This window comes from Dipteris shenzhenensis, chromosome 24 (genome assembly GCF_047967505.1).
Source record: "Dipteris shenzhenensis isolate YYH24624 ecotype China chromosome 24, Dip_SZ_1.0, whole genome shotgun sequence".
Lineage (NCBI taxonomy): Eukaryota > Viridiplantae > Streptophyta > Polypodiopsida > Gleicheniales > Dipteridaceae > Dipteris > Dipteris shenzhenensis.
This window is the reverse complement of record NC_141619.1, coordinates 27,782,962-27,855,050: the sequence shown is the minus strand read 5'-3', so window position 1 is coordinate 27,855,050 and position 72,089 is coordinate 27,782,962. Positions and strand designations below refer to the sequence as shown.

General features: G+C 43.5%; 1 protein-coding gene across 3 annotated transcripts; it reads right to left on the bottom strand.

Annotated features, from left to right (window-relative positions):
- Window positions 1-17,124: 17,124 nt before the first annotated feature.
- LOC147886444 (uncharacterized) lies at window positions 17,125-70,356 on the bottom strand. Of its 3 annotated transcripts, XM_087395634.1 has the most exons (16): window positions 69,937-70,356; window positions 68,790-68,868; window positions 68,419-68,502; window positions 67,773-67,831; window positions 67,626-67,648; window positions 67,396-67,513; window positions 61,138-61,201; window positions 60,943-61,005; window positions 30,975-31,055; window positions 26,725-26,739; window positions 20,743-20,835; window positions 20,200-20,275; window positions 20,041-20,089; window positions 19,869-19,908; window positions 19,234-19,722; window positions 17,125-17,590 (listed from the first exon to the last, which is right to left on the bottom strand). In XM_087395634.1, exons 1-16 carry the CDS (start codon window positions 70,056-70,058, stop codon window positions 17,426-17,428), a joined length of 1,620 nt encoding a protein of 539 aa, XP_087251760.1. In that variant the 5' UTR covers window positions 70,059-70,356; the 3' UTR covers window positions 17,125-17,425. The 3 variants fall into 3 exon arrangements, with proteins under 3 accessions (XP_087251760.1, XP_087251761.1, XP_087251762.1); XM_087395635.1 differs by lacking the exon at window positions 26,725-26,739; XM_087395636.1 differs by lacking the exon at window positions 68,419-68,502.
- Between the last annotated feature and the right edge of the window lie 1,733 nt (window positions 70,357-72,089).

The following is a 72,089-nucleotide window of genomic DNA, read 5'->3' as shown; positions in this document are numbered from 1 at the left end:
TGGGTGCCCAGCATATCTGTTCTATCCTAGGGCCTATTGTAGGCCTGCCACCTCCCCTATCCTAGGGCCTATTGCAAGCCTTCCTACTCTTGGATTGCTGCTCCAAGTGATGCCTTATGAGCCCCAGAAGGGGCCCTTTTATAAGGCCCAAAACCAATCAACCCAATAGGGGAAATGGGCTGACCCAGTAGCCCCCCCTATTGGTCTGCCTACTGGGCAAACCTAGTAGGGCTCTATTGAAGGCCCCACGGCCAACTCTTTTACTGCTGCTCCTGGCCACCTGGGTGCCCAACATATCTGCCCTTTCCCAGGTCCTATTGCAGGTGTGCCACCTGCCCATAATCCTTGCCTTTCTACTCCATCTTCCCTGCCATCTGTCCAGGGCCTTTCCTGCCCCAAACCATGGTCCAATATAAGCCCTAAGGGTTTACCAGACACCTATAGATCTGCACCACATCTGTGCCTCCTTCCTACCCTAGATCTGCCTTTTGTTAGGCCATGTGGACCTCTGTACAGTCTGCTCCAAGCATCCATACCAAGCTGTACCCATGCTAACAACATCATGGTCTTTCTCAGTCCCTTTACGCAGCCTATTGTTGTCCACCTTGGTGCCAGGTACTCATTTCTTATGCTGCACACATGCCAACCCCATGTGCTGCCCATGTGGTAGTCCCCTTGCTGTGCTGTGAGGTGCTTGCCCATGTGGCAACCCCCTCTCTTGCTTTTTCCCTCTGGGCATGCTGCCCACAAAGGCATCCAATTAGATGCCCAGTGGCATCCCTAGCCCTAGGTCCACCTCCCCCATGCTCTCTTCATTTGGGGACTTACAGCAGATGGGGAGGTGACCTACCCATTGCCAACATAAATGTATTCCCAATAGGGCTGAATACAACTGAAAGAATAAATACTGCATGGAGGGATGAACCCTCACTGTAGATGAGCAGAAGAGGGATGCTTTGATGCAGACCCTAATGCTACTACTATCCAGAATGAAGGGGCCTAGAAGATGTCCTGTAGGCACCAAGGATGAACCAGACTTGCTACTCCTAATCCCAACCTAACCTCAGTTGCAAAAATACTACTGTTGGCTGCACTCTTCAACCCTAGAAGTGAGTGACGAATGAGGCCACGGTAACTACCTCTTATAGGCTCCCTTAGGCTTTAGAAATGACCTACTAAGGTAGACTATGGACCAACCCCCTGGCTAGATCTATCCCGAACAAGCTGGTCGGGTTGCTCCAATCACCGACTGCCACGTTGTTGCTGATGTGGTTAATGTGCACTAATGTGGTGCTATCTATATGATTGTCTGCTATCGTGAGTACCTATGTGGCAGCCAACTTGGCTGCCTATGTGGCAGCTAATGTTGTTGCTTGCATGGCAATGTGCCCTAGCTATAGCCAGCATGGCCACGGGCTCTGCAGATGCCTCCATCACTCTTTGTCTCTCTCCTTTCCTAACTGCTTCCGTCACTCTCTCCTTTCCTCACTGCTTCCATCACTCTCTCCTCTCTCTCTCTCTACATCTCCCACTCTTTCAAGGCACACCCATAGATCACTGCATCCAAAGGGCCACCCTTGTGTTGCATGCATTCAAAATAGGCTAAGAGAGGGAGAGAGAGGCTTTCAATGCATTCCAAGAGAGAACATTTCACGAAGGCAGCTCCTCAAGCACACATAATATTTTGCACAACAATATTTTACAGACAGCTCTCTCTCTCGCAAATACCACAGGCTTTAGAAATGCAAGCATAGGTCATTGCATTTGGAGGGATGCCTTCATGCTGAATGCTTTCAAAACAATCCAGTGTTTGCTCACCTTGACCTTGTCAATGCACTCAAAGAGAGAACATTCTGAGCTAGAAGCTCCTCAAGCACATGCTTGGTATACATGTCCAAAAGATCCTTGCCAAAAGACCATGGGCTTGGTCCTATTGTGCTGTTCTTGCGAGATCAATGCATTCCAAGACAACGAAAATTCCGAGAAGGGACCTGCGCACTAAGGGCGAGAGAGAGAGAGAGAGAGAGAGACAGCATGACATTTGCCATACATGTCCAGAAGAGCAATGCCCACCACAATATTATATCATAGCCCTCATGTTGCATATGTTCAAAAACAGTCTAGTGCTTGCTCACCCTATCTCTGTTATACGTATTCTGTAATGTATACATGTACATAAGAGCAGCACAATATGATATCATAGCTCTTATGCTGCATGCGTCCATTGCCTGCTCACCTTGGCCCTGTTATGTGTATCCTGCAAGATCAACGCATTCCAAGAGAGAACATCCGCCGAGAAGGGTGAGATTTCCAAGACAGGATGCCCCAATCTTAAAAATGCAAGCAAAAGCTTGCTGATTCAAATAAAACAAACATACTATGGATCAATATGAAACAAATATCCCCATGAATCTATACAAAAAAAAATGACCCTCCTAGAATGAATATACTATACATCTCACTCTTGACTCCATACAAAACAAATATACTGGCTTCGACTCTATACAAAATGAATTTACTCCAAAGTCTACACAAAATGAATATATTGGCTCCTAGATCTATACAGAATGAATATACTCCCTAGTCTATACAAAGCATATATACCCCTTGCTCTTGGGTCTATACAATATCCATACACTCGTGGAGTGAATATACTCCTACACCTCTGCTATAAACAACCACCTGTGACATCCATGGCCTAGTAGGCCCATATGTACAATGCAACCTTAAGAGGAAAGTAGATCACGTCGAGAAGTAGAAGCTGCAACACACCATTAGCAAAACAACAATGCAATGTTATTCAACCCTCAAATCCATACAGAGAAAGACTACCCGTGGCAAAGGGACATAGAAAACAAACCCTGTATTTGCCTACGACCACACAGTACTGGTTCTTCATCTGCAAGACCATCTATATGGTATCGGTATAAGTGACTTGAAATTTTTCTTTGCCATAATTACTTTCTTGCACTTCTATCTATAATTCACTAATGCCCTGTTGCAAGGCATTTTTGCCAAAGATCCTACCAACCAGATAGTCGCCCCCATGCTGCATCTATTCGCCATCTTCTTGGGCCTATTTTAGCCTTGATCTCCGGCCCATGGTCTACTCCGGCCAATTGCCTATTAGCTCCAGCCTTCTACCTACTGTTTCACATCTATGCCAGTGCTAGATCTTGCCCTACATCTACCGTACCGGCCTTATACATGCTGCTGCAGACACCTGTCATGAAGGCAACTATAGATCCATGCACCCCTGGGCTGTACCAGCTCTTCCAATCCATCCAATCTCAACTTGACTGCTCTAGGATGTCCACACAGTCTTGCACAGGCCTCCATGCTCTAGTCAACATGTTCCAAGCTCCAGATCTTGCCCAGAACTACTGTGAACTATTCCACCTTGTCATGTGTTTGCTCCGTACAGAATCTCTCCACCAAGAGCTCCACTCATGGCTGGGTAAGTCTATGAGTGTGCTGCCCATATGGAAGCCTATGTGCTGCCAATGGGATAGCCCCATATTCCTTTTCTTGATTGCTTGTATGTTGACCAGATGGCAGCCTAGATGTTGCCAATGTGGTAGCCCACTCTTCTTTGTATTCCCTCTGAGTTTGCTACCCACATGATAGCCAATAAGCTGCCCATGTGGCAGCCCTAACCCTAAGTCCACCTCCCCCATGCTCTCCTCATATGGAGGCTTACAGATGGGGAGGAATTTCCCAACACCCCCTCTTACCGACACATCTCATCCCTATCCCAACTCATCGATGAGGATGCTCAAGTAGTGCCCATGTCGTAGCCCCTTGGAACAATGCAATGTCTATATTACTTCCTCATCTTTCAACCAGTGGCTCCTACTCCACCAGGTCCGGTCTCGTGCAAGCAAACCAACTTGGTACACAGGTCCATCTTTGGTAGCATCGGATGGCACCACATCCTTCAATCACGTACCCGCCTTCAAACTTCAGCACTCTAGGCACCGGCATCCTCCAAATGTCCCCCTCTTAAAAGGATAACTGCTTGAGTTTCTCCAAACACCATGCTCTCAGGGTCTGTCAGGTCCGCAACTAAACAACATACTCGAGAATTTAAATCCCAAGCATGAATCCAAATTACCTGGACAATGAGCTTGCACTGAGCTCCCAGCTTCTGTGTAGTCCCATCATGCCCCCTCCTACATCAAGGAATCCATCTATCTCTAAATCCATAGGTCCTGGCAAATAATCCTCGTCTATGTCAGCCATACTAGCTAGCACCTGGATGACTCTAAGCACTCATCACTATCCTTCACTTTCACAAAAGTTTTCGACTCCTCATCCAACCACATCTCAAGGTCAAACATCCTCACCAAGACACCAAGGTATTGGTGTCATAATTGTTTTCTTGCACTTCTATCTATAATTCACCACTAACTTGCTGGGCATTTCTGCCCCAAATCTTGTTGACCTAATAGTCGCCACCATACTGCATCTATTCACCATCTGCCTGGGCCTGTTTCAGCCTTCGTCTCTAGCCAATGGTCTGCTCCTACCAAGCATACTAGCTAGCACCTGGATGACTCCAAGCACTCATCACTATCCTTCACTTTCACAAAAGTTTTCAATTCCTCATCCAAGGTCTTGGTGTCGCAATTGCTTTCTTGCACTTCTATCTATAATTCACCAATGACCTGTTGGGCATTTCTACCCCAAATCTTGCTAATTTGATAGTCGCCACACCATGTCGCATCTGTTCACCGTCTGCTTGGGCCTGTTTCAGCCTTCACCTCTGGCCAATGGTCTGCTCCTACCAAGCACCTATCAGCTCTAGCCTTCTACTATTATTTTGCATCTGTTCCAGCCCTAGACCTTGCCCTAGATATACTGTACCAACCTCATACATGCTACTGCATACACCTATCATGAGAGCCTCTCTCTCTCTACTGCATACACCTATCATGAGAGCCTCTCTCTCTCTCTCTTTCTCTCTCTCTCTCTCTCTCTCTCTCTCTCTCTCTCTCTCAAACAATTGGCGAGCGATAAAACTTATTTCATGCCCATATAAAGCTCCAATGAAAGCCCAAAAGATTCTCTCTCTCTCTCTCTCTCTCTCTCTCTCTCTCTCTTTGCAAGAGCACTTATCTTCTTCTTACTTCATCAAGCTTCTTCACTTCACTATCTATCCAAAAGTACATTTGTGGGCAAACACATATGCTTCAAAAGCTTTGATATGGAGGTGGAAGGTAGATAGATACCTCTTGGTGACCTCAGGCTCAAGAAAGAAGCTCCTAAGAATGGGCAGCGCCTGATTTCTGATGTGTTCTAACATGAGAATTGTCAAGGTCCCACAAGACGCTCCTGCAGGAAATGGCTCATATGTTCGAGCCCATAGTTGGCCACCATCTTACCCTAGATTTGGCAGGGAGTGAATAAAGAAACTCGAACGATGTTTCTCAAGAGCCAAAGCTACGTTGAAGGGTAAGTTGAAGGGCAAAGACCATAGAAGAAGCTTGCTGGTGGTAACATGCTCACTTTGCAAATTTTAAAGCAGAGGTGCTGAAGGCAATATTGTGGAAAGGCAAGCCATCACATGTGATGCTTGTCTTCTCCGTTCCAGATGCTCAAGCTGCATTTGTGGTTGCTAGGATGATTCTCTGAACTCGAGATGATGAAGGGCCAAAAATGGATGCAAAGGTTGGCCATTGGACCTTCTAAATTGCATTTCAAATCAATATAGTGCAATCCCTATGGGCACTTCAGCTAGGCAAGAGGTGAACAAATGTGCTAGACTGAATCCGATGGCTTCAAAAAACATTGTCGCCACACTCAAAGTTCCGAGCCCTATGTGGCTTGTGAAGTAAATCCAGTCGTCGCTCAGATCTGAGTACATCAAACCCTTGGTGGCCACTTGGGTTCCTCTAAACATAGAGATCCAACTTCATATGGAGGCTATTGAGAGCATGGCCGAGGCCAAGATGCTAAAGCAGTGGTAAATTGTTGAGAGCATGGTTGAGGCCAGATGCAAAGGAGTGGTAAATGCCCAACAACTTAGGTGTTTTCCGTCCAATAACTCCTTGCAACCGGCCATCTTGAAGTCCATCCATGCGTAGCCTCTCACGATGCTTCCCTACCTCTGCAAATCCAGAAATTGGATCCCTGCCCAAAAAGGACTGTTTCGGTGGTGGATGAATTACAAATCCCTTTCTCTCCATCACTATTTCACTCAATTCCACTCACTTCGAAATGGTAGATGAATGATCTCTCCCTCCACAAAGAATCACTCCCAATTTAGCAAAGGTTCAACAACACTCGACATATCGGTTGAAAACTTGCTCATTTGCCTTCGGTTGCAAACTTGCAGCTTGCTCAAGTGCAAAACACAGAAAATCTATGAAGTAGTTGATCATCCGTGGATGTTGGCTGCAGGTTTTTTATGATCGGCAAGTCTTCAATATGTTGGTTGATCGGAATGACTATTCTTGGACTTCTTTAATCACAGATTATACAGGCATGTAACTCCCACATTCAATATCTCCGAAGCTTCCTGCGCAGGCATGGTTTGGGACGGTGTGCAAAAATACCCAAAAAGTTTAGATTCAAAAAAGCTCTCTAATCATTGGCCATCACTACAAAATACACCCACAAAGCAACATCTTTCCTACAGAGTCTTTCCTACAGAGCAACATCCCAAATGGCGAGGGAACCTCAGGGAGAATCTTTCACATTACACATAGAAATTACAACCGATTTCATAAAAGAAAACAGAGTTGTGCGAGGTCAAAGAAATAAAGACAAACAAAGAAGCCCGATGTTGCAATGACAACCCACACTACAATGCTTGGGATGGCTGTCCATACTCTAGAGCCTAGTGAAGATGACTGGAGAGGATGTCTGAGGAGCCTGAGTGCACAGGTGCTTGGAGGATTCAAATGAGCTGAAGGGCAGAAGAGATGATCGGCAAACATAGGAAAGTGTAGGAGTTGATAGGTAGGGGAGAGGACGATTCAAATTTCATGTGCAGGAGTACAAAGGAGCATAATTGCAGGAGCACCAATCACCACGTGCTCGTCTGTCTACTCCCACAGCCATCGAAGATGGTGCCACATGGAATTTTTCCCTCCCTAGAGCTCCTTGTCCTCTCCCCAAACCTCCCTCCTCCCTGAACCTCTAGAATGCTTCCCCAAGCCTCCTAATCCCTACCATGTAGCTACTCTAGAATTTACTACCTTAAGGAATATAAGAGAAAGAGAAGTGGCCTGATGGTAAGACCTCAAGAATGATGTCTTGAGTTCACGTCCCCTTTGAATGAAATTTAGATGTATATCTATTGAGGATTCATCTCAACATCATATATTATTGCATGTGCATAGCACTAACATAGAGAGAGCTAAAAAGGCCCAAGGGTTGGAAACCTAATCCTAACCCTAACCCTAAATGGGTTTGTATATATTCTTTATTTTCAACTAAATCAAGTGTATGGTTAGTCATTTGTGGTGTGCTCTCTATATGTTCCCTCTCTCCTCATCTCCACTCCTCTCCTCTCCTCTCTCTATATTCGTTCATGGTATCAGAGCTCCCTTGCCTTCCGTTGAGACATCATGACCCTGAGAGCATGAGAGAGATTGAGAGATAGAGAGTTACTTCACTTCCATTGAGTGATAGAAAGTTTCCATTCATTTGAGAGAGATTTCTATCCATGCATGAGATTGAGAGTTGTTGATTATGCCTCTTTCTTCCATGTGAGTTTGAGATATATCTAGCTTCCATTCTAAGAGATTTGAGAGAGTGTTCCTCTAGTCCATGTCATTAAGAGATTTTCTAGTCGAGAGAGAGAGAGATAGATAGAGAGAGAGAGAAACCTATGATTATCTATGAGTTTCATCGAGTGATATCTATATTCTATCTACTGCCTACAACATTGTGCATCAGCTACAGCACTACCTCGACTCTCAGCCAAGAACTCGCAAGCCATCCTCAGCATACCAAACTCAAATGGCACTTGCTATAGTCTACTACGATGCTAAAGCATTGAGCAACCCATGCCATCTACAAGCAACGTAGTGGCTTCTACAAATAACAAACTAAAAACTACAAAAGCAACAACAATGGGCTCCTGGCCCACACACACAACAAGATCAGCTACTAAAGTGACCAAGGCGATAAACCAAATGAGATCACATCAATGACAGGGCAATGCATCGACCAACTGATAGCAGCTTGCACCAACACAATCAATCAACTCGCAATGCTCATGGACAAGTAGCTACATAAAGTGACGGACCTAGCGACGTAGCCATCACACAAGACTGTGCATTTAATGTGTTGGCTCCTCCAACGATACCCACATAGCAATCTCAACTTCAAGTGCCACGCACTACTATCAATAGCACACTCAACACAAAAGTAGAATCTACAAGCAAAGGCACTTGGCAAAAGCAAAAGCATTCTTGACAAACGAAGGCTCGTCCCAACTATCAATGCTCACGGTGATCCCAGTGCACAACACCTATCAACTAAATCTTCTAGATTTTATTAGGATCTAGAATATTTTGGATTGGCCACCTTATCCTAATATGTGGCAATATTTTAACCCACACCAAGGGTTGGTCAGCCACTAGTGGCCATGTGGCCTCCCATCCATTACTATCACATCATCACGGGGCCAACTATCTTGCCACATCATCCCTCCTTATTTGCCTTGTAGACTCCCACATCACTTCTTATCTACCATGTGGTAGCCCTATCTACCATGTCAGCATAGGTGGCCATAGTGCCATGTCACCAATAGACTCAAGAGTCAGTACACCCACATCAATAATGCCACATCAGCACCTGCCATGTCCGCACTACCAACTCAGCTACCATGTCAGCATTGACACATCATCAAGTGCCACATCACCACCAACTCAACTACCATGTCAGCATTGACACATCCTCAAGTGCCACATCACCCTACCATGTGGCACACAGTCCCATGCTAGGCACAGTTACCTCTCCATAGGCACTGCATGTGAACCCAATTGTTGCCATCGTACATAGTGCTCCACAAGCACACCCCTTACTAGGCACAATCTTTCCATGTGATCATCGTTGCCACATCATCATATCCTCCTTTTTTGCCCTTGTACCTAGATCAAGTCATATTTCTTGATCCAAGAAGAATTTGTGGGTGATTTTTCTTGCTCTATGTGCTCATTAAGGCACTTGTGTCACATACTTTTTAGCCTCAGCATCAATCCACTTCTTGCACAAGTTTAAGCCTCTTCATTGATGCATCTGTCCCAACACCTAAGAGGAACAACAGGAAATTATCTAGTGCTTTTCATTGATTGACAATTGGTCTAGCTCTAGATCATATTAGATTAGTTCATCCATAGAGGAGACAATTCCAAAGTAGCCAAGCAAAGCCATGCCCAAAAATTCCCAACTAGTTCCTACTCGAATTCAATCCCTGGACTTACATGTGGTATTACATCATCACATGTCCTAAAATATGACCGTATACACATTAGCAAGAATATTAGTATTCAATGCTATTGGCATATTGTTGAGGGCAAATTGCTCATCATTTCATTTTGCACTCACATTGCCTACATTGTTAAGCCTTATTGGCTATTTTCTAGCATTTGTGCACTCTATTTGAGCCTTGTAAAGCCTCTTGGATATTCTCAGCATCACTTTCCACATAAGCCTTGTAACATATTCTAATTTTTTATAGTTCGATCGTCACCATCTATTCAGATTGCAGTTGATTCCGATAGTATTTTTCACAAGCACTTGGAGTACATTCTTTGCATCATGTCTACCACTAGCAACCTCAATTTGGAGGCATCTACTAAGTTAGAAAACTCCAATCATAGCACATGGAAATACCAAATCGATACCATTCTTTTACTTTAAGACAAATGGGAGTATGTTAATCAATACCATTCTTTTACTTTAAGACAAATGAGAGTCTATCAATCGATGGGTCTACATCTAGTGTACCAACAACAACTCCCACCATTTCGACACCACATGCAACAGGGTCTACATCTGCACCAATAGTGTCCACACCTATAGTAGATCCTTCCAGTGTCTGAGCATAGGCAGAATGGGACAAGGAAGACAAATATTCATATTATTTGATCAAATAGAATGTGCGAGATGTCATGCTTGGACATCTCAACACATTGAAGACATCGAAAGAAGCATTGGATATGTTTGCATCTCTTTATGAATCTAAGAACACATCCAAGATTCTCAAACTGAGAAACCAAATCAACTAGATTTTTTGCAAAAACAATGAGACTGGTCATGCTTACATAATCAAAATCAAGGATTACAACAATCAACTAGCAAAGCAGGAGAGACTATAAATCCCACAAAAATGGTTCAAGTCATCCTGAATGGACTAGGAGAGGGATACAAGAATCTAGTCTAGAGTATTACCATTCAGTGGTGAATTCCAACATTGGAAGAGTTACAGTCAGTGTTATTGGTGAAGAACACGAGATTTAGGCCATTCAAGCACACAAAGGCCATTCCAATGATCAAGCATTCACATCTTTAGACAGAGGGCCCACAGAGGTAAAAGGAAAAGATAGAGAATCTCAGAGAAGTCATCATTAGTATCAAATCAGCATCACCATCAACATCCAAAAGGAAATCATTCTAATTGAGGGAGAATTCAAGGAATTCACTACAAGGCACGAGCCTCTTTCTGACATTATCTTTTGATGCTTCACAAAAGCACAAGCATGAATATCACCATTACGATTGGCAAGCGAGGAAGGTGTCAGTGTGGATGTCAAAATAGCCGTGGGTATGGTCGTCGATATATGTGTCAATATAGGGGTTGGTGTATACCGATGCCTATACCAACACACATACCAATGACCATACCAACAACTGATATCACCCTTGCATTTATGCTTTTAGCAATGCTTTCACCGATGCCTGGGTATATTTTTCCATACCGACATTTTTACAAAATGTCATTTGCAAGGGTCCCAAAATAATTTTGGACCATTGTAGGTTGGCTATGCCAATGTAATTCTTAATTAAATCCAGAAGACTTTGATCTTCCACTACATCACCTTGTAAAACAAAGCATGTATTTTTGTACAAACCATAAGAGAAAGTTGTGCAAGTTGTTATGGGCAATGTGAAGAGTTGTAAAAAGGTTGGTAGACTATTACAAAGAGGGCTTTAACATTTGTATTGATTAGCATGTTGCGTTCAGACCTTGAACTTAGCGTTGAATAAGCATGTGCCATGGTTTAAGGAGTTTATACATGATGCTTGTGAAATCATTAAGTATGTACGATCGCATCAATGGCTTTAAGAAAACATACAATTCAGTGATCCATAATGTTACAATGGCTTGCAGAACAAAGATTTTGCTCGCACTTTACACATCAAAATCATCGATAAAAATTGAAAGAAGGATGTCTGAGACTAGAAATAGAGTGGTTAGAGTGGATGCAATGATTTGAAAGAATAGGTAGCATCAATATCATTATGAAATTCTTTTGAAGATGGCATAAGGATAATGTTGCCTATCATATTGCATTGAGAACTTTGAACTCAAAGGTCCCAACTATAAAAAAATATTGAATGCACTTTTTGAGCATAGAGCAAGCACTCATTTTTAGATACTTGTCCATGCGTTCAGATAAGCAAAATGTCAAAAGGCGTTATACACAAAAATGAAGGGAGTTATGGAATTTCTTTAGAAAGCAGTATGAGAAACGCTACATAGTGTTGGGTACCTTGGTGATCTGAAGTGGGGAATGTGGTTCCCAAAGAGGTTCCTATAGTCATGAATGACTTCCATAAGGTGGTTTGAGCATATGATTCACTGGATGCTACATTTACTAATTGTTGTAATGAGCTAGCTAAGTACTTAGAGCAAGGAGAATTTATTTGCATCTGCTAATGTACTCCCAATGTATGAGCAATAGCCAAAATAACACTCGAAGAATTAACCTATGCCCACTTACCATGAATATTTTGGCACCACCATGCTCAACTTAGGTGCAAAAGGAATTGGAAAAACATAAGTTCATTTATGGTACTTTGAGAAACAGATTCCTTGAATATTGTACTGAGAAGTGTGTATATATATATTGCAAAACAAAATGCTAGCTAACTTAAGAGACACTGGATGCAAAGATGAAGCTCCAACATGGACATATGATGTTGTTCTCGATTCCACCCCTATTCCAAAGAAGTTCCATCATTGAAATTGCCATTGCGATTCAAAAAAATGAGGAGTAGGAGGTAGAAGGTGAGAATACCAGTGAGGACGATGATGAGGAGGAGGATGAGGCAGACCTTATTAGCCTTTTGAATCATAGTGATAATGAGCAAGATGATGATAACTCTAATGGGATCGAAGCCTTGATGAAATGTGAGAGTCGAGTAAATTTTTGAGCTCTTTTGACAAGTCACAAACCAGATAATGTTTTGAAATTTGAGTTTACTTTTGGGCTTTTTTGGCTCATTTGTTTTGAAAGTTAAAACTTTGGAATTTACTTTTCAAGAAAATACTTTTATTTGTATTCAGCAATTAAAGAGAGAGATATTTTAATATAGCATGTTGTCAATATCAAATTAAATGTATTGTATACACTATGGCTACAGCCAATCTTGTGACTTGCAATAGTATTTCAAAGAGTCAAGTGGCGAGCCCGAAGTTGGTATTTTGAAGGCACAAGGATATCTCTAGTGATGATGTGAACTAGACCAAGCTTAGAGCTCTATGCTTTTGTGCATTGTGCATTGGTTTAATGTTAGCATGTATGTGTTAATGGTTTGCTCAAATGTTTACATGTTGTATTTAACGGTTTTCTTCAATGGGTTTGCTTCAATTGGTTGCTTTGATGCATAAGTAAATCAAGCTTGGAATAGGTAGTGTTAGACAATCAATATTAAGAAGTCAAGACACTTGGATACTAATTCCTCACAAAATATGTAGATGGATTTTACCTCACTGATGCGACTCAAAGCGTCGGTAGTTTCATTCAACTACCCTTCTGTGTAGACTAGGGCAAGCGATGGAAGCACAAGAGCTAGAAGCAATGGAGACAAAACGTGCTGCTGTAATGAATTGCTGCAATAATTAAATGAGTATGCATTCTATGCTTGCTCTTCATGCCGGTCTACAACCACGATGGCAACTCCCCTTCTTGAATTTGGAGAAATTTTGGTGATACTATCGCAGTGCCCACGTTGATTGCCGAATCCACCCCCTATATATGCCAATGGAATGATGATGGGGGCCGAGTTCACAAACCTCCAGCAGAAGGACTCCAATATGTTGTACAACTTTCCAAAGTACAACTTCCCCAAAGAGATGACTTAGGAGGGATTTTGCTTCTGCCTCCAGTCATTCAACGACACGTACGGCTCAGTTCCGAATCTCACCATCGTAAAGCAACGGTCCACTTCAACCGCCTCCACAATCTGAACAATCAGATTGTCTTCAATCCCAACATTGGCCCTACGTAATTCCAAGACCTCCGCCTCTACATCCCTAAGTTCGAACCCCAAATGACTTAAGGCACAAGGACAGCTCAGGGAGTTTGAGCCCCAAATTGCTTAAGTCTTGGAGGCACAAGGCTAACACAAGCGCTATTTGGGAACCAGTTCAAAAAAGGTGACATGTATAAAAGGCCAAAGTGTTGACTCTGGTATTCATTGTTGTTTGCACAAGTTTGAATACAAGCTCCCTCTTCTCTTCCAAGAGAGTATTTTGGGTGTTTCCTTGTTTCCATTGTAGTGCCCTTGTGTTTGCCACTTCATCCCCCTTCACCCTCCTCTTCCCTTCTCCTTCTCTCTCCCTTCTCCCCTGTCTTCTCCCCCTTCCCTCTTTCTCGCATGGAAACACATTGCAAAAATCCAGAGGCCGCTGACACTTATAGACGGCTCGTGCCTTGCATTGCTCTCACAAGGAGTAGCTTGGAGTGGAGGCTTCATCGACATCTCTTCAACATCCCCACGACACGTGAGTCACCGTCGAGACCCACACAGAGATGCCGACAGAAGATCCAAATAATGATACCGATGTATCTTGGGAAGAGGATCAAGACGACGATATGGGCCACGAGGAAGGTGGAGATCAAAACTTTGGGGAAGAAGAGGAAGAACTAGAGGCGAGTGAACTAGAGGATCAAGTCTTAGGTAGACAGAGAATAGGGGATGATGATGTAGGTGATCAATTGTATGTAAACCTTGAGATAGACATATTTGGAGCGCAAGACTTGGCTCAAGATGAAGCCGTTGATGTAAATGCTACTAATTTTGACATCGATGAGACTTCTTATGTATAATTTGGCCCTCACATTTTTATGGTCACATTTTGTACATTAATTTGTATGTTAATTAAGTTCACTATCAATATATGAGTGTTTTGATCTCAAATTTGGTATACACACTATTATATTTTTTCTCTCTTTTTTTCTAATCAATGGCCTTATAAAGGCCTCTCCTCTTGATGATCCAATCATCACATTTAATGAAGGACATCTTTTTATATTAGTCCCTCCACCAAAAGCAATTATGCATCCTATGTTATGCAAGAGCGAAAAAATACTACAGTTAATGTGAGCTTTTTGCAACATATGCTTTGTCTAGTATAGTTGTCCACAACAAGGCCTTATAAATAGAAGGTTTGAAACCTGCATCATACCAAGCAATGCAATTCCATGCATCTTACTGTCTAGTTTATCAACCACGCTCAACGGATAACCAAAATGCAAATTTAATCGACCAAAATGTGTATTTCTTAGCTCCATAATTAAAGCTTTTCAAATAAAAGCCCATAAGCATTTACAAGTACCAATCCAATCTCTTTAGATATACTAGCACCTTCTACATATATAAAGTGTTATACGTGCATGTTGCACTAGGATTCGAATCCAATATAAGAAAAAGATAAACTTCTTGGCAATCTCATTACTTCAATCCTCCCATAATCCCCATTGATTGGCTTGCAATTTTGGTAAACCCTTACTCCAATATACTATATATTGGAGTAGTTCACCACTTTCGCAACCACAATGAATACTCTGCCTCATCCTCATTCTCTCACAACTCAATTGTAATCTATCTTACCCAACATGCTAGGTGCAAGAGCTATGGATTACAATCTTGCCAAATGAAGAGTGCTTTTGTAGCTCTTGCAAGCATTTTGTAAGCGAGAAACTCACAAGAAACTAGAAAAAATACTACCATCAACAAAAGCCATACTATTATCGGTATTATCCACATTAATATGAATACTGGTGATAATAATTCAATAGCCCATTGGTATAAAACCTATTATCAACAATTGCCTCCTTATCGCCAATAATGTGGCATATTTACCTGGCTTACTAGTTGTTCTGTTAATTGCCATCGTTATGACGCCATTCTCACTATTTGCAACCAAAAATGATGTTCGTGAATGGTGTATTAATGCAAATGTGGAAATGTCAACGAAATCCCTAGTAAATATAGAGTAGCTAGTTAAGAAGAATCTTAAATGATGTTAGTCTTAGTTAAAAGATCCAACTCTCTTATTTATTGATAAGCAGAGCTCTATTAGGTTGACTAAAGATCATGTATTTCATTCTCGAACCATGCGGAATGAGAGGCTACACCACTTTATATATAACAAGATTTTGAGGAATAAAAAGGAATGGATATATTTTCTGACTAAGGATCAAATGGCAGATATGAGAAATACAATAGAATTGCTATATTTGACAACCAAGGATCAGATGGGAGATGCCATAATCATGCATCTTGCCAAGACTAAGAAAATTTTTTCAAGATGACAAATGTAGATTTTAATCCAGTTGTTCAAGTAGTAGAGTTGAAAAACTCTTTGATTAACTATGAGATTAGCTCATTAATTCACCTCACCGTAATTTAGGGTTAGGTCAAATGATTGGTAGTGAGACCTTGGGTCCTAGGTTAGGTCACCTACCACAAGAGGTGGCATACCTCCACATACATCCACCAATGGGATAGGTGGTATATGGCAACCTGTCATTGATCTAACTAATGTGGCTTGGTACGTGTTACGCAGGCAAGCACAAACCACCTCACATACTCTTAAGGCATCCAATCAAACATTGGTATTGCATACATATATTATTTTGGTCGGGCACACTGCGTCAATTCTGCATACGAGGGGGCTAAGGTCTAGCTTGTGAGAAGCCACCACGTGGCTTCACCGTCACACTTCCTCACTCGAGGTTCACTTTTGCGAATTCATTATGTTTGCAACTAGTTGTTGCAGTTTCTGGTGTCTGCATCTCTCCATCTTCAAGAGAGTATTGTTGCCAGTGATTGGCATTTTTCAGTTTTGCAGCAAGTCAGTCTATGCATTTCAGAACCTGTAGTGTGATCGGCAATGCAATCTAGCAGGCCTCCAGTCATGTTTTCTTTCAGTCCCAATTACTTGGCCCACAAAAAAGCCTCAATACTCTTTCATTGTACAGTTTCACACATATGGCACAAAATCACCTATAATTTATGCAATGGATCATGTAGAGAGCCTGGAGTACTCTTTCCTTCACAGAATCCATATCACTACAAGAACCATGTACAAAGTTATCAGTACCATGATGCCACTGGTCAGCAAATATACACTACATATTGTCTTTCAATTTCACCACTGGATTCTAACTCATGAATTACACCTATGAATGGAAACACCTTAACATGACTAGTTTATATATATTGGATTAACATCAACATGGTGCTTCCATATCCATTGATGATCCATTATGTTATGGAGAAACTGGTGTTAAACTAAAAGATTTCGTGCCAAATGGTTTATTCCTACGCTATTCAAGTACGTCCTTTGACCTTCAGAGCACAATGGGTTGTTCTGCCAAGAGCATTCATAACAACTATAAAAATGCTCTTTCATGCCAAATGGTTTATTCCTACACTGCGCAAGTCCATTCTTTGACCTTCAGAGCACAATGGGTTGTTCTTTCAAGAGCATTCTTAACAACTGTCCAAATGCTCATTATAACTTTTAAAAAATGAATACCAAATAAAATATGCATTTTTCATGAACCACCTTAATTGGTCTCCTTACCTGCCCATGGGAATGGGCCTTGAGACATCAAACCCTACAAACATTTACGAATTACACACAAAGAAATCAATCGATTACAGGTTCCATGCTACCGAAAGTTTATCTACACACACCAGTTCATTGTGAATCACACAGACCAGAAAGGTGCACCTTCCTTCTACAAGTTCCTGCATCATCCAAAAACGTAAGTCCCATTATACTGCAGATCCTGTAGAGAATTCAACGGTACTTTCTTCAAGAGTCTTTATGACTCCAAAAATTATGTACAAAGTAATCATCCCATATATGGTGTTTTAATGCACAATTCATGAATCACTTTCTGCCAATTTACTATACACTCAGGCTCCAAATCCAGCTGAGAAGAGCTAATCAAAATGCTAGAGCACGTGATAGACACATTTGGGCATCAACAATCAAGTTTTGCACATCTGCCTCTGCTCCAGTTGGAAATTGCTCTAGTGTCTGTTGTATTTTAGAAGAGAGCTCAATCAACATAGTCCTCCATGCCTTAGCACTTGCCTCTGCTTTTGCCACCTGCAGTTGGAGACAGTTTGTCACATCCATAATATAAAACCACCTGCTTCCTTTGCTATGATTTAGGTGCAGGAAGGGGCATTCAGACAACAAGAAGGTTATCATTACTTTTAAGAAGGCAATCTGAATTCCTTAGCATGTCACACCCAACTTCTAGCCAACCTAAAAACTGATGGAGCATCAAAAGATCAAATTGTGTCTCTTACCACCCCGCAAAACCATCTTCTTGTAATTTATTTTCTACAAAAGACAACACTTCTAATAATCAAAACAAGTACACAATTAAGCTATCTATGATAAAGTCGTTTCCAAGCACCCGGGCAAAAAACAGAAAGTCCATGAACAGCACGGGCTGTGGTTGGCAGTGCCATTGCATTTTGATGTCACACATAAGAATTAGTCATGGACCTCCCCTCTCAAAAAATTTTATGGATGAAAATAGGCTTTCTGGAGTCTTTTTATGTATGGTCCTGGTGCCCTTAAGAGGTCCCCTGCCGAATTGGTGATAGCCAAGGCAAGCTCTCCATGCAAGGGATAAATGAATTTGCTCTCTGATCATATGACTCGTGGAAGACTATTGAAGACGAATTCTTGGTTAGTTTACAAAATCAATACTGCCATGACAGATGCGCAGGATTGTATAAGGAGTGCAACTCTGGTCTAGGATCATCATAGTGTCACAATAGAGGCACCATACGACACTGTACAGGACACTCAGTACTCCAGGATCCTAGTATCCAACCACAGAAGATTTAACTTATTACCAGATTTCACCTCGGTTCATGCAGGATATAAATGATGGAAAATTCAAACGTTCAGGAAACCATGATGTTTGGCCAAAATCTTGATTTGTGTTTCCATTCCAAGTTATGAAAACTCTCAAAATCTAAGGAAAATACAGGAGACCCATGATCCAACAAAGACCATGAGATCAGCATAATTTATAGGCAGCTAAGCCATGTAACAATTCAGGTCGAAGGGTTTACCGTGCATGCCAAGGTTGTGGAACTGATTTCTTTAAAACATAAATAACAGAGCTAACCATAACCTGGCCAACAAAAGTACGAGAACAGAAACTGGACCCAAAGAATGGATGATTATGCAGAAAATTTTGTTTACCTTATGTCATTCATAAGCTGGTTTTCACCATGGACAACCGTAGATTTAAAATATTTTGGCTTTGAGAGGCCTCCTCAAAGGCTGCACTAAACTGTAACTTTGTAATGATGCTTTTGTCCCATGTGCCGTTTAAAGAATAATCTTGTCAGCAATGGAAATCTTCCCTAAACATGTTCGTGAATCAAGACAGCAAAACCTCTCAACTATCCCATTACTCCTTCTCAAATCAATCATGATGTTACTCTACATCCCCATCAACCTAGGCACCTACCTTAGCCATAGGGTCTAATATTCTATTGCCATCATTATGTCCTAGGTGCTTTAGCTCTTTCTTACCGTCACTTCACCTTTCTCTGCACTAATTCGATGCAAAAGCTATGCCACTCTTCACTTTCTAAAATGTCTTGTACTTGCGCACACTAAATCTGACTTAATGTCAAGGAGTTATAGCTACACATTATGAAACCAAACACTTTAACCAATTAAGACCTAAAATATCTGGAGGCAGAACATCCCACACATACCTTTTCATCATCTTCTTGGTCTACTTTTCCTTGAAATGTTTGAAGAGTTGAAACCAACTTATGTAGGTCCGGCAAACTCCTTGATTTCTTCATATGGTTCCATTCAGAGCGCACCACTAAGCTAGTTCTGGGCTGTGTACTGGATTCTTCCCTCCAGAAAGGTGACAGCAAATATGGGCAAGTTTTTGAAAGTGTCTTTGTCTTTGACTCAGATCTGCTATACAGATCAGGCAGGGACAACCAATCAGCTGATAGAAGCTCTTTTGAAAGGAAAGACAGCCTAGGTTTTTTAATCTCCAGATCCAGAGGTCGCAAAGTTTTTGAAAAAGGTGTTTCTGAGCATTCTCCATTATCTTTTGCACTTTCACCTTTACAAGAGGCAAACCCTCTTATAACAGGCAATGGCAATGCTGTCAGTGAAGAGCAGCTACCGTGTTTTGTATCTGTGGACACTGTCTCTGGAACAAGAGAGTCAAATTTTGCAAAATTCTGCATTGGAACATTGTACACAGTTTTAGTCGAATTTCAAATGCTTTTAGAACAGATTTTAAACTCTTCGTCATAACAAGCTTTGCAAGATGAATTGAACTTTGCACAACACTTTAACAGATTAGTTTGTGGACATCTGGTTTTACCACACAACGCTGTCCATTTGGTAATCGAGCCACCATTGTCCTGCATTACGATGACTGAGTAAACTGATGGACTTTACTTAAGTACATAACTTTTAAACACTTTCAAACTCGTATCACCAATGCATCTTGCTAGAAATATGCCAATTTCCAGTGATGAGGCTGTAAGGCATACTCGAACCGGAAATGTTCGCAGATATCACAAGGCTGGTATGATTGCCGAGCTGTAAAAATAATACTTTTCAGTGAAATAACAAAAGGGCACAACAATTCTAAGCATTGCTTCCAGTGATTCCACTCATATCTTGGATAGGCAGCCCTTTCCTTCAGTTACCTTGGAGTTTGGAAGAGGTTGAAGCATCCACTCCCTCGAGCAACACTAGAAGCTCCAAATCTGCACACTCCATTTCCTGCCAGAACTCTCAATGCTTAAATACAGCATGAAACACCACCTTAATCCAAACAAGACGTCAATGATGAAAGCAGGGAGTATGGATCTCTCAGTGCTGTGAACACCTGGTAAATACTGCGCTATAGAACTCACAAAACTTGGCACACTTTACTTTCCTAGTTATTGTTCCTAGAGTGTCATGATTCCCTACCTCCCAAAATTGTACAATTCCATATGTCTGGCCTGTCAAATTGAAGGCCAGGAAACAAAGCCAACCTACTGGTAAAAATAATGGACAGTAAAAATGCAATGCACTCTGACAGAAAGTACTCCACTTAGTGGGATCTGTTGTGAGAGGAAATTCCGACAAAATGAAGCCAGCGAAATGTCAAATCCAGAAACACAAAGAGCTCCAGCCCGATCAACGTCTATAATAAAAAGACACTTGTTTCTCATTAAAGAAGACATATGAGGATGCACAAGAACCTTAAGCGATATGCCATAAAGAAGGCTGGATGATGTTATAGGGTGCTTCACCATACAAGGAAGCCCAAGAAACACTTCACTGCCTCCTAATACCTGAAATGCATTTCACTTCATATTAGTGACCACAAACTTGGCATAGCTTTCACTTAGTCGCATCAAAGTGTGCAACCCCTGAAAAAACAACAATCCCTTCAAACTTGAACATGTTCGGAACTGTGACATACAGCCATTAAATTTTGTTTTATCCTGACATAGATAGTTTATACAGTATCAACACTACATGTTATCATGCTTTACTTGCACTCGTGTGTGAGTGCACAGACACAAGATTGTGTGTCCTACATACGCATGCTTGTGCATACATATGTGTGTGCATGTGCGTACAAGTGCGTGAATGTGTGTGTGCACGCACACACAAGTGTGCGGTATATGCACACATGTGCACACATGCATGCATGTTCATTCATCTTTTCTATCATGACAAAAACACCGTACGTGCAGCCTTCACCTCATGAAAACTACTTTTAAAGGCTTCAAATCATAAATTTAGGATGCATTACATGAAATAGAAGTTATGGTGTGCATATTGACAAGTAATTTCACAAGAGTACAAATGAGATGACTCTCTCATTGAGTCAGCTACCCGGATCATTTTCGCCGAACCAGAGAGTAGGAACCAAACTACATGTCTCACCATCTTAAACTCACCACCCAATCGTAGAGCTCTTCCGACTCACCCTCGAGCACCTCACCCTAGCCTAGTAAACATCCGTGTCCCATACCATGGACATCTCCTCCACAAGGGAGGCATCAGACTAGCGTGCCAGCCTGCCATGCCTACAATTAAGATCCACAATCTAGGATTGATCAATGAATGCCCACGGCCCAAGCTCCCATGCCCATATATGGCCTAGGCCATGGCTAAATATATCATGAATGCTTTTTACCCTTTAGACCTCTAATCTAGATGGCTTTTCTTAACCTTATCCCTAAGGCCTTCCACCCTAAGCTATCCGCCTCACCCCATAGGGCCTCCCCAAAATTTTGGGCTAGCTTCTGGCAACCCTTAGTTAGCCAGGGATGTAACATACTTCCCCTCGAGATATTTGCGTCCTCATAAATGGAGTGAGGAAACTTTTCTCTTTGAATCGGTAATTCTCTCTTCACCCAGTTCCACTGAACATCTATTTCACAACACAATAAAACTTGACTTCATTCCAAAGTCCTTAAACTTCTAGAAGTTAAATTGGCACTTTATAAATAACTCCTAACCAATCCTTATGGTTTCCCATACCACCGTGAGTCATCTCAAAGAGAATGGTTAGGTTAGACTAAGTCATTAATAGAACGTCTCTAGTGGTTCAGAAGACTCAATGTCATGCGAACTTACTCCTAGATTTCCATGTGGAATGAAAGCTAGGTCTTCCAGTTAAACTTTCAATTCTTCCATTACATATTTTTCCTTCTTGTACACAGAATTCAGAGAATTATAACTCATAAGGCAAACATTATAAAAGAGCAAAGTCAAAACCAATATAAGGGGAGACTATAGGATACTTTTCAAATCTCACTTACTCCACATGCATCAATACACACACACCTATCCCAGTTTTTGAAGACCCATCCAAAGATGTCTCTATCAGAGACCAACCTGCTCAACCTTGTGCGCTTCTGATAGCCTTCCTTCAATGATGCAAGAGCCTATGCATAACCGACAAGATTTTCTATTCTATGTCCTCTTACGGCCTAGGAATAACCAAGGTTTGGACTAAAGTTCCTATCTAAGCATTGCCAAGCTATGGCCTGTAGCCACTCATGCTTAATATAATCACCGGCTACACTATTGGGATGTACCTCTACCAATTTAGTTGATTGTCTTGAGACATATGTCCTCGGCATATTCTCTAGTATGATCTATCCTTAATACTTCCCAATAATTTAAGAATGATCAACCAAGCTCAAACCCAGTTTTCTTTCCAAGAAACTCCTTGTCAAAAGTGTCGAGTCAACTTCAAGCTTTGGACACCAACTATGTCCCTAGTCATTCTTTGATGTCTAGTTCGTACAGTTGACTGGTAGGTTTATGATGTTTACCAATTCGATAAGTCCAGCCCTAGCTTCAGCTCTGGCAACCTTAGCCTCTCCAACAGATGCCAACCAATACAGCAACCCCAACATTCACTCTTGCCTCTTCATGTTCCATCCTATCATAGGATCAGTTTTCCTCTAGCCTTTCCAGTCCGTCTCAGTCATGAGCAGCCTTCCAGAGCATCAGAGATCGCAAACTGCGACTAGAAAGAGAGTAGACTGCACAAGAGAACACATGAAACCTTTTCATATACTGTTGAGAAAACCTCCAACGAATGATCACAACCCAGGGCTGAACTGCGCCTCTGGTGGACTGGTAACCAAGGCTGAACTGGTGGACTGCGCCTCTGGTGGAATGGTAACCAAGGCTGAACTGCAACCTCCAGGGACCCCAAAAACAGGCTAGAACTGCGCCTACAAAATGTGTACCAGACCAGGGCCAAACGGCCCTAGATATAGGGGATGGTAGTGAACTGACCAAGTCTGATAACCTACACGTTAAACGAACTGGTCAAGTCGTCTGCTGGTCAAGGTCCCAAACTGGCCTCAAACTGGCCCCTGACTGGCCTGGTTACTGGCCCAAATTGTGGCCTTTACTTGGCCCTAAACCAGCCTATACGAGGACCACGACCTGAGCCTTAGCTCTAGCATTGTGCCCTGTCTAGACCCACACCTAAGGTACATAAATATACTGAGAAAGGATACAAATACTACTGCTCCCTCTAAGCGGGCACACCCACAAAGAAGCCCTCTCTCCCTAATGGACAAACAGGAGATGACACTCTTAACAGATCCTTACGAGAATCTATGGTTGGGTGGTAATGCAATAGCCAACACCATGCACATCCTTGTGTTTACGTTCTAAGCTTTGATGGTCTTGCATGTAGCAAGTACTTGAGGATGGAGAACGGCATTGTACCTCCAAGGTAGCCTCACAAACATAGGGACATGCATAATATCATTTGGTAGCAGAGCCTACTCTATTCTCTAACTACAATTTCTCTATTTGTTTTGCTTTAGTTATATGCTTGTAGTCAGCATCTGTAGAGGGTTGAAGCTAAGAGAAATTCGATATGGTGCTGGTTACTTAATTGCGATACCATGTGCTCTCTTGATTGAGCCATAATTTTGGGGATTTCTTCTTAAGATTGCAACCTGTCATCTTATGTGTATCATGTTTGGCTATGGTGGTAGAGATGAACAGTTGGGATTGCTCTTTTAGGTAGGCCATGGGACGGGTTACTTGGTTCAGCTACTGTGTCCATCATTGGCAGATGCAAATGTTAAAGGCTATCAATGCGAAGCTAATCAGCTCATAGATAATGTGTAGGACAAAACTAGTAAAGCATTTGGAGAATAGGAGGTTACAGTGACATGATGGACGACTTGCTGTGTGACATACAGGTTGCAGAATTCAATAAAAGCCGAGCTGGTTGTGGTACAGTAAGACCATACATGTTGCAAATCCCAAATGACACGGTGCTGTGGAGAACCCATGCATCTTTTAGCTGGCTGCTGCCTCTAGAAGCGTGTGGAAATTTGCATGAAATTGAGAGCTGGAAAGAAAGGAGGAATTGAAAACTTGAATAATGTGATTCCATATGTACGGAACAGATGCCCTTTAATTCTCAAAACTGGAACAAAAAACATGCAAACAAAGGATCTCGACATACTTGGAACTTCTAGCAAGAGGAAAGAAAAGAGATGGAGGGCGCAAGCATGAAGATGAGAAAAAACATGCAAACAAAGGATCTCGACATACTTGGAGCTTCTAGGAAGAAGAAAGAAAAGAGATGGAGGGCGCAAGCATAACGATTAGGTAGTGCCTTTCTCCTGTCGCAACAGAGATACATGTAGAGAAACTAATGAGGTCACATATGCAAGGAAGAGACCTCAAAGCAGTAGTTTCTTCTAGAGTCGGATGAAACTTGACAATTTTTGGAAGCTCCAAACCCTAAATAAGGCTGGGAAGGCCCCGGATTGCTTTCCTCAAGAGTTAAAGGAGATTACGACTAAATTCCCAAAGTTCAGCTCTCTGCCTTTTCTTCATAAGTAGTCTTCCGAAGGACTGCCAAAACGAGATTAGGAGAAACAGTTTAAACTAGAGACACTCGATCAGGCGATTCACTTTGCAAAGTTTTGTGTTAGTAACTGCCACAAAGATAAGACCTTGATGGCTGGTCACGGCCGAAAGCCTAAGAAAAAGAACAACCGAGCTGGCAGACTCAGGTAATCCTCTTCACATTGCCAGTCTGATGTCTTTTCTTCTAGCATTTGCCATTTTAATATTAACATGTTTGGACCCTGTGATTTGATCCGCATGATGGGTCAAATTAATGGCCATCTAGTTCATGTTCTATTTGATGCTTCTCTCGTACAAAGGCTCAATGTCCCTATGGTTCCTAGTAACTATTAATATCACACATGATGCTATAAAGTCTTGGGAGGAGATGGTTCTAAATCTACAAGTGGAGATCTAGAAGACTTTGAGGAGATGTTCTTCCATCTTATGAGATAAGATAGGGCAGACATTTTGCTCGGGATGAAGTGATTCTTTACTAAGAGCCCTCTTCTAAATAATGACTATCTGAATCACGTAATTCACTTTCGATATAATAAATATCATTTGACTTTTCATGGAGATCTTCATGGGCCTATGGTTAAAATGGTGTCACGTATGGATTTCAATTTGTGTTCAAAATAAGCAATATTTCTACTATGCCATTTATTGTGTTCAAAATAAGTAATATTCTATTATGTGATCAGCAAAGTGTGACACTTTCATGTGTGTAGAGAAACATGAAACCTTTTCAAATAATAATGTTTTGCCTTATTCGAATATACACACATATGAAACATTCCTTGCATTCAATAATGATGAAAATGCGTTTACTGTCCCAAAAAACAGCAATAGAGTTAATCCTTTTGAAGGTGATTTCTTTAATGGTGATACTTCATCACTGGCCATGGCTGCCGACAGTGATGTTTCCATGATGGGTGAGCAGTGTGCAGATAAACTACCCATTTCTCAATATTTCTATGACAAGAACTAGCCGGCAGAAGCATATACTTAAGTCACTAAGGAGACTAGCTCGATTAGTCAAAGTACTTGCATTGAAGATTCACCTGAGGCTCAACTAATCCATGTTTCCAAAGGGAGAATCCCTTGTCTAAGTGAAACGTTGACCATAAGATTGAGTTGGTGCCTAGTGCATAGCTTGTGTTCAAGCAGCCATATAGGACATGTTTAATTGAGGATGATAAAATTGTGCGGCAACTTCAAGATTACCTTCAACTAGGTCAAGCGAGACCTAGTAAGTCACCAATGGTGGATGCACCATTGCTTTTGGTTAAGAAGAAAGACATGTCTATGCATTTATGCATAGACTATAAGGATGCAAATATCAGTTACCTCGGATGGACGATCTCATCAATCGGCTCTATAGAACTAAATACTTCACAAAGATGGATTTGAAAGCAGGCTATCACCAAATAAGGATATTTGATAGGGAGTTATAGCAGATGATGAACGATCACTTTGATCCATATGTAAGAAAGTTTCTTGTGGTGTAAGAAAGTTTGTTGTGGTCTTTCTTAACAATATCTTGATCTATAGCGAGTCTCTTTTAGAACATGTATGCCACCTGTGGAAAGTGAGTGCTATACATACTTTAAAAATGTGAGTGGCCTTTTCTAAGACTTCCTTGGATAAAGAGAAGACTGACCAAGAGGCATTTCCAGCTTGTACTTCATCCCATATATGTTTCAAAAAATCATCTTTGAAAATAAAGCATATAGGTTTGAATGGATCTCAATGAAGCAAAGTTGATTCATAGTAGCGATTTCACTCAAGGCATCAGCCAGCTTATTGGTAGATCCCTTTCGATAACGTACCTTAAGGTCAAATTCCTGCACAAACTCCAACCACCAGGCCTTCTTACGTTTTAGGTCAGAAGTATTGCAAAAATACGAAGAGGTAAGCACATAGAACATAAAAGTAGAGCCATCTAGGTTAACGTCTCCATATTTTTAATGCGTGAATAATAGCATACAATCCCTTTTCATGCACTGGCCATGTATACTGTGCCTCAGTTAGCTTTTTTATTGTCAAAGGCCAATACCATGGAACAATGTTGCGCCAACACCATAGTCACTAGCATCTATTTCAACCACAAATGGCTTACTAGGGTCCACAATTTGCAACATGGAAGCTAATGTAACCTCATATTTCAATCATTTGAAACACTCATCAAGCTCCTTTGTCCACACAATGGGTCTATACTTATTTTATTGTACTTCCCTTTTTCCACCCATTTGTTCCAAAAGGGTAAGGTCTGTGTACCCCAGATAAGGGATACGAGACGTCGATCCTGCTTGAATTTCATTATAGTCCCAATGCTCGACACCCAGGGATGCAAAGAACAGGCAGCTTAACATTTTGGATTGAGACAATTTGATTGCTTGAGTTCATCTAAGTTGCATGAACTCACATGATTAGGAACGTCAAGGTATGTAAACATTTGCTTGTGAGGCTAAATTAGTGTGCAAGCTAAAGCACTCCTAGCTTGGATTGACAAAAGTGGTATCACTAGAAAAAATGCCTACTTGGGCATTGGCTTCAATCACCAAGGCCTAAAACTTGGAAGTAGAGCTTGGATGGTAGCTAGTTGTCAAGTTTTGGTGAAGATTCATCATTATCTGGTTTCATCCAAGGCTTCTAGATGCCTGGAAGGTCAAAGCCGCTTACTTATTGCATGAACTGAAGGCACAAACGTGTGCATGCAGCTGACAATTGTGTACTACATAGAGCCATGTGTGTGCAAGTGGGACCTCTTTATAGAGTACAGTGCTTTTGCAGGCATGTGCATGTAACTCATTCTTATCATGCTTGTGGTTGCATGGGATTGCATGTAGTTGCATGGGGTTGCTTTTTGGATGCCTACAGCCCACAGAGTTCTTTGGCCACCTAGCACAACTAATTATGGCAACTTTTTAGATGAGAGCATCCATCCATCGTCGTCACGATGAGAGGGCTGCATGATGAGGACAGCATATGGCTGTCCAAATCATGTCCTTGCATTCAGAAGACTGCAAGATGTGTCACACAGCCACCAAAGATGATGATGTGACATTCTAACCATGTGCACAACACCTCGAGGTGTTGACATGGCCACGACGCGACACGTGGCAACATATAGGTGTTAGGCATACAACGATGAGGCCCATACGATCATTGGTATGTTAGTAGACGCTGCTGATGATGATGCAAATGCTGACATGGCAATCTACATGCTGACATTGTAGTTAGGCCAAGTCAGCTGGCTAGTCGGTGACATCGTCCGCAGGTCGATTGACCCTATTTGATCCCTACACATTCATGGGCGATATACGTGGATCTTTCATCTCCACCATCTAAGACATTCACAAGTGTTTCTTCCCTCTTAATCCCTTAAAGAGAGTACAAGCATTGTGCATTCCAGCACATTGATCCTTCACCTGCCGTCTTGAGTGTTGTGCAAGGAAGGCTACTGATATCCTGTAGGAAAGTCTGGTTTTCAAATATTGCACCTATGGTGGAGCTTCAGTTTTCTGCCTGATTGGACTGCGCTTATATAGATCGACATTGTCTCGTCTATCTCTCTAAATTATCATTGGTTAAAGATTGTGTCCACTATTGTGCATTACATGCGGGATGAACTCAAAGAAGGATGGCCAAGAGGATGCATCTTCAAATTCGAAGAAGAAGAATGTGGCATGCATCTTTCATGGTAAGATGGGGCATTACGGTAAGGACGGCAATGAGAATCCCAAGGAGGAGATAAGGAGCACAGGAATATCACTGATGAATTCCTCATTGTTCGAGGAACAGCGAATGCGGTATCGAAACCAAAGGATGTCTAGTATGTTGACAATGGTGCCACCCAGCAAATGACCCTTAAGAGAGTGGTACAGTAGTTCTGTCAGACTGGTGGATTCCAAATCTTTAGTCGCCGACCATCTACACTGAGATAATTAGAGTGGCATAGGTGTCACAAAAAAAATGTATTTCATCAGTACCATTTGTTTAAGAAAAGATCACCACCAAAGAGAATAATCTTTTGTACTATCCAGCTAAGAAAAACATTTCAGATATCTTTATGAAGGCACTCAATCATGAGACTCATGAGCGTATGTTGAAGTTTCTCAGCTTTGGACCAAAGCAATAGTCCACAGTATGGACATTGAGAGGGGGCGCCCGGGGGGGGGAGGTCAATGCTCCAACCTCTACTATAGTTCACTATTCCCTAGTTGCGCACCTATAAGTCCCCAAAATGAGAAGCCATGAATATGATAGCTTAGGTCGAAGCATCAATATATATATATATATATATATATATATTGCCTTGTGCTCCTCCATGGTTACCTTGAGAATAAAATGATAACCTTGAGGTAAAATGTGGTCCAGCATGGATAATATAAGAGAAACATGCTTGCCTTCAGGCTATTTGTCCTGTTGTCTACATAATGTCATTGATGTGCCTCTAGAGTCTGTCTCTTGATGAGTATGGTGCCATAGCCCTTCACAGTTCAAAATTCGAATAATGTATACACCTGATTCTATCTATTTCATGTATGTTTATTGCGTGTGAATTGTATGTTTATTTATGCTATGATACCATGCAGCAGCATGGGAAGCCTTCTCGCCCTAGGGGTGTCGTTGCGGACCTTGTAAACTTGTTGGAGTTAAGGGTGACCATAGGGTTGGGCGGGGGGAATGTACATGGCCAATCTTTTACCTCTCCTTCACCAATAAATGCATGAGCATTGTGTGGTGGGTTTATGTTCAATTGAGAGGGGGGAAGTCTCTTTCATCTTCATTTTCAGATGGCCATTCAAATTGCCTAACAGCAGCACAATGGTGAATTATCTCACTAAATGTTATAGCAGCAGCATCGCAGTGAATTATCTCACTAAACGTTTTGTAGGCTGGGATGTGCATCCTCCTTCGAGGCATTTAGTCATGTGTAAAAGTTTAAAGCAGCAGGGGATGCATATGTTTAAGGGAATGTTAGATTACTATGTGAAGAAAGACTTAGCCCTCCCTCACTACCAATGGTTTCCCACAATGTGTCTATGGAAGAAATTAACATAGGAATAGGATGTATACGTTGTAAGGTGCCGGTAACAAAGTTGCTATGCAATTCGAGCAACCCTTTCATGTTGTCTATTGTTGATGATGCACACTCGTATGTATTATTGATGATACACACTGGTATGTATTATCCGATAGCTTCATGGGTCATTCTCACCAGAGGCACGGGATGCAGATGGGTCGTGCTTGCTCTCTATGGACCTGTAATCAGAGTTACATTGCTGTCTAGGTGAGAAATGTCAAGCATATTTTCTTGCAGAATGTAGTTCCTAAAATCCCCTCCTCATGCGGACATGTTATCCCATAGGCCTTAAACCTTTGCTCCAAGCTTTGCAAAATTATGATCCTAGCATATTGTGCAGAAAAATGTCCACGATTCATGGAAGTGGAGGAAATTGATGCAGAGCCCTTCCGACTTGCTGTTGAGAGAAACATGGCATTCATCCCACTGCCGGTGGATGAGCTTGTACAGTGGTCGAGTGATCAATTTTGCAGCCCTTGGTTTCCTGTGTATAAATAAAACTGGATTTCCCATGTAGCATGGCTTCCTTGCCTTGTACCTCAAATGCGACTGCTTTTTTTTTTTGTAAATATGCACCTCAGGTGCGTCTACTCCTTTTTGTAAGCATGCATCTGCTCTGTTTTTGTAAATATGACCCTTGAACCTAGAATAAAGGGTCCCTTTTCGTACGCGGGTGCTATGAAGCACTTCTAGCTTTTCCTATTTTTGAAGATATGTTGGCTTTATGTCTTTTCTTTTGGATTTATTTTGGTTTCCTTGTATTTATTCTATCCTCTGAGTAGTTCCAAACACATTTCCCTCCACTGATATTAATGAATTAATGAAGAATGGAACCCAACATAAAGGGCTCCTGAATTCGGAAAACTAGGATAGAGAAAATTTAAAAAGATTTCACTGTACTAAAACAAAGAGAAAATGTCTAGAAAAAAATGATGCAGAATCAAGACGTTGGACGTAGCAAGTGTAGCTGGAATGTAGTAAAGAGCAAACCGGAAGAGAGGTAGATTGAAAATAGCTTTCATCCTCTTTGGTAACCATGTTATTGAACGCAACCAGCAACCTCACATTGGCCTGCAGGATTGACTAACATGTTATCGCACAATCAGAAGCAATATACATTATTGAGGAGTCGCATAAGGAGACAGCAAGTGAGAGACACAGGGCCCTTTTATTTATGCAAATGGCAGTTTGGACAAAACAAAGACGTTGCTACCTATTTAACATTAAAAACAAAACAAAAGCAAAGGCATTGGTAAAATACTCGCCAAATATGCACCCTCTTAAGTTTCATTTTTGTATAAAAACAACAAGGCTCTCTCTCTCTCTCTCTCTCTCTCTCTCTCTCTCTCTCTGTCTCAATAAGCAGGAAATCAACTCAATGAACAGCTATGGAATGCAAAAATACCTCGGGAAAGACATTTACGCGATCTCGAGGTGGAGAGGGGTAGGTGGGCAAGACCCAGGATCCCCAGAGAGGAAAGGACCTGTAAATCTGCCCCACAGGAGAGGTAGAAGATGAGCAGCATGTACTCCGAAGATGTGGAGCTAACGCTCACATCAGAGAGAGATGAAAGCAGCAAAGACTATTTGGAAAATTAGTTGGTGCAGCCAGCCAAAAAGCTAGGAAGCTACTCGAAAGAGGTATTGGAACATCAATACAAGGTACTGGGACTAGCACACAAGCTAGCCCAACAAAGTTTGTAATATTTTCTTTCATTGGTTGTAAGGGATCACTATTAGTTGATAGTGATCGCCAGTCCCATAAACCCTAAAGGGTCTCATAGTGGACTTTAATAAAATCATATCATCTCTCTCATAGTGATCTGCTACTTCCCATCAGAGGCTGAGACATCACCATACACACCTCTCCATCAGGATATTATGGATTTCCCGAGCCGCAGAGACATTCTCCTAGTTGGAGACTTCAATGCGAAGACGGGAGCACGCTAGGTGCCACTACTAGATTTCCGAGAGGATGCAGTTCTACTTCTCGACATAAATCTCACTGTCGCTGGCATATCACGAGTGTCTGCTGATAGGCGTGCCCCTGTTACATCCTATGAGGATGCACTTCTTGATCTAGGTACGGCACATGATCTCATTCTTTCTAATGGTCTTGAGCGATGGCCCTCCTCTAGTGGCTTCACCTGCTTTCCACATGGAGAATGGTCTAGCGTGGTTGATTACATCTTAGGATCCCCTGCCTTCACATCAAATATCTCGGACTTCTCTGTTTCACACCTCCACTGGGGCAGATCATACATATCTTTTTTTAAGCATCACCACTCCTCGCCTTGCCACACCACCCGCCACGCCACCTACTTATACTACCTATCATGGCATACATTTTGATCACAACTGCTCACCAAGATACTCCGCATGACTCTACACGTTACTCACCTATATTGACCACATACCTCTCCTAGAGGACCGTGCCGCTCTGATTAGCCGGTCATTGCACGAGGCTGCCCTTTACGCATTCCCGTACAGCACACGCTCCAACCGTTCACTGCCTCTGGGATCTGTGCCATGCAATAGCTGGTATGATGACGAGTGTAAGGCTCTTCACCGACAACTCCGATTCGAATCCAAACATGGCCTCTCAAGCGAACCGGATACAATAAGAGAGTACGGCCGTCTGGTCCGCCAGAAGAAACGAAACCTTGTTCGCTGAAACAAGGAGGACTTACTAAACATTTTATTTAGTAATAACTCCAAGGACTTTTGGCGGATGTTCAAGGAACGGCGGTCCCCCTCACAACTCAGGTTTGGTACACCTACACCTGAATGTTATAGGACATCCCCAATCAGCCCACTCCCCTGATCTCTCACACACACCACGAGTAACCTCTTGCACTCTATTCACTCAGGAGGGCGTCAAGGACACGGTTATGAAGCTTCACAATGGCCGAGCGAAAGATCATGAGGATTTATGCACCGAGTTTGTTGCATATGGGATTGATATCCTAGCCCCTATCCTAGCAAAGCTATTAAATGAAGCAATTTGCCTCATTTTCCCACGCACATGGACCAACACCATCACACCTATTCACAAGGTAGGGGATCCCATGAGTCTGAAAAACTACATGACCATTATGATTGGGCATGTCATGTCCAAGATATATGCCTCAACACTTGATATGGAGGTTAGCCGTGCCATGCAAAGAAACAGGGACTCAGAGCAAAGGGGCAGGCAGGTTTTCGACGTGATCACGCGACCATGGACCACATACCTACAACTCAGGAGTGTCATAGAGGAAGCCTAGGCATGGAGGCAGAGGGTCTATTGCTGCTTTGTGGATTTCCGTAAATTTTTGACACAGTACCACGAGCACGTCTTATTAGGCGGTTGTAGAAGTTGGGCTATGGCTAGGAGATAGTCTAGACTGTTATGGCACTATATGAGAGGGTTTCCGGTAGAGTTCGAACGGGGGGTGGATGGACAGATGAGATCATGAGCACCATTGGGGTCAAACGAGGCTGCCCACTTTCGCCGACCTTGTTTGGCCTTTATATAGATGAGCTTGAGTCTTTTATGAGGACCCTAGGAGGAGCTGGTTGCTCTCTTGCCGGTTACATGCTCCAGATTTAATTATATGCTGATGATGTGGTGCCCCTAACTTCATCCGCAGAGGAGCTCCAGAGACACCTAGATGCAATACTCGCCTTTTGTGAGTCCCATGACTTGGTAAACCTATCAAGGTTATGATCTTCAACGCCTCTGGAGCAACTGCACACACTGAGCAGTTTACTTTTGATGGGTCACCAGTTGAGATTGTCTTATCATACACGTACCTGGAGGTTCTATTTTCTAGCCCTATCTTTACCATGAGATCGGCAATGCAAGCCTGCCTGAGCAAAGGATACACCTCCCTTGCCCGACTAAAGAGACAGTGCATCCATTCGCACTTCCAGGATCCACAGACCAAGGCTCTCCTTTTCAACTCCTTGGTTCGACATGTGGGCATGTATGGCAGCCCTTGTTGGGGGTCAAACCTATCTGATACAGAGTGGACTCGAGTGGAGAGATTATAGATTCTCTTGCCATCACATATGATTCGCAGTAAGCCATCTGTACCCCATCAGATCATTCAGGCTGAGTTTGGGGCATCTCATCCGTGGACGATACCATTGCTGTTTCAGAGACGGATTCGAGAACCTTCTCAGACTTCTCTCACACCTAGATCAGAGGTGCCTTGCCGCTTTCATTCATGAGCCAGCCCAACATAGAGAGCGCCTCATCAGATCACAGAGACAGGGGAGGCCTTATCTGACCCATCTCAGAGTGTGATCACAAAGTTCTTTTAGCCAGAGCATGCTGCCCCCTCGATCAAAGGTACCAGGAGAGGCACACACCCCAAGCCCGAGACGCAGCACACTCGACAGAAGATAGATACACAAATCACGCTAGCTAACATCTCATCTATTTTCAGACCTGGAATACGGCCGATAGGAGTTACTATGGCGCTTGTCAGGCGTAGAGTAGCCGCAAGAGGGCACGATAGACTACGATCTATCACGGGCTTCTTGCCTGCACAGCCTAGCCCGTCAACGGGAATAACTGGACATCTCATGCCGTATGTGTGTTGCATTGTATTGTGTGATATCGGATCATATTGCATATGTTATGATGATGATAACTATGGGGATATGTATGATGATGGCATTGACTATGTCTACACTGTTTTTCTAGCATGGGTTAGGATACTCGCTTAGTAGCTCCACCCTTTTACTCATTGTATCAGGTTTTCTATAAGTCTCATAGACCCATCAGTCTTTAGTAGACTTTAATACTCTCTCTCTCTCTCTCTCTCTCTCTCTCTCTCTCTCTCTCTCTCTCTCGTATCTGTATAGAGTAAGGAAGTATGGGGATTACACCTCTGGGTGTAGCTGGCTACCTTCGCTAGCATTGTCCTCTTCTATGGCACTTGCAACAGGAGGAGACCAGAGGTGCTGGTATGCACGCACAAAGAGATGGTTCGAGGGACTAGGGCTCCACATGGACAGAGTACCCCCATTCCAGTACAGCATTTCATTGACCCACCAGGGTACACTCAGATTTATTTACCCCACTCATTGAGGATCTCTCTTGGGCAGTTCCGGGTCTCTTCACATAGACTTCGTATCGAGAGCGGCAGAGCAGAGTGACTACCTAGGGAGAGGCACATATGCACTTTGTGTGACATGCAGGAGGTTGAGACAAAGGAGCACTTCATCTTCAGGTGTCCTGTTTACTATGAGATCAGTGGGCATTTCTACTGCCTCTTCAGAGACAGCTATGGGGTTGTCTCGATTCATCTCCTACCCAGACCAAAGGAGCAGACTTCTTCCTTGGCTGATCCCTCTCAGAGTTCTATTACGGAGTTTTTCCAGCCACATCACATGGACACCCACGAGACAAGGCCTCGACATGACCGTGACCCAGAGCCTATGACCCGACAACTCAAACAGAGGGTTGACACACAGATCACACTTGGGGACATCCCCTCCATGTTTAGAGTCGGGTCTCGCCCGACGGGGGTCACAGTCTCTAGTTAGACGCAGAGCTATGACCAAGAGACATGCAAGGGACTGCACCTTTGAGTGACCGACAACACTCTATCGCTGATTTCATGCCCCCATTGCCACATCCACCCTGATGTCTTGATGGTGATGATAATGATGATGATGATGATGATGATGAGATAGTCGAGTACCCACATGACATGACTATGTTGTATTTAAGATTTAGTACTAACATTTTGCATATTTTGCATTTGCATTGGTGTGGATGCTCGTTTAGTAGCTCCACCACCACAGCTCGTTTGTACCAGGTTTTTCACAGTCTCATAGACCCATCGGTCTTTCGAAGACTTTAATAAACTTTCTTTCCTTCTTTCTCTCTCTCTCTCTTCCTAACCTAGCCTATTCCGCCTACTACAGCAGCACCAACGCCATTAATAGGAGCGCCAGCGGCGCTTCCAACAACGCAAGGCAATAGTAGCACCTCGGTCGCCGCCCTAGCTGCCCTAGCCCCGCCCTCGTCAGCAACAACACCACCCATGTCCCTCATCGTCAGCACCACCACCCCCGCCAGGAGTTCTAGCCACTGCCAATACCCTAACCCCTAGCTGGACTGAACCCCCAACCCAGTTGGGGGGTTAGCTCAGCCAGGGGGTAGCAACAAATATGGCCAGCAATGCATGGCCAAGCCTCTCCTCAAAAAACTCCCCCCCCTCGACCCGAGCAACCTCAGCTACCAAAGCCCGATATGCCACAGTTGCAGTGATGACACCTTCTCCGTATGCACATGTCCGATATGCCAAGACACCCTCCGTATGCACACGTACCTACGAGGAGGCATGGACCGACCCATAATTGGGCACCATGAACAGATTTTTTGTTTACAATGAGTTAAAGATGCAATTGGCAGATGCAGTAGCTAGAATTCAGGTTCTTGAGGGACCTGGCAAGCAGGTAGTAATTGATGAGGCTGTAAAATCTTACAAGGCTTCCCCCCCTTCCCCCAAGCTAGTCTCTACAGTCAAAGATCTAGTTCACACTGAAGTACAGTCGGCTAAGAAGGAAGCGTTGAAGATCAGAATATGGGGACTCCTAGAAGATTGGTTCAAAGAGGAGGACACATATAGTGAAATACTGACAAGGATCAAAGCAGCCTTGCCCAAAATTGAATGGATGGATGGTGATGAGGAGGATAATGATTCCAGGCCAGCTTCTATTGAACATTCTAGAAGTCATGCCATCCTTACATTGAAGTCAAAAGAAATGCGGATCAAGCTCCTCCAACAATCTTCCAAGCTGAAGGGTACCAAAGTATGGATAGCTGAGGAGCTTACACAAGCTCAACTCAAGAATAAGGCAGCTGAATTAGCTAAAGTCAGGGCTGCCAGAAAGGATGGAAAATGGGCAGTTTACCGTGAAGGCATAGCATTAATCAAAGAGTTTAAATCCAAACCAAAAGACTCTCAGTCTTAAACTAATGTATGGCTGATTACTCTTTCAGACTATTATGTAGGTACTCTAAATAGATTGGGGTTGCTTTCGCACTCCCTGGGAGCTACCATGTGCCCTCCCTAAAGCAGATGTACTAGATGGTTTCTTGCTGTCCCATAGACCTGTTGGTCTCCCGTGGACATTATTAGACTCTCTCTCTCTCTCTCTCTCTCTCTCTCTCTCTCTCTATATATATATATATATATATATATATGTACGTATGTATGTATGTAGAGAGAGAGAGATATATACATGCACACACTTTTTTTTTATTTAGTGAAACCATGTGGGAAACCTTAGAAGAGGTGAAAACTCACCATGAAGTACAAAAGTAAAAATTTTACAAGTAGGCCTCTAGAAAAACACAGGAGGCTAACCGAAAACTGAAAAAGTGAAAATAATCACAAATCACCAAGGGAGGCATCCAGTAGGATATCCAGGATGGTGAGATTATTTGCTTGCAAAAACTGTTGTAAAGGAACCACATCACCATCAATAAAATAAAGGTGTTTTTTACCCTTGCGATTCTTCTTGAGATAAGCAGGCACTCGAAATTTTTGAATCACAGGGTCAAAAACCTGCCGCAACCAGGGATGGAAAGACTCCAAAGAAAAAAGTAGAGGTAGGCACCAGATCCGACATGGATGAGGCATCGGTATCCAGTCCAGCAGAAGTATCCATATCAACAACCACAGTCGAGTAACTTGCTCTTGCAAATCCACAGTTGGTTCCACAAGGCCATCATGAACTGGATCCGAAGAGAGATCCACCTATTTATCTTGCTCTGACAAATCTGCATTCTCATTACCAGCATTAACTACATCTGAAGGAGATATATCCACATGTAACTCAAAAGGTTGTAATTCAAAGACTACAGAAGGCGAGTGAGACTCCACTCCTTCAAAATGAGACTGCTGAATTGAAACTAGCTCTGGAGGTTCGGAAACATCCACCCTGGAAGAAGTGGAAGCAATAGAGGAAAAAGCAACATGAAGGGGAAGAGATACTGTGAAAGAAGCTTTCCCTTGAGGATGCACCCGTCGCCATTCCTTTTTGTGCTTATGCTGGTCCAACTTAACTGAATGCAGAGGAGGAGAAACCCGAGGGAGAGGCAAACTGCTGTTCATATTGTGAGATTGATGTAAGAGCAAGGGGAAGCACTGAGCAAAGTGACCAAGCTGCCTACATTTATAACACGCATTCGGGAAACAAACAAACTACAAATGAATGTGGAAAGGATGCACCATACCAAAGTCAATATCCAAACAAGAAGGTATAGGTTGCTCCATATCCCAGAGTATGCAAACACGGATATCTCTACTCAATACTAGGAAATCTTGCTTCAGGAGATGCAAAACCTTCCCCAACAAAGCTGCGATAGAGGAAATATGTGGGAGAAGAGGTACCGGCAATGCTTTTAGAGTAACCCAGACTGGACAGAAATGCATGAGGTTCTTTGCCGGGTCGAAGAGAGGATCCCATGGCATAACTTATGCAAAGAAACCTGCACCATGGACCCTTGCCAGATTTATCAACGTATACACTGTCTCCACATCAACACAACGAGCAAAGTAGAAACCTTTGCCCAAAAAAACAAAGGAAACAATTCAATCAGAACCAACTGCTGCAAACGACCACGCGTGCAACTCAGAAGGAGTCATGATATGACCCATGAAATAGAGGCAAATTCCAAATTGTTGCGCTTGAGAGAGACTCTCAAAAAGTGATTCTGGAGAGAGAGCCCGATTTAGCAATAGACCCCAATGATTTGTCTCTGAAACTGATCCTTCACACAGCCGTTGAAGCAAATCTCGTTGCAAGGATGAAGCAAAAGAACTGACGTTATCAAGCTTAAGTGCTTTGTCAAGCTAAGGGGATACGGAGAAGGAAATCCATTTCTTTCTTATGACAGGGGTAGTGTCTCACACACACACGCGCGCACGTATATATATATATATATGTATATATGGTCCACCAGATACAGAGATCACGGAGACCATGCCCCCTGCCACAAACAAGAGATAGCTTGACAGATACAGATACGAGACATTTTCCATCTCATCGGAGAGCCACCATTGCACATATATATATATACATGCATACATACATACATACATACATACATATACACGAATATATATTTGGAGCTTTGGCTTTGCATGTCTGAGTTTTGAGATTATTTGCTTAGCTTAGTACTAAGCAAGGGCCTTAACAAGCCCTTTGCTTCAGCCCATGGTGGCTTGTATGAGTTACGTTCTTGATTGTACTTTGTCTCATAGGCCCGCAAGTCCTTCCAAAGAATTGCATTGGGGCTTTGGACAGTGCTATTGTTGTTATACGCAGATGATGTTGTTCTTTTTGCATACGATCCGAAATCTATGTACAAACTTTTACAAGTGCTTAAGACTTTTTGTGGGGAAAGCGGGCTGCAAGTAAATGTCGGAAAAACAAAGATGATGGCAGTCTGTACCAATCAGCTAGAACATCCCCCTGAGATCACCTTTGATGGACAGATCATTGAGTATGTCAGCATCTTCAAATACTTAGGGGTTGATATCCCGGCAGATCACAGATTGTGGCAATGTATACATAGAAGGATGGACACTGGTTGGGGGAAGTACTACCAGCTTGAGAATGATTGCAGGCACACCGACACTAGGAACTGGAAAATTCGAAATGTATTGTTTGATGCATATGTAGTGCAGACAGTATTATATGGAGTGGAAGTATGGGGAGGCAGCATTTCAGCCTCTACATGGAATAATATTGATAAAATGCAAAAAGCTTTCTTAAGGAGACACCTTGGTGTCAAACCCACTACTCCATACTCAATACTTCTGATGGAAACGGGAAGGAGACCGATTGAATTTCATGCATTGATCAGAGTTATGCAATACCTAATAGAGGTGCAGCAAATGCAACCTGATAGGCTGCCTCATAAAGCGTGGAATGCCAGCACAAAGCTTCAAAAGAACTACAAAAGTAAGGTCATCTGCACAGGATGGGCAACCGACATAAGAAAATGGTTCAGCAGATGGAAAGTGGAAGCATATTTCACCATGCCGCCTGAGAAGGTCAACATGCAAGAGTTTCAACTGTCTTTACTGAGCACTTTGCGGAATCACCGGTTGACAAGTGAAAAGAGGGTAAAGCTGGAATATTACCAAGACAACATAAATCCCACATGTTGGTCTACATACATGTCCATAGAGACTCATGCTCAGTCTTATATTAGCACACCTATCCCCCTTCTATATCGCAAAAACATCGCCAGGTTCCGTACCAGATCTCATACATTTGCCATTGAGCAGGGAGCTTGGATACACCAGCCCAGACATGCTAGAATCTGTACCCTTTGTGACATGCAGACAGTTGAGACAGAGGCACATGTAGCTCTACAGTGCCCCCGATATGCACATATCAGGGAGGACTACCAGCAGATACTGGGGGACTCCGCTCAGTTGACATCAATTCTCTTCACTGCCTCTCTGACAGCATTGGGACCTTTTGTCACTCGTCTTTTTACCTGTCGTCAGGAAATCAGACTCCTGACCCCTCTCCTTGAGGAGACTCTTTTTACATTGTATCGAGACGGGTCCCATGGGTCATTTTTTGGCCCCCCGAGGACGCTAATAAATTCTACTTCTCTCGCCCGTCGCTTCAGCTCTTCAGCCCATCGTCGCCGTCGTGTCACCTCAGCTTTCTTTCTTTTCCTTCGTTTTTTTTCTTTTGTTTGCCAGTCGCCAACAGCTGTTAGCAGCCGCAGCCAACAACCCCCAACAGCCGCCAACCGTCGGCTCCCCCAGTCTCGTCGTTAACAACAAACCCCCCCCCTAGTTTCTTCAAACAGCAAACTAACCCTAACCCTGAGTTGGGCTCAACCCCCAAGCCAATTCGGGGGTTAGGTTCAGCTAGGGGGTTCTACAAACAGCCAATTATGGACTGGCCTTCCCTCTTCTCCAAGTCCCCTCAACTCCTTCAACCTCCATCCAGACTCAGTACTCTACAGTACCTTGTAATTGAAGATAACCTTCTTCATAGCAACTTCTTTCAAGGCACTGTGAGAGAGAACTCAACTTGGCGGTGAGCTCAATCGAGCACAACATTTGACAGTGGACAAGGAACTCAATCTGGTAGTGAGCTCCAGCACACTGACACATATTCGCAGTGAGCTCATCACTATGTTGAGTTCTCCTTCCCCAGTGCCGAAGGTTGTGCTCAATTACGAGAGGCTCATCACCAAGTTGAGTTCTCTCCCAGTGCCTGATGGAACGAAAACGACCCGTTTCCCTTGGCTCCCCATCCTGCAACTCCCTTGGTTATGGCTATGGCTGGTGGAGTACAACCATTACACCCTCTCCGTATGCACACAATTACCAACAAGAAGGCTTAAAATGACCCATCCTTGGGCAACAGGATCAGCTTTTTTATCTGCAGCGAGCAGTGAGAGAGCTACGCTTGGAATTGGCAGAAGTAAAGGCTCGACTTCACATTCTGGAAGGGCATGATAAGCAGGCAGTTATTGATGAGGCTGTAAAATCTTGTAAGGATTCCTCCCCTACCCCGCAACTAGTACTACTCTACAATCAAAGATCTTGTTTACATTGAAGTACAAACTGCTAAGAAAAAAGTGATTGTGGAACTGGACACCAAAGCAAGTAAGTCTGATATTCAAGCAAAGATTAAAGCCCACGAAGCTAGATGTGATAATGCGCTGAAGATCAGAATAGGGGGACTCCCAAAAGATTGGTACAAAGAGGAGGACACATAGTGAAATATTTACAAAGATCAAAGCATGCTTGCCCAACATTGAATGGACGGATGACAATGAGCAGGATGATGAGGACTCCAGGGCAGCTTCTATTACACACTATAAAGGTCATGCAATCCTTACATTGAAGTCAAAAGATATGCGGATCAAGCTTCTTCGACAATCTTACAAGCTGAAAGGTACCAAAGTATGGAGAGGAGCTTACACAAGCTCAATTCAAGAATAAGGCAACTGAATCAAGTCAGGGCTGTCAGAAAGGATGGAAAATTGGCAATTTTAGCCCTAATCAGAGAGTTCAAATCAAAACCAAAAGACTCTCTCCTAAACTTATATATGGCTGATTACTCTTTTAGACTATTATGTAGATACTACCTGTGGAAGGCCTAACGACAGTGTGGATCCATGTGATAGCCTTGAGGCTGCCTTGAGCTCAGTTTGCCAATGGTTTGGATGCCTAAATGCCTCTAAGTTGTGTTACATCAAAAGTGAATGCCTGAGTATGCCTTGCCAGTGGGAATTCTAGTGGTGCACTAGGATTAGATGCCTTGAAGACAAGTAGAGGATTTGCAGAGAGGAACAGTGTAGGGTTGAACCCTTGTTGTAAAGCATTTCCATTCAAAAGCATTAAATAAATACCGTAAGGGACGCCAAGGCATTTGGAGCCAGTGGGTGCACTGTGTACTATTTTCATTGAGCAGGGGCATTCTAGCCTCACCTTTGTTGTTATTGAAGCTTGTTTCTAAGTTGTGCTAAGTGATTGAAGTGACTGAAGCTTGCATTGTGGCTATTTATGAAGTTTATGACTGAGTAGAAGAAGATCACTGCCCTTTTGTTTATCGAAGGCCGGTTTTAGGTAGTGTGGGCAATTGGTAATGTGGGTGGTATTGCGAGACAAGGGGTAGAGATGCTAAAGAAAAGGTAGGTGTGGTCTGCTCCTGGAGGAGGTGGTGCAATAGAGAAGTCAATGATACGAGATGTCAAGGCAAGGGATCCCACGATGTAGTCGACTATGTTGGACCCTCCAGAAACAAATGAAACCACTTGAGGAAGGCCAACAGCTAAGACCGTTGTAAATAATGAGATCATGCGTCCTACCAATATCCAATAGCACATGCCCATAAGATGTGAACAGGGGCACACCTATCAATGAAGACTCGTATCATAATTGCGTCATCTAAATCGATATATCTTCTCTGAAGTCCAAAAGCGTTACTTGATGTGAGCATGTCCTCACGTTGAAGTCCCCAACAAGAAGGACATCTCCACGGCTCGAGAAATCGACAATGTCTAGATAGAGGGCTACGTGTGGTGACGTCTCAGTCTCCTCTTGGACATCTCGACCAAAGTGGGATGTCTCAGGTGCAAAGTAGCATATTGCGATGAACAGGTCCGAACTCTCCATCCGTCAAACCCGGATCCAAAAATTCTAGAGTGCATGTCCCTCCTCTCTACTGAGCTCGCCCCAAAGAGAGATGACTTGTAAAGTATTGCTACTCCTCCTGAACCTCGTACTCTGCCTATATCCCTCGTCTTATCTCTATAAGCACTCTCCCAAGTGTGCATGCTAACCATCAGTAGTCAGCATTCTGGACTCTGGTGTGTCTCTGTATGAAAGACAATGTCTCGTCCTGTGTAGGACTCTAAGAAATTCCCTGGCTTTGACCATAAGGTACCATTGCAGTTCCAAATGGTATAGGACAGGGTCTCAGCATCTTGAGTCTCATAGACCCCGCCACCCTAGGTGGAAGCGAGGGCAAGCACCCGACGGGGGGCTGTAAGGAGTTGTCTGTTCCGTACTATTGCCCACTTTCCCTCCTTACGAGGCATATCGCACTGCTACATATAGGGGTGTCAAATCCTCATCCATAAAAATGAATGGGTAATCATGTAAGGCCGATCTACGCCATAGCACTGCTAGTCGGGCCTGGGTATCACGGAATCGTATGACGAGGGACTACACTCGGTTGGGATCTCTCCCTACACGCCAAGCCCAAGCAATCGTGTGCTCTATGACCTCCAGGGTAGTAGCCACAAAAGTGGTCCCATCATCCATCACTATAGCCACAGTACAAGGGTGTTAGAAACATGGTGAAGAGAGAGAGAGAGAGAAGATTAGGGTGTGAGGAAATGATGTTCAAATGAAGACATGAAGAAGGCTTTCATTCATTCATCGAGTATGACATGATAAGTGAAGTACAAGCCTATATAGGCTAAGCACACACAAACATGTACCAAGTGTATATGGGATAACTCGCAGAGTGACACGTGGCACTTGCACACATGAACAAGTACTGGAACTCCTAGTACTACACACCAACGCATCACATCACCACACTCTGGCTATGATATCTCCAGCACTGACCTTCAGAGCAAAGAGTGTGAGACCCAACACGCAAGGATAGACCAATGCCCCCTCCACCGCAATACTGCAAAGAGCAAGTCCAACTATCCAACACCTCCTGCATGATAGTGACTTCTCAGTCAGCTTATGACCAGCAAGGGCAAACCATCACTCGTCACCCCCACTTACTCTGAGTTGGGTGGTCAATATCATCAAACCAAAATAAAAGACAATATATTCATTTTTGGAGGACAACCCAAGGCAGAGTACCTTATTGACTTCAAATACATTCAATTTAGAGGGACAACTCAAGGCTGAGAACCTTTATTGACTCAACACAAACACACATAGCATACCGGCCTAGAAAGGTCAAAAAGATCCTCGTCCTCAAGAGAGGCCGTGAGCCTCTGCTGTAGCTGCATGTATCTCCTCCAGGGGCTCTTCAGATTCAGCTGGTTCTTCAGCCAGGAGATTAGCATGATGCTTCTCTTGTTCATGTTCTTCTTCTTGAAGCAATGGGCTTCAATGTGTCCTTTCTCTTGCAAAACCTGCAAATAATGTTCTTGTTGGTCTTCCATTTGCTTGTGGAAGCAAATGCTTGATCACCAGGAGAGGCAAGAGCGGCTTCCTTATTGCGACGGTCCTTCTCAATGAGGAGTGCCACCATATCATCAAACGTGGTAGTGGCAAAGCAAAGGACTTCAAGAGTGTGCTCAAAGCGAGAAATTCCATGCATACTCTTCATAAGGCAGCTATCTTATCTTCAAGCTCTTCAAACTTGAAAGTTGTTGAACAAGAGATTGAAACCGGGCTAGATGATCACTCAACTCATCGCTCTCTTCCATTTTCAAATCATAAAACTTGAGCTTCAGAAAGACTTTAGAGTTGGTGATTTTATAACCAAACAAGGTCTCAAGGTGATTCCAAATTTGCTTAGCGGTTGACTTTGAAATCCACATGATGGATGAGAGAGTCAGCTAAGCAAAGACAAATGAGGGCAATGGCCTTAGCATTCTGCTGCTTCCAAATCCTTTGGTGTTGTTGATCAAGTAACTCACCTTGGTCATCCTCAACAACATCCCAAGCTCCTTCACGGATAAGTAGCAGTTGCATCTTGGTTTGCCACGTGGGAAAGCCTTCCCCCTTGAACTTCTCCATGAGCAGGGAACTTGAAGACAAGGAAATCATGATGGAAGAGGGTTTGATGAAGGCGGGCAGCAGCCTGAAATAAAGCACCAGCAAGTGAGTCGGCTGGTCTAGGGCTCTGAAATGGAGCAGCAAACTCCACGTATGCAAGACAGCTGAAGAAATGCTTCGGTGGGCGTTTCCAGCTGCTGATGCTTCAAAATGCAGAGACGTGTCTGAAATATGGAAGGCGGCTCAGCAGGACAGCTCTGAATTGTTGCAGCAGGTCACCTAAGCAGAAGGCCGCTGTTGTAGATGTGTTGTAGACATCTGCAGCAGATATTCGGAGGCCTGGTGTGCTCCGAAATGCACACAGCAGCAAGAGAATGCTCCAAAATGCAGAGCCAGACTCACCTCTCCCTCTTAGCCAGCCAACCTTACAGCTTTCAGCAGGTATCATCTCACCACTGCCTCAGACATCCTTACACCTCACTCAGTTTACTTAGTCACCACCTACTATTTAGCCCCATCCCCTTACATCCTTTCCAGTTTTAGATCGCTCGAGGACCCTATTTCCCACGAGCTGATGTACAAGATGCTGGGAGTTTTACTGATGGAGGTGCACAACATACGAACGCGTGAGGTAGATTGGACTCGCTCACGTCATATAGAAGCAGACTAACCTCATATAGGAGCTCAACCAGGACGTCTCAGCTCCGGAAGGAGGTCACCACCTTACGGGCAACCCCAGGGAGTGCACCAGTGGTTGAGGCACAAACAGCCAGTATGCAATCTGTGATCAACTAGACATCCAGATGGGTAGATGTGGCGAAATGGGAGCCTGCAAAGGCAATTGTTTCAGCGACTCTCTTGGAGTAGCCGCAGAGGGCCAGTAAGGCTCTCAATATTAGGGTTTGTGGGATCCCTCTGTTGGAGATATCATAGCCAAAGAGTGTGGTGATGTGATGTGTTGGTGTGTAGTGCTAGGAGTTCTAGTACTTGTTCATGTGTGTGAGTCATGTGTGAGTGCCACGTGTCACTCTGCAAGTTATCGCATATACACTTGGTACATTTGTGTGTGTGCTTAGCCAATATAAGGCTTGTACTTCACTTATCATGTCATACTTGATGAATGAATGAAAGCCTTCTTCATGTCTTCATTTGAGCATCATTTCCTCACACCCTAATCTCTCTCTCTCTCTCTCTCTCTCTCTCCACCATGTTTCTAACATGGTATCAGATAGCTGCCACGTCACCCTAGCCCTAACCCTAATTCGAAACCCTAATCCAGTTTTAGCCTCCATCTCTAATATAATTCTTGGACTTGCCACAAGTCCCTTTCTGACAACAATATGTTTGGTACATCCTTTGGCACTGGGTCCATAGATTCCTTAGGCACTGAATAGATATAAACTCTTCCTGTGTATATCGAACACTTGCCCCTCTTTCTAGGAACTTCCACAATTTTCCTTTAGTCCAAGTCATCTTGCCTTTGTGGGAGATACCCCTCGGCTTCTTTGGCTGGAAGCTACCATTACCCTTGAACTTGGCCACATATCATCGGGCCACCATACTTCTGAATATAACTTCAAAATTTAAGGCATATCAGAGTCCGAATCCACTCACTTTGCATCATATGCTTCATTGGAAAATACTTGCCATCAAGCTAGATAATCTATAGACTGTCCCAATAAGAGAGCCTTAGAATCACAAAAATACTTTTCCAATAATCACTGGATGACCAATACTTGAGCAGATTATGCTCCATAAGCTGTTCATTCAAACATGCTCTCCTGAAACAAACTCAAGAAAACAATCCACTTTTCTCCTTGCATAGATATACATCGGTTTAAAAAAACTCAGAACAACTTAATAGACATGAAAGATGTACTTAACATAAGATGTTGTTGACATCATTGCTCGTGATCTTTCCCCGTCTGCTTGAGAACCTCATAAACGATTCCCCTTTCTTCAGCAAGATGTTCTTCCGATCAATCACTTACCATGTCTTGTAAGTGGAAATTACTGTTTTCAGCTTGGATGGTGACACATCCCCGCACTCCTGAAACCCCTGATCTGCAAAACAAACACACACCACGTGAGAAACTGAGCAGGCTGCTCACCACCCAACCATGACATCTATGGGATGTGATCCCGAATCAGGAGATGTCCCCTCCGAGCCACGAGCTGAGCTACTAGCACGAACTCCCAATCAGATCCAAACCAGCCTGGTGTCCCATACCACCAGGTGGCGCTGTGAAGCCCTGGATCTGCCACTGGGCCTTGGGCTACACTAAGATGCAGGCGCACGTCCGCGACTCAATCCAGGAACAGACCTGGCACCTGGAAACGAAACTTGCTCCCAACTGCCCATTGAGAACTGAACCCCCTGGGCCCCTTTTATAGACTTGGGCCCCAGCGCCAAAAATAGCGAAGACCTATAAATAGTTCGTACCCTTGCCACTCAACCCGAGAATCAAGCCTGCCTAGCTCCTAGCCTCCCCAGGCTACCTGAGCTAGTCTTGTGTACCCAGTACACGTCAGATGCCAATCCGTGCACATGACATACTCCCCCTCCTCTAAGAACTCACTCCTGAGTTCGCTAAAAAACCCGGAAATGTTCTTTGGAGGTTTTGTAATGTCTCCCATGTTGCATCCTCCTCAACACGATCCTTCCACTTGATCTTGTATTCCATGATAGATCGATTACAAATCTGTCTGTCACGAAATTCAAGAATACACTCAGGTTTGTGTGGAATAAAAGTCAAATCAGTAACTTCTATTATCTCGTGAGGAGAAACAAGTTGATCATCCGCATCCAAAACTTATTTCAGTCTACTGACATGAAAGACTCGATGGATTTTAACATCAGGAGGCAATTCTAGTCGATATGCAACTGGTCCAATTCTTTTAATGACCTTGAATGGGCCACAATATCTGGGGGATAATTTCGGAACCAAACCAGTACTTAGGCTCTTGGATTCCTTAGGAATTCGCAAATATACCATCGTTCCTTCAGAGAACTCTCTAGGCGAACGATGTCTATTAGCATAAAATCTGTCCCGATCTTGGGCACTTCTAATAGACTCCTTGGCAAACTGCAACATTTCTTGCATGTCTTGCAAGAAGTTCTTAGCAGCATTAATTTGAATCCCTTTTAACCCAACCATAACTGGTGACTTAGGTTGAAACCCGTACATAAGCATAAAAGGACTGTAACCAGTACTAGAATGCTTTGCACTGTTGTAAGCAAATTCTATCATATGTAGATAATCTTCCCATGAAGACTGTCTCTTAGATACATATGCCCGAAGCATGCCTTCAACCAACTGGTTAACCTTTTCTGTACTGCCATCGGATTGTGCATGATCTGAGGAACTCATACTTAGAGTAGTTTCTAACTTCTCAAAAACAAGTGTCCAAAAGTTACTTGTAAACTTTGAGTCCCTGTCACTGACTATGTCAGATGGCAAACCATACAGCTTAAACAAGTGGTCCACAAACTCGTGAGCCAGCTGAATAGCTGATATAGTTGTTCTAGTAGGTAAGAATCTAGCCATTTTTGTCAAACGGTCGACTATGACCCAAATGGAGTCATGACCCTTGCGCGTTCGAGGCAAACCAGTAATAAAATCCATGGACATACTTTCCCATTTATTACCTGGAATCTGTAATGGCTGTAATAAGCCCACGCTTCTAAGGCGTTCTGCCTTAGTAACCTGACAAACCCGGCAACCTACTACATAGTTCTCAATAAATGCACGCATCTTAGGCCAATAAAAGGTATGCTTCACAAGAGACAGAGTCCGATGAATACCCGGATGTCCAGCACTAGGAGCATCATGACACTCCCAGAGAATCTTGGATTTAAGATCCGGAACATCTGGTACACAAATCTTTTCATTCTGGAACAGCAAGCTGTTCCTAATCATCCACTGACCTCCCGCCGCCTGTACCATAGGTGGCACAATCCCCGAGTCCTGGTCAACCATGGAGCTCCCATCCTGGACTCTCTGCTAATAAGAACTGAAATGACTATCAGTTGCGTATAGCCCTCTCAAGGATTGAAATAGGTCTGAGGATATTTCCCAAACTTAACTCGACTTAAGGCATCCGCCACACTAGTCAACGAACCCTTACGATAACGTATTTCAAAATCAAAATCTTGCATTAATTCTGCCCATCTAGCTTTCCTTCCCCTCAATTCTGATCCATCACACACATACTTAATTGACTGATGATCAGTCAATACAAGGAACTTTGAACCATACAAGTAGTGTCTCCAAACCTTAAGAGCATACACTACAGCATAAAGTTCCTTCTCGAGTGTGGGCCAACGATATTGAGTGTCGTCTAGCTTCTTACTCTGGAAAGCTACAGGTCTGCCCTCTTGGAATAGAGCTGCCCCAATCGCATAATCACTCGCATCGGCCTCTAAAACATAAGGCCGGGTAGGATCAGGTAATGCAAGAACGGGTGCTTCCTTGATGGAGAACTTCAAGGTTTCAAAAGCCTTGTTCATTGCATCATTCCAAGAGATTGGCTGAGTAGACCTGCATCCACGACCTTTCAATATGTTTGTCAAGGGTGCCGTGATATGTGAATAATCACGCACACACTTCCGAAGAAATACGGTAAATCCTAGGAAAGAACGAAGTTGTTTCACAGTCTGAGGGATCGGCCATTCTAAAACCTTCTGGATACGATCCAGATCAATGCTAATACCTTCAGAAGAAATCTTATGTCCTAAGTAAATGATCTCCTTCATAAAGAAGTCACATTTACTCATCTTGGCATAGAGCTTATGCTATCTTAGAATAACTAAGAAAATCCGGAGGTGTCCTATGTGATCCTCAAGCGTTCGACTATATACCAAGATGTCATCTAAGAACACTACAACAAATTTGCCCAGAAAATCCCTGAACAAATCGTTCATCATCTGCTGAAAAGTAGCAGGAGCATTGGTCAAACCAAAAGGTAATACAAGAAACTCGTAATGACCATACCTAGTTCGGAATGCGGTCCTATCTATGTGTTTAGCATAGATACGGATTTAGTGATAACCCGTACGCAAATCAATCTTAGTGAAATACTTCGCTCCGGCCAAACGGTCTATCAAATCATCGGAACGAGGGAGAGGGTATCGATTCTTAATTGTCACTTTATTTAATCGTTTATAATCTATACACATTCTCCAGGAAGAATCTTTCTTCTTTCTTAGGAGGACAGGTGCACCCCACGGTGATTTACTTGGGCGAATATAGCCCATATTAGGGTAATCATGTAGCTGGGTAGCTAACTCATCCTCCTCTACCTGGCTCATCCTATAAGGTGGTACACTGATAGGTTGAACCCCTAGGACTAAGTCTATGCGATGATCTACTGCCCGTTCTGGAGGTAAACCTTCCGGCAGTTGAGCAGGGAATACATCCTTAAAACTATCTAACAACATTCTCAATTCACGGTGTTCAAACACACTTAAATCATTTTTGTTTATTACAGAGACAACAAATGAAGAAAGCGGAATCAAAACACACTGATAGACATCATAACGAGAAGTGTTTAATATATTCCGAAGCTGCATCGCAGATACAATAGGTCCCTGAGAAGAGGGAATTTTATCACACTGAATACAAAATTGGGTGTCCTTATCTACAAAAGAAAGTGTATGCTCCGTCCATCCAATTTGAATATTGTGGGTTTTAAACCACTCTATTCCGATCAACAAGTCTACATGCTCCAGGTGCATAACATAACATGTAAGAGCCCCTGTGTAAGCTTGAATCCGGATGGGAAGCGCTTCAACCTTGCGATCCCAAAACTGCTTCCCAGCTGGAAGCTGCACCTCATAGGTGTGATCGCTAGGTACTGTGGACAGCCCCATCTTCTGCACAAATTTGTAATTAACAAAGTTGTGAGAGCTGCCCGGATCAAAGAGAATGTGAACCTGTTGGTCCATAACTTCTCCATAAACTCGGAAAAGATCATGGGAACCAAACAACGAAGTATTGAAAGTGCAATTACAAGAAAGTGGGCAGGTAATGACATTTACAGAAATACCTGTCATCGAGACTTGGTTCGCTCCCTTGGCTTTGGTACCTGTACCCGCCTGGAGCTTCGGTCCAAGCACCAACTTTTGGTTCTTGCGCTTTGGACACTCATTCTTGGTGTGGCCCCGCTCCTCGCAATAGAAGCAACGTCCTTCTTTCTTGAGCTTCAATGTGCGAAGGAAACGGGCTCGACCATTCTTTGCTTGAGTCAAGTTTTTCTTGGAGGCGTTCTCCGTAGACTTCGTCTCCCCGGTACCAGTCGTAGGCTGAAAGAACTTGCGTTTGTTCTTTCCACTCGTGTCGGAAACTGTAGTTGCTTTAGCACCGGCCATGGTCATGGAGAGAAATGATACTTGAGGATATCATGCAGATATCTTAACGGAAATCTTCAGAAATAAGATAACTGGAAACATATAGCTGTGTCATAATGGAATAAAACCATAGTTATGACTGTCAACTGAGGTACTGGTTTCCCCTTTATAAAATTCTTCCAGCCATGCTGAAGGCATACAGATGAATATAAAAAGAAATATATTCTCTGTTCCTGAATCAATCAGGAAGAAACACACTTTCCTTTCTCTGCAAATCCTGTTTGCCCTTTATAAAAGACAGCTGTTGATCAAGGCAGGTGGGCTTCGCGTTTGCTTCTTGGAGGGTACGTGCAGATAAGGGCCGTAGCTTAGAAAACTTGCATGGCCATCAAGAGCTCTCCAAGGCACTCATGAGTTTGTGCCTTTATGAATTTCCAATTCAATTCATTAGGCTACAATTCAACCAACTTCCCAAGGATGGTTAAAGCACGAAGCATGTCTCATCGCTCCATGACCATGCGGAGGAGAGCTTCAAGGGCCTTGCAGAAGCTTCTTTCGCCCACGGGTGTGTTTTTTTTTTGCAAGAAGTAGTAAATTCTATTAATGCTTGAAAAAACCATACAACCAGCTTCCAATAGGAGCTGTCGACGAAAACAAAGAAAAGAGCAAGTTGCCAGCTACAAGAACAACCATCTGTTTCCGGATCTCACGTCTCATCGCCTATAGAGAGTCCGAAACAGGAGCTAGAAACCATGCTGGTGGTCTATATGCCAAACGAATACCCCTCGCGGAAAGGGTGTAGAAAACTCCTGCCGGCCATGTCTGGCAGAAACGCTCCCGCCTCTCGACAATGGCTCTCGAGCCTGGAGTACCGCTTTGCCCATGGGTGTTGCAAAGGCATGCTTAAGCTTGAAAATCACCAAGCTAGATTCCCGCTCGCTCATATGGGGATTGCTTAGTCACATAATTGATGAAACATTCTTTCAAAGGTTTGAGAAATGACAGTCCCAACAGAGTGTACCTCGACTTCTTCTCTCCAACTGCGAAAGGACTGCGTCCTCAATCCCTAGGGACTGTAGGTGCTTGTGCTTCCTCTGTGGTAGATATTTCCATTCATTTCGTAGAGGCTGGATTTACGTGGCCAGAAAGTTTGAAGCTTGGACTGTAATCTGGTGAGCCGGAAAGCAGAGACAATACAACAATGAAGAGAAGCGCAGTGTAGTCCATCCCTGTGGCAATTTCTGCTTGGGTAAGGGAGAAACTTTTTTGCAATGTGATGGCTATGCCCGCTGAGCAGGCCTAGAAAATGAGATACGTAAACCCCTGTCACAACCACCGCAAGAACCTTCGTTAATTAGTGACATAGGTTCACTGGTGAATGTGATCGTGATACAGCCCTCGCTGTGGATATTCAAGACTCCTACTCCATTAGAGACACGGTGCTATCTCCAGCCTCCACGAGCTCCTCCAAGTATTATGATATCATAAAACTGCGACAGCTCGTCTGAGCAAAATGCGTGCTCTCTGGGCGAATTGAGCATGGGCATTCGCCAAAAGAGACGATTTGAATTGATGCTCAAAAACCTGATATCTTTGATTTCTTTCGTCTCTGGATGATGGATTGTTATCAATTCCATTTCACCCCCAAAACACCAGTGCGTTCAGGATTCCTGCTACCTTCCCATTCTTCCAGAAGCCAACTTTCCCACCAGTCACAACTTGGCTGCTTCTCCTTTGTGTGAGGAGCCTCTTCTAGACCATCTCGCCGGCTATGTAAAACTGAGGCTAGTCACATGAATCCTGAACTCCTACGTCAGATGCAGAACTATACTGCAACTCTATGAGTTGCTCATGCGCATGACAGTTTGCCAAGCTCCACCTAACGTGCTTCTTGCCCACACCCTTGGTAGACAACTCGTGATCGCCATTCCTTTCTAAAAACCCCGTATATTGCTTCACGGCGAATCGTCACCACAAACAGGCATAGTGAGCGTGTGCTTCCAAGAATCCTTCCAGGCTTCTTGTACTAGAATTGTCACCCTCTTGAGAAAGAGAGCAAGCCTTGCTCTAAACCACTGTCACGAAACCATTACCTGGAGCATAACTTTGGACATAAATAAATCGCCAACATTCAGGGAACACATGAACGATTTCCCACAGCCCATAGCACTAGGGTCCATAACCGAACGGGCTGGAACCCCCTAAAGGTACTTTATTACTTGAACAAAATCAGAGTATAAAGCTTGCAGTACGAGGCTGTCCAAACCCAAAATAAAAGTCCACAAACTGAATTTAACATGGGAGTGGGACACCCAGCTTCCCAAACTTGGCAACTGCCACTTGTCACAATTCTAACTAGTTGCTAATTGCATGCCAATTACTTGGCAACTCAAGAGCCTTCTAAGGCCACGGTTGCATGGACACCTCCTGGTCACTTGCTAGGCTCCATAAAAACTAGGGGAACAAACCACTCTTGAAAACCTGCAAAAACTGCCACTTGTCACAATTCTAACTAGTTGCCAGTTACATGCCAATGACCTAGCAACTCTAGAGCCTTCTAAGGCCACAGTCACATGGACACCTGCTGGTCACTTGCTAGGCTCCATAAAAACTAGGGGAACAAACCATTCTTGAACAATTAATTAAATGCACATAGCCATGGCACCCATTAATCGTTAGACTTTCGCATGCAAATAAAAATCTCTAGACTAATCCTAGTCTCTTGCATGCAACCCAATACACAAAACCAGTACTCTCATTAACCAAGGTCAACCCTCTTTGATTGTAGTCAAAGACTTTGACCGTATTCAAGGCTCCTTGACCATAGTCAAGCCTCTCTAACCAACGTCAGCTCCAAATTCTTGTGGTTGGCTAAAGTCGACCCTTTCTTGGCCACAACCAAGACTCCTTGACCCAAGTCAAGCCTCTTTGACCATAACCAATGTTTCAACCAAAAGTCAAAAGTTAACACAAGTCAACATATGTTCAACCAAAGTTAAACAACAATAAAAATACTTTTCTTTATTTCTAGGAATATCACTAGAAATGCCGTCCCGTGACAAAAGTGATACGTTTGCGGTCTAGAGATGTTATCGTAGTTTGGCCACGGACCCTAGAGAGTACAAAAAGGCCCTTGTTATAAGGGAAAAAGCACAAAAAGCAGGCCCCACAAGAGAAAAGCAGATATGGAGCGCCCAATTTGGGAAGAAAGCACGTATCAAGAGAGGCAAGCAGCTTAAAAGAGGGCCCACAAGGATGAAAGCAAGAAAATCATCTTTTTTAAGAAGAAAGCTATTGCTTTCTAGAGACAAGCACCTGTTTCTGGCAAGAAAAGTAGGCCCAGCTTTAGAAAGCACATAAAATAAGAGCCTCTAAGCTCCCAATTGTATGGAGAATCCAAGTTGTATCAGCCACTGTGAGCCAGTGGTAAAGAGCTTTCTATTGCAATAAAGACCTTCGAGAGGTCCAGCCCTTATTTCTGGGCCCTAGTGTGGCGTCTTGTTCTCTCTCGGGGGGGGTCCAGCCCTTAAATCTGGGCCCTCATGTGGCGTCTTGTTCTATCTCTCCCTCTATTGCTATTCATGTTGCAGATCCATTGTTGAGTTTTGATTCTGAATTGAGTTTCCTCTCCAAATTCATCTTTGAAGTGCCAAGTACTCAGATCTGCTGCAAATTCAATATTCTAGCTGTATATTGGTTCGAAAGGTTTCAGTACACCTCCATGTATAAAAAAGCCGGGCATGTTGTGACTCTTGGAAAAATATGATCAATGCCCCACCTGTTAGCCAATGCAACATCTTTAGCAATATGAGTGAGCATGGCACCATGTGGGCATGTCTACTGCCACATGAGCAGCAGACAGGCTGCCACATGGCCAGCAACAGACCATCCTTTTTGGGTTAAGTTTAGGGCAGGGCCACCCTTGTCAACATCATTGGCTGACTTCAGGGCTGCAAACCGTCCAACCGTGAGCCCATATCCAGGAGCTGGGCAGTTGCGCAGCACTTATAATGGGCAAAGGCCCACATCTATAGGCCTACAGGTGGTAGCAGAGCAGACTGCCAATTGGCAGTACAGACTCTTGGTCGGCAGTCTTGCAACAGGGTAAGGCCAATGGCAATATGCCATATGGCAAACTCGGCCAGCAGCAACAGCTGACCGCAGTATGCAATTGGGTGCAGCAGTAGCGGGTCAGGGTGAAAGAAAGGGCTAGACCAGGTGGCAAAGGACGACACCAGGTCACCTACAGGTGGTGGCAGAGCAGACTGCCAATCGGCAGTACAGACTCTTGGTCGGCAGTCTTGCAACAGGGTCAGGCCAATGGCAATATGCCATATGGCAAACTCGGCCAGCAGCAACAGCTGACCACAGTATGCAGTTGGGTGCAGCAGTAGTGGGTCAGGGCAAAAGAAAGGGCTAGACCAGGTGACAAAGGACAACACCAGGTCAGCTGACTTGGTTGAACTATTTAGGGGTTTGTTGAACTATCAGTATGGTTGTCCAGATCAGAGGGCTAGTACCCTATAAAACGACCTTTATGGGGGCACTCTAAGTAGTCATTTATGCGCGAGCATTGTACTATCTAGGAGCACACAAAGGGGCTGATCTACATGCTGTAGAAGACCTAGATTGTGATGCGCAAGAGGACAAGTAGGAGACTACCTAGAGCAGCTCTACTGAAGTCTATTAGAGGCATGAGCTAGAATGCAGTAGGGAAGCACGAACACAGGCATGGAGGAAGAAGGTACTCTTGGACATACCGGGCTTGCTCCAATGGCAAACAACACCAGACTGAGTTTCCAGGGTATGTATTTTCGATATACTTCATTAGATATTTCAGTAGATTGCTTTGGGATGGCTGTTTGTACAGGAATCTGGGTCGGTAAACTATCAGTCTAGTCAGCCAGGTCAGAGGGCCTAGTGCCCTATAAAAAGGCCCCTGTGGGAGCACTCCAAGTAGTCATTACTGCAGGAGCATTATACTAGCCACGAGCACAAAAGAGACAGATCTACAGGATGAAAAAGAGCCAAATTGTGATGCATAGGAGGATAAGCAGGAGAGACTAACTAGAGTAGCTACTGAAGTCTATTGAGGCACACCGTGATCTAGGAGAAGTCTAGGGCAGGATGATCAGCAAACAGTGTCTGAGTTTGGAGCCCTGGATAAGAGGATGCTTGCTGAAGGTGTTGGTACGCATTTGACAAGATTTTTACTTGGACCTAATATCTATATATGAGATTGTCGTCTGTACATCTATGTGTACTCTTTCTTTATTTGAAGTGCTCTCTCTCTCTCTTTATACATACATGCACATGGAGTGTGTTGGCATTTCAAGTTATGTTGTGAGATTTTCAGATGCTATCTACTCCACTGCAAACTAGTGGGCAGTAGCAAGTGACTCCGTTTCTCTAATAGTGACAGCAAGGATATGCCCCTCAAGGCACATGTAGGAATGTACTGTGTTCAAAACCTCTCGCAAGGGCTTCCACAAGCCATCTTCGAGTAGCATACAATAGTTTCAAGCTGCATACAGCTTGCAAAAAGCAAAAATGAAACTCCTTCCATTTATAATTGTAGCAAGAACTTGGTGACAGCTCCTCTTTACATGGTCTAAAAGCTCTCCTTCATGATAGCACATAGAGTGGAATTGCAAGTAGAAGTGAAAAGCAAGTCCTCTAATCCACGAAGGTGATGAGAGAGCACAAGGGTGTGAGAATGCATATTGAATGAGTAACCAATACACAAGCTACCAACAACTAGGAATGCAAAAGAAACAGGCTTATGAACCCTAAAGGGTGATGGCACCAATAACTAGGACATACATGATACCTGAGCTTAACTAGTCTTAGAATCGAAGATAACCCATGGTGGAATCATAAAGGCCAACCCTGATCTGACTACGCTCACATAACCAGTGTTCTATATACTTCAAAACACACAACTCGTGGGTTTGCTTCTCATAATAGGATCACTTTCACCTCCATATGTAGGACCCCCCTAAATTCTCATCTAGATGCTCCATAAGATTGGTAAATAGCTCGAGCACATTACAAGCATACACTAACAATTCCGAGCTGAGGATCTGCAATCGATAAAGAAAGAAACATCTAGCTACCACTATCCATTAAAAGATGGAACCCTAACTGCTTTCCTTTTAACCGAAGGGCTCTAGAGGCTAGTATTCCTGAAAAAAGGGGGAAAAGAAGAAAAGACTTATATTCCTGCCAAAGATGAACCTGAGCTGCAAAGCAAGGTACTCCTTCGTCACCCCAATTCTAACTATAAGAATTTGGATATACCCCACAAGTTTAGCATTTTGCACCATACAAAGATAACATGAATGAATTAAGTCTGCTTGTTCCTGACAAGTCAATCTACATTGCAACTGAAGACCTACTATAAGTACTAAAAGAAAGCATCAATCATGAAAGAGACATAGGATGATTGAGTTGCAACTAGCCCATTTCTTTTCTCTGGGGGGAAAAAGAAAGCCTAGGCTGTTCCTCTAAAGAAGTACTGACCGTCTTGCTTATGAGCTGGAATGACTTCCTGGACATTGCTCCAACAACTTAATAAACCTTAATCTATTTGTGATATGGGATTGATGGGTGCAAGGAGCAATGGAGTGCAAGTGGAATGCAAGGGGGCAAGCAATAGCTGAGAGAACACCAAGTACTCGCAATGGATAATGAGAAAGTACATGTTGTGGCCTATCCAAGCCCCAAAGTCAACCAAATAGTTGACCAATGAAGTTAACCTGAGGGTCTATAAGGCCATACCAGGGCCAAGTGCTAAGAGGGCTGCCTTGGTGTGCTGCAAGCACTACCCTGTATAGGCTGTCTATGGGATGTGTGTACCTTGTCAAATGCTGCCCATGATGATGCCTAGCTTTCTAGCCATTCTGGATCCACATCTGCTCCAAAATTACCGCAGCCCGCTGCTCTTCAGGGCATGTGCACGGCTGCTATTAGTCCTGCTTTGCTTCTACTAGTTGGCTAGCCACACTTTGCTAGCTAAGGGCTGCTCTTATGTTGCTTTCTATTGGCGATTTGCTAGCTGAGTCCTTATACAAGTCAAGTAACCTTGTAAAGCCAAACTAAAGCTGTCCTCGGGGCTGATTCCTCCCACTGACTAACATTACCAGTGCTGAAGTATATGTGCTATTACATGGCATTCAACTAGCTGTTGAGAGGGTTGTCAAGCCTACTATAGGTGGATGTTTGGGGGGACCTCTAATGCTGATAAAATACTGTTTGTGTGGTTAAATCAAGGGCCTAGTGAGGCCTACCACAAGGCTACCTCTTCTCCCTACAATCATGGCCCGAAACAATCATTGCTCCCCCCTCTGCCTCTAGGTCAATCTTTACTTGCTCACTTAGAAGAACCCCATGCGAGTGTGCCAAAAGAATGTCAGGACAAGGTATCTGGAGCAATTGGGGGTCCACAAAAAATCCACCCACCCAATTGCATATGGATGTGGTCATTCTTGACTGCCTACCAGTCAGCAAATTAGGCAAATTTTATGGTTGGCTGTAGCTGACCTGGCCGGCCAAGAATGGCTGCCCCAAAGGCACTAGCCGACTTGGCTGTCCAACGGATTGAGACTGGTTCTACCCCACACGTGGCCCATATGGCCAGGCATATGGCAGCCCCATATGGGCTACTTATTGCCCTATATGGTCCAACCCTATATATAGTGCCCTTTGCCCCCATGATTTTTGGCATATGAAAACCCCTAGAAGAGCACATAAATGGAACACTTACTCGGCTGTACTCAATTGGTACTCGCACATCAAAAAGCACTCGAGTTTCAGCATATTGTCATCTCTTGTGCACGTGCTATCTTAGTCCTACTTTTGATCTAGTCTTGTTGCTTCTACATGCTTGATCTCTCGGTGGAATCCAGGAGAGTGGTTTTGGTCGTCTCGGGTAGGCCACAAAGACAGTGGAGGAGGTTCCCAAATAGGACGGCGACTACAGATGGAGGCATCGTCTTGGACCCCTTCCGAGGGAGAGACACTGGGCTATGTAGCAGGTATCGCAAGAGGTATGCTCACGTTTTTGGACACCACTCTGGTCCAGCCTTCGACCACGGAAGATCTCGTACTTCTTCTGGTTGACAGCCCATGGGGGCTTACCCACAGGCCCTTCGCTAGAGCAGATACAGGTGGATGAGCACTGTCATTGTTGCTTGGAGGGTGTGTTGGAGACGATCCCGCATTGCCTTTGGAGCTGCCGAGCGTCCAGATGATCTGGTTAGGACCCCTCTGAATTGTTGCACAGTCTCCACCCGGACTTCACCTAGGGCATGGGGGCCTGGTTGACAGAGGAGCATGCCTTCATGAGGCGAACCAGCCATCCCGACACAATTCTGGAGAATGGTATGTGGGAGACTGTGGCCAGCATCATGGTGTGGAACATCTAGGTTGCTCCTTGCAGCCTAGTGACGGGGGGACATCGGATTCCACCGACAGCCACTCTGGTTGCTATTTGGCAGGATATCATGTATACTTTGTGCGCCACCTAGAAGCGTGGGGCATCGGACTTTAGAGCGACTGCTGAAAGGCAGGAGCATTTTTGCAAGGCACGTGCCACGAGGAATTCATTGGTTGTATAACCCCCCCCTGGTTGTTAGTCCCTGTCCTCGAGACACACTAGGCAGTGAGCTGGGTCCTCGGGAGGCAGGCTGGCCTTCACCAGGCTTGAGGGTTTTCTTTGATGGTCGGCGCCTTCAGAAACAGCCAACTTGTATGGTTTATGTTTTTCAGCATTGATAGAAAGTTCCTTTTTCTAAATTTTTTTTAAAACATGCTTGATCTAATCCTTGTGCCCTCTACATGATTCCTTATTAGCATACCTTCTGTCAAGTCGCCTCCTTCACTGCCCTGAGGCACCACATAGCCACTTGACAATGCCTTGACGAGTGATCCACACCCATCATAAATGACAGTGAGTTACAATGTCCCTCTAAATCAGGGCTTACAAATGAGATATGCACCTCTAGCCCGCCGAGCCCTATGCAACATAGATAGCATGTGGTAGCATGCCCAATATCAAGGCAATGATGCAAGTGTTAAGAACTAGTTTTGTATAACAAGGTGAACAGACACAATTTTACACAAAACTTTATAGGGTTCAAGCAAGCATTTACAAATATGCTTTGTACCCATTGCATAATTTGCTTTCATTTTTTTTCAAACAACGAAGGTATTGCCTAAGAGTATCCTTTTTGCATAACTTACCACTAGTCTTTCCATCCTTTCTATTTTTCAAGTATCAATGGTTTTAAACATCACTAACATATGATGTCATCCACAATCCATTCAAATAAACCAGCAACAAAATAGCCAATATTGATAATAGCACCTCTATGATTTGATGCTTCCGAATATTTGCCATTCGAAATGCCAAAACAGGAACACCATGCTCCTATACATCAAAAGGACAATAGAAAAAGAGGGGCATCAAAATGTGCAGTTCTTAACCAGCATGTGAAGAATCTGCCGCATTGCTCTCAGATAAACTGACTTCATTGAAGTAGTCATTGAACACCAACATTACCTTATAAAGTACCATTTTTTTGCTGAAAATGAAGGTTTGTGCTCTTCGGGTTGGCAAGGAGAATCTGCCACAAACGATATAAAAATTGTAAAGTTCTAAGGATTCAACAACCCCAAAAACGATAAAAGATATTATTCAAGATTTAAAGTCTTGGTATGAAATATAAATTGTCATAGTTGCAGCCACATGTTTGACTTTTAACGTTTGATACAACTGAAAAAAATTGGTGAAATTTCCAACGTATGTAAAAGTGGGTTTTCTAAATAATATTCATATATATAGATATAAACACTCTAAAATAACATATAAAAACGTGGTTTAAAGGGCTGATGATCACTAGTAAAATCTTGGAAATGGAAATGGCCTTTCAAGTTTGACATTTCAAAACATTCAAGGTTCTATAAAATCAAGGATGTAGGTGACAAGCAAGCTTAAAATCAAGATTGACTTAGGTTCAGACTAGAGTTGGCATAGATGAGGTCTTAATCCCTTGGGGAGAGCTGCTCAGAAAGGCATGGCTAATCTGGGAAAAGCGAGCTATTTATGGCACAGCCCTTGTAATTACGATTAGGTGGCAAATATAGCCAGGCTTATGAATATCAGCTAAAGGCTCATCGTTCAGGAACTTGAATGAAGCAACTCCCAAGCATATGACCTGATGGCTTGAGAGTAGTAGCTTCATATCGTACAAGCTTCCTGGTAGTCTAGTCCTTAAGGTCAGAAGTGATGCCTATAGCTGGGGCATGAGCTCTATAGATTGCCCCTTGAAGCTTTGCTGTCATTTATATGTTCTTCTACTATGTCTTGACCCCTGGATGGATTTGTACTAAAGGCAATTACCTGCAATATTAGTATAAGAGCCAGGTTTGAGTAGTTCATGCATTGTCTATTACACAAGCTAATTTCAAGCATAGGCAGCTTGGAGGAGCTGATCTGGGTAGCAGATCTGCCCGACTTGGTCAGCCATCTGGTTGGCTAGGCAATCTGCAAAATCCAAGGTCTACAGACCCTGGTCAGCTGCAGTAGGATCGGCCAATCCTACAAAGTGGCCAGCCAGTTTCATGCCCCACATAAGGAGGTCATTGGCCTCCTTTGGTCTTTCAAAGACTATTATAAACTTTCTTTCTTCCTTTCTTTTGAGTTGGATCCCGAGCTCTAATTACTCGTGGATAACACATGACCAGTGAGTTTCAGTTTAGTGGCGTTCCCCAACGTTAATAAATCTCTCTCTCTCTCTCTCTCTCTCTCTCTCTCTCTCTCTCTGTGTGTGTGTGTGTGCTCAGCCTCTTTGCCTCAGCCATGCGTCACCCACTCCGCCTCCCCTCCGCTCAATCTCTCCGCCTCAGCCCCCCCTCACCCGCTCAGCCTTTCCACCTCTCTCTCTCTCTCTCTCTCTCTCTCTCTCTCTCTCTCTCTCTCACTCTACCCGCTCCACCTGCCCACTACCACCTGGGACCGTACCCTATAATAGCTGGTACGATGATGAGTGTGAGGCTCTACGCCGTCAGCTCAGATTCGAAACCAAAAACAGTCTTCCGAGCGTACCAAAGACGCTCCGCGAGTACCGTCGACTGGTATGCAAGAAGAAACTTGACTTTGTGCGCCGGAACGAGGAGGAGCTGCTGAACATTCTATTCAGTAACAATTCTAAGGACTTTTGGCGGATATTTCTAGAGGGACAGTCCCCCTCACCACTCACTGACACTCAGGTGTGGTCTGATTATGCACGCACACTCTATGATATCCCAAATTAGCCAATCCCTAACCTATCACATATGCCACGCCCCACATCCTCCACCCTCTTCACTAGGGGGGGGTAAAGGATGCCGTAATGAAACTCATAGTAGCCGAGCGAAGGATCATGAGTAACTATGCACTGAGTTCATTGCATATGGGATTAACCTCCTAGCCCCGATCTTAGCAAAGCTATTTAATGAAGCTGTTTGCTTAGGGTTTCCATGCACTTGGACCATTAACACTATCTCACCCGTTCACAAGGCAGGGGATCCCATGAGCCCAGAGAACTACAGAACCATTATGATTGGACATGTCATTTCCAAGATCTATGCATTAGTACTTGATTCTGAGGTCAGCAGATTTGCGGAGTGTCGAGGACTCAGAGCAGCGGGACAGGCCAGTTTCAAGCGGGATCATGGGACCATGGACCACACTCTCGCGCTCAGATGTATCATCGAGGAGGCGAGGGCACGGAAGCAGAGGGTTTATTGTTGCTTTGTAATTTTCGCAAGGCATTTGACACTGTTTCGAGAGCCCGCCTCATACAACACCTATAGGATTTGGGTTATGGCCAGGAGATCATCTGGGCTATCATAGCACTTTATGAGCGAATTTCAGGCAAAGTCCGAACAAGATCTGGATGGACAGACGAGATCATGAGCACTATCGGGGTCAAACAAGGGTGTCCATTATCACCTACCTTGTTTGGCCTCTACATTGACGAGCTCAAGACAGTGATGCAGACACAGGGAGGGGTAGGTTGCTCTCTCGCGGGCACACTGATCCGGATATTGTTTTACGCAGATGACATGGCTCTCTTGTCTTCCTCAGCAAAGGGGTTCCAGAGACACCTTGACGCACTACAGTCCTTCTATGAGTCTCATGATTTGAAGATCAACTTGGGTAAAACCAAGGCTATGACCTTCAATACATCTCGAGCCATCATGCGCGAAAAGCAGTTCGCATTTGATGGGTCCCTTGTTGAGATAGTTTCATCATACACTTATCTTGGGGTCGTCTTTTTCGGACCCATCTTCACTATGAGACCCACGATGCATGCATGCCTGAGCAAAGGATATGCTTCATTGGCTAGACTAGAGAGGCAGTGCTTCCACTCTCACTTTCAGGATCCACGGACCAAAGGGTTGCTTTTTGACTCCTTGGTCCGCCCAACAAGGATGTATGGCAATCCATGCTGGGGGCCATTGTCGGATACAGAGTGGGCCAAGGTGGAGCGGCTACAGGTTCTCACGTTATCACGGATGATCCATGGTAAGCCATCCGTTCCTCACCAGATCATTCGGGCGGAGTTTGGGTCACCCCCATTACAACTAAATGCTGCATTTCACATCATTACGTATCTATGCCGAGTCAAGGAGTATGGAGATTACACCTCCGGGCATCCTCTTCTATGGCACTTGCAGCAGGGGGAGACCAGAGGTGCTGATATGCATGCACAGAGAGATGGTTTGCGGGACTAGGGCTCCACATGGACAGACTACCTCCATTCCAGTACAGCATGGATGCTCCATTCTCTCCCCTCCTATCACACGAGGTCAACCAGGTTATCTGTGAGGATCTACTATAGCTACACACATTCCGGACCTGGTTGGACCCGAGTGATCTTCCAGGTGAAGCTGGGCTTCTACAGAGATCACTTCTTCATATCACAGTGGAGGGTTTCATTGATCCACCAGGATACACGCAGATTCACCTACCCCACTCGTTGAGGATCTCTCTTGGGCAGTTCCGGATCACTTCACACAGACTTCGTATTGAGAGCGACGGAGCAGAGCGGTTACTTAGGGAGAGGCGCATATGCACACTATGTGACATGCAAGAGGTTGAGACAGAGGAGCATTTCATCTTCAGGTGTCCCATTTACTATGAGATCCGAGGGCGTTTCTACTGCCTCTTCGAAGATAGTTATGGGGTTTTTGCCCTTTTCCTCTCCTACCCAAACCAGCGGTGTTTGGCTTGTTTCATTCATGAGATGCTTAGACACCGCGAGAGGATACTCCAAGCATGGAGATAGAAGCAGACTTCTTCCTCGGTTGATACCTCTCAAAGCTCTATCACGGAGTTCTTTCAACCAGATCACATAGACCCCCACGAGACGAGACCTCGGCATGACCGTGACCCGGAGCCTGTGACCCGACAGCTAAAACAGAGGGTTGACACACAGATCATACTTGGGGACATCCCCTTCTTGTTTAGGATTGGTGCCCGACCGACGGGGGTCACAGTGGCCCTGGTTAGACGCAGAGCTACGACCAGGAGACGTACCAGGACTGCACCCTTGAGGGGCCGATAGCGCTCTATTGCTGACCTCATGCCTCCACTGCCTCATCCATCCTGATGTCCTACTGCTGCTGCTGATGATGATGATGTGGATGCTGATGCTGAGATTGATATATATAGTCAACTATCAACATGACTATGTTGTACTTAGGACTTAGTACTGCCATTTTGCATTCTGCATTGGTGTGGATGCTCGTTTAGTAGCTCCACTACAACAACTCATTGTATCAGGTTTTTCACAGTCTCATAGACCCATCGGTCTTCCGAAGACTTTAATAAACTTTCTTTCTTTCTTTCTCTCTCTCGTCCGTACCTCTCCCGCCCGTACAACCCTGCCCGTACCTCTCCGTCCGTACTTCTCCGTTCGTACAGCCCGTCAGCAGCAAACACACTAACCCTAACCCCAAGTTGGGCTAAACCCCCAACCCAACCCGGGGGTTAGGTTCAGCTAGGGGGTTCAACAAAAAGCCAGTTATGGACTGGCCTACCCTCTCCTCCAAGTCCCCCTCAACTCCTTCATCAGGACTTGGTACTCTACAGTTGCAGCCATGACACCCTCTCCAGAATTACCAACAAGAAGGCTCAAAACGACCGATCCTTGGGCAACAGGATCAGATTTTTTATCTGCAGCAAGCACTGAGAGAGCTACGATCTTGTAAGGATTCCCCCCCTACCCGGCAGCTAGTCTCTACACTCAAAGATCTTGTTCACATTGAAAGTACAAACAGCTAAGAAGGGAGTAATTGTGGAAGTGGACATCAAAGCAAGTAAGTCTGATATTCAAGCAGAGATCAAAGAACACGAAGCTAGAAGTGATAATGCGCTGAAGATTAGAATAGGGGGATAGAAGATTGGTACAAAGAGGAGGACACATATAGTGAAATATTGACAAAGATCAAAGCAAGCTTGCCCAACATTGAATGGGTGGATGATGATGAGCAGGATGATGATGGCTCCAGGCCAACTTCTATTATGCACTATAAAGGTCATGCAATCCTTACACTGAAGTCAAAAAATATGCGGATCCAGCTTGTTCGACAATCTTACAAGCTGAAGGGTACCCAAGTATGGATAGCAGAGGAGCTTATACAGGCTCAACTCAAGAATAAGGCAACTGAATTAACTAAATTCAAGGCTGCCAGAAAGAATGGAAAATGGGCAGTTTACCGTGAAGGCGTAGCCCTAATCAAAGAGTTTAAATCAAAACCAAAAGACTCTCAGTCTTAAACTAATGTATGGCTGTTTACTCTTTCAAACTATTATGTAGGCACTCTAAAATAATGAGGGTTGCTTTTTGCACTCCTTGGGAGCTGCCATGTGCCCTCCCTAAAGCAGATGTACTACAGGGTTTCTTGCTGTCCCATAGACCTTTTGGTCTCCAGTGGACGTTAATAGACTTTCTCTCTCTCTCTCTCTCTCTCTCTCTCTCTCTCTCTCTCTCCCCTCAGAGGAGGCCGCTAGAGACGCGGCATCACCCTTGATGTAGCCCATCAGATACAGAGATCAAGGAGACCACGCGCTCCGCCACTCTGAGAGACAGCTCGACAGACACAGATACGAGATCTCCTAGCATCCCATCAGAGAGCCACCAGGGTGCCTGGATATATATGGATCCTGTGCATGTACTCGGAGCATTAGCTTTGAGCACCTCATAATATTGCGCTATTTGCCACTTTGCTATTTTGCTCACTAGTATGTCAGTTACCAAGAGACCTCACTATGCCTTCCACCTGGCTGCTATGAAGCCCCTCTATAATCCCAATCGCACTCTAGAAATGGGCCAACCAGGGGCTGCAGGGGCCGTCCCCTTGTTGATCTGGCTGACCACTTCTAGGGCTTTACATGTATTATCGTATGGCAGGTAAGGTCCCTAATGGCACCCCAGAATCTTAAAATCCTCTTGCAGCAGATGTTACAATCGCCTGTTGCAATTTCTTCCTATATTTATCTTCTGGGTTACTTCAAATTTCTTAGATTTATACTATGGAATTCTTTTTGTCCTTATATACTAGCATCAGCTCTTTGTTTCTGTGCTTGGAGGCTCAACTGGGATCATAAAACAGATAGCAGCATGCAGTACATGATACTACCTAACTCTGATCATATAAATATTTGCTATTCGTAAACCAAAAGGGTGACGACATTTCTGACAATTGATGAGGGCAGTAAGTAAATGCAGTCACTTCGAACAAAAGTAAAACTCGAAGGGATACAGACAACCTTGCATAGAAGACACCAAGTAAAGAGTAAGCAATAATCAAGCTTGCAAATGATTGTGTTATGACCAACACATTTGTCATGGTACAATTGGGATCGGGTGTCAGGTCTCCACCATAACCTGCCATGACATAACCACTATTACTGGGAGAAAAGGCTTGCTACTCTTTTCCCTGCCCATAACAATTCAACAAAAAAAAAGCATTTACAACAATTAAACTAGGCAAACACACCTATAGTCATGGACGTTTGTACACTGTTGAAGGTGACAACAAAGAGCAAGGAAGCACCAATGTCAGAATGTATCTCTCTTTACACTTCAAATGGTGACGCTCTTCAAATATCTTCATAGCCTGGATACGGTTTAGTTGAGAGAGTACCTGAACCAGAAGGCATGACTGAATGACTGTACACCAGGAATACAAAAGTTGTGACAGCCCTATCAGATAAATTGAGAATTTTTAGTACCTAGACAATAACTGTCACCAGGGAACTCAGCTTACATTACCATATGCCAGAAGGCATGGCTAAATTCTTGTAACAGGAACAAGAAGTCTTATTACTAAGCTCAGATTAGAGAACGAACTCTTATTGCTAAGATTAGATTACAGAAAGTTGCGATGATTATTATATACCCATGTGAATCCAGGAGCATGCCCAAACTCATCATGTAAAAGCAAAACCAAAAGGAACGTTAACTTAATGACAGTCTTGCAGAGAAGTAACAATCATCAGCTCCCACACACAACAGGGACTACCTACTATGGCATCCCCTTATTAATGCCTTTGTACACAAGGCATATTGATAAAGAAACTTAACAGTAACACTGATCCAAAGTGCACCTTTGTACATGAATACAGATGAACAAACCATACAGCTTATACTGCTTCCCTCATACAATCAAGAAGCACAGTAGCATCTAGACCAGAAAAGATGAGCCACATTAGCGCCACCGGCAAAGCATTGACATTGTCATATAGCTGTGCAAGAAGAGTTAGAGTTATTGAGATGTTGCTCGCACTTACATCATAGTAGAATGGGATGGCAAAAGCGAAGAACAGAAGAAAATAAGTGCATAAAAGCACAATAGAGAATCTTAAATTTGGCATCTGCAAAACATTAAAAACCAGATTTCAACTCAAGAAATACTATAGTTGGAAGCAGTCTAGCTCAAAAATATTTATAACTGCAACTGTCTAAGCTATATCAAAAATGACGCAGGGCTTCAGGGTTGTGAACCAACTGCATTACTACTCATTTTGCCTAGTCTCTTCCCAATATGCTACAAGATTAACGTGGCAACACATTCAGAGAATAGCAATTCGTTACCAATATTCAACAAAACAAAACGTAATTTATTCGAAACTCACATCTTTACATGTTAAAAATCACTTACATTAACAAGAGTGTGAAACATGTCACCCCAATATAAAAATGTCTTTGGTAGCCCACATATTTCCACGTTAAGCTCTCCTCTGTGAGTCAAAAAACACAATAAAAAGGAACACATTATCAAAACGTTGACAGTAAAGCCATTGTGTTCAAATGTTAACGAGAATCCATCCATTTTTAGAAGGCATAGCTTTTGATCTCTGCCCAAGCAAAAGACTCTGAGATATGAAATGTTTAATATGGGACTCGGGAGATATGCAGAATTATCCTCGTAGTAATATATGATCCTGGCAAAACTTGAGTAGCCTCCCAATGAAGGCTGCAGAAAGCTTTGAACCACATGAATTGAAAGGTAAAGACTTTGAAGACACAAAAACTTTTGAGGCGTGCCGTTAGGCTGTATTTGTAAAGATTCTTAGACATTAGTGATTCAATATCACCTAAAGAGTCTACATGTGGCTAAAAAATGGTATCTATTCACTTCTCTCAGAAGACTCGTTCACAGCACTCTCTAAGGTGACAAATGCATCCATTTGTAAAATAAAGCATGGTATATAAGACAATGATGATATACTAAATGTAACTCTCCCCACAACGCAGTGAAACCAGATTATCGTTGATTTGAACTACTGACAAGTAAAGTTACAATACTTAAGAAGCCAGAATAATCGAAATTACTTTCGGAAACATCCCTGACGGAACCAAAGGTATGAAAATGGAATGGGACTTACAACTTGAACAAGCAAAACATGGCCACATTTCAGGCCAACAATCGTCACAGTATGTTATTTAGATCAGCTTATAAGAATAACTGGAGCTAAAAACGAAGGGTATCCGCATGATTACGCGATTGGACGAAGAGAGCTGGAAAAAAGGATGTCAAAAAGTCCACGAAAACAGTATGCACGGAGACACATCATTGACGATGTCTCAAAGTCAGTCTCTGTTTTGCTCCAAGCTTCAAGCTCGCTAACGGGAACGGAATGCATGTCTTGAAGCCCAAAAAACTTTCAATGTATTAAAGCCATATTAAAGAGCTGCCAAAATTGCCAACGCGGGAATGCGCTACTGGTCTAAACAAACGAAGCCAGGAGGATGCAACCATAGTGCGCCATAGAATACTTGTGTGTGTGAACCAGAATTCTAGTTACCCTTTGTTCACTAACGGGAGCTTCTTTTGCTTCTGTTGCTCCTTTTCCAGAAATGGAACCTTGAGATCATTACTTCCAAGCCGTTGTAATTCCGTTTTTCCAACGTCTTCAGGGCTGTCCATCTCGCGATCACAGCAATTCAGAGCTTAATAACAATTTCTCAAGGAGAGACTACAGAGGAACACAATGAAAATGTCTTCTCCAAATCATGTTGAGAGATTCTGATGTAAGCCGTGGAGAATGTGCAGGCGAAGGAAGTGATTGCAGGGACAAAGCGGAGAGAGCTATACGATGGTGAGCAGGGAAGGCATACGATGAGGATTTTGAGGAGGAAGAGGAATGCAAGAGAGCAAATGCAATCAAAGGAAGAAGAAGAAGAAGAAGAAGAAGAAGAAAAAGAAAGAGTTTGTTTTTTTTGAGTTGCCGGTTTTTTTTTTTTTGGTCTTTCCAAATTTTGTTCAGGGGCCGAAATTTGCGGCTCCCCTCAACACTCCACGTCACCCCCTCCCACTCAGCATGTATCCGAGTGCCCACATCATCACATCGCATTTATGCTTCCCAATTCCTTGACTAGTCCACTTCCTACTTAGCCCGTCAGTCAAGTCAATTTTTGCTACTTCTAGACTCTTCGTCACAAATCAACTAGCCCGATCAGCTCCTAGCATTACCTACACCTCTTGCCTTTAGATGTGGTAGGGACCCTGCAGTATGCCGCCGACCAGCCACGGCAGCAACTCCACGCGGTGTGGGGCTTGCCCGCCTGAGACGGCCTCCCCACATCGGTGGTGGCAAGGAGAATTTGCAACCCTTCACCTGCTAAATGATACCACCACCATTTTCACTCATGTTGGATTGTTAGCCTAGCTTTGTGGGCACAACGTTGCCTTCAATACTGAACTCTCCACCCTCTCCGACACGACATGATTTGCCCCACCGTGTCAACCGCCCAATGGGCTACCTCTCTTGCACCAGCCTACCTCGTTGAGGTAGAAAACCATGGGCAACACGCCCCTCGTAGGTGGCTATGTGTGGGGGGTGGGCAGGGGGGTAGGTGCAAAATTCATCAAAGAATTAGGTTAGGAGAAAATGGATCTGAGCCATTAAATCAAGCACCTTTCATAATCGTAATTCCAACAAAAATCATCAAAGAATTAGGCTAGGAGAAAATGGATCTGAGCCATTAATTCATAATCGTAATTCCAGCACTTTGTACCTTGTAGACACCAAGGCACATGGGGAGTGGTGGGGAGGGATATACCTCCTCATGCTTTTAATGCTCATGTAGTGTGGGTGCATGAGCCTTGAGAAGGCATGAAACTTTAGTATGAAGCCCATAGAAAAGAAAATAACTTTCACTCTTTTGTTCTTAATACCCATTGTTAAGTCATGTACCTTAGTATCAAGCTAAGAGAAAAACAAATAAATTTAACTCCTTTATTTGCAATACCAAAGCATTAAGATTGTTAGTTTACACATTTATGCATATGGAAAAGCTTCTTTGCCATTTTAATATAGAATGGAATATACTCCTTTGCTTCAATAAAGAGCATCCCTCTGATCCCCTATCGGAACAAGATAAATTTTGTTTTTGTGAAGCACCTATAAGCATAAAGTATGTTTTTCAATCTACGGTAAGTCTGAAAGCCACAAAAACCATGTCTTGATCATTAATAAAGTATCCACGTCAATTTTGAGAAGCACCCACTCACGAGTCTCAATCTTTTGAATAAGAAAGTGTTCAAAGGTATAACACTTTTCATATTAAACTAAGAAAGCAACTACAATGAAAATGGAACTAAAAGGACTCCACTTTTTTTGCTAGTTGTATTACGATAGCAAGAAAGCAATTGCAATGACAATGAAACTAAAAGGACCCACTTTTTTTGTTGGTTGTACTATGGAACTAAAAGGACTCCTCTTTTTTTGCTAGTATTATGATTTAAAAAAAGATTTCCATATTGTGCCATGTCAATTCTTAAACCTTCATCGTGATCATGTATTTATCAATTGTGGTCAACCACCATATGACATAGTAGTCTTTGATACGCAATAAAGTTACATTCTCAAACAAAGTCAAGGCTACAACCTCCCTTCTTTAACAAAGCTAGATCCAAAACATTTTATTTACTTTGATTGTAAGTATTATCTTAGAT

What these genes read in the sequence shown, in the direction of transcription:
- LOC147886444 (XM_087395634.1), bottom strand. Translation starts at nt 70,058, where the DNA reads ATGGACAGCCCTGAAGACGTTGGAAAAACGGAATTACAACGGCTTGGA. An exon ending in AAAAAATGGTACTTTATAAG is followed by an intron (nt 61,006 to 61,137) that starts GTAATGTTGGTG and finishes TTTGATGTATAG; the next exon opens with GAGCATGGTGTTCCTGTTTT. An exon ending in ACCAAGAAGATGATGAAAAG is followed by an intron (nt 17,591 to 19,233) that starts GTATGTGTGGGA and finishes CTCCAACTGCAG; the next exon opens with GTGGCAAAAGCAGAGGCAAG.